Source organism: Meles meles, chromosome 1 (assembly GCF_922984935.1).
Source record: "Meles meles chromosome 1, mMelMel3.1 paternal haplotype, whole genome shotgun sequence".
In the NCBI taxonomy this organism is placed as follows: domain Eukaryota; kingdom Metazoa; phylum Chordata; class Mammalia; order Carnivora; family Mustelidae; genus Meles; species Meles meles.
The window spans coordinates 120,453,266-120,525,354 of NC_060066.1; the positions used below are offsets into that span (position 1 = coordinate 120,453,266).

The following is a 72,089-nucleotide window of genomic DNA, read 5'->3' on the forward strand; positions in this document are numbered from 1 at the left end:
GGTAAGACATTTCAGCTTCCAGAAGCCAGGGGAAGGGCTCTACGCTGCCTCCATAGATAGGTCTGTCTGCCCATCACTTCTGGTTTGAAGCCTTCAGTTGTAGACATCCAGCTTCCTACCTGGTTATTTTGAGAAGTCTGGTTCAACTCAGCTGAAGGTAGAGGGATTGTTTCTCTGCCATTTTTCTCCTTCCAGAAAAGAGTATTATAATCTTAAGAGTCCAAAGGAGTTTAGTGGTCACCTCAACCATCTTCCCTCCATACTTTTTTTTCTTTTTCTTTTTTTAAGATTTTATTTGAGGGGCTCCTGGGTGGCTCAGTGGGTTAATCCTCTGCCTTCAGCTCAGGTCATGATCTCAGGGTCCTGGGATTGAGCCCCACATCAGGCTCTCTGCTCAGCAGGGAGTCTGCTTCCTCCTCTCTCTCTGCCTGCCTCTCTGCCTACTTGTGATCTCTGTCAAATAAATAAATAAAATCTTAAAAAAAAAAGACTTTATTTGAGAGAGCAAGCAAGTGTGGCAGGGAGTGGGACAAGCAGATTTGGCATTGAGCAGAGAGCCTGATGTGGGGCTCAATCCCATGACTCTGAAGATCATGACATGAGCTGAAATCAAGAGTCGATGGCTTAACTGACTGAGCCACCCAGGTGCCCTTCCCTCTATACGTCTAATGACAGCTTCTGTTTCAATACTGTGAGGGATGGGAAACTTTTAGAAACCTTTTGTCTTTCAGAACTTTCATCCTTTTTTTTTTTTTTTAAGAATTTTTATTTATTTATTTGACAGATGGAAATCACAAGTAGGCAGAGAGAGGAGGAAGCAGGCTCCCCGCTGAGCAGAGAGCCCAATGTGGGGCTCCATCCCAGGACCCTGAGATCACAACCCGAGCCGAAGGCAGAGGCTTTAACCCACTGAGCCACCCAGGCACCCCAGAACTTTCATCTATTTAATGTGTGTATATGCCCTGGCATTTTCCTGCACCACTTCTCTATCCCAGATGCTGGAGAAGTTGCTAGCAAGCAAAAATAGAGAGATTCTCTTTACTTCAACAGTATAGCCAAGAAATTGAAGGTTTCACTGTCACTGCTACTCAAGATTACATGGGATTAGTGGAAACATGAAAAGTGCAAGAAAGCAGAGTTCTGCCTACCAGCTGAAGCAGTGCAGCTACTGTTCACCCAGGATCATGGAAAACAGTATAAACAAACAGCAGTAAGAAGATATCTTGTTTTAGCCAATAGTTTCTTTTCTGCTGTCCCCCTCCATTCAAGCAACTGTACTATCTACATACCATGGAAACATATCTGGATTATAGTTAATGAAGATATCTGGTTCTCATTTTAAACTATAGTATACTGAGGAGCCAGAACAGGAATACAACTTTTCATTAACTGCCCAGAGAGGCCTAAGCCTCTCTTCTTGAAAATTTAGGAGAAAGGCCTGAAATTCCTAAAAGACATAATCTTAGGGTGCCTAGGTGGCCCAGCTGGTTAAGCATCTGCCTTCAGCTCAGGTCACGATCCTTGGGTCCTGGGATCAAGCCTCGAGTTGGGCTCCCTGCTCAGCAGGAAGCCTGCTTCTGCCTCTCCCTCTTCTGTTCCCCTTGCCTGTGCTCTCTCTTTTAAACAAACAAACAAACAAATAAATAATTCTTTAAAAATAAATATGTAAAAATAAATGATACAGCCTTTAAAAAAAAAGCCATAATCTAAAGGGTGACAAGTACAACAACAACAACAAAAAAACTTATTGAGAAGGAAAATGAACACAGTTCTCCTGTTTTCTGTTTTTTAGTTCTCCTAGGTTTTAAGTTAAACAACTTCAACAAAATAGATCGCAGGACACACAATGACAAAGCAGGTGACCGAATTTCCTTATTTATTAAAGAAGAGAAATAAATTTTGCTTGAATTTTAAAAAATGACATCAAAACTTAGTTATCTTTCCACTGAATAAAATTGAGAAAAAGGCTGGCTTTCAGGTCATATATTTATTTAAAAAAATAAAATGGATCAACAAAGTTACCACATTATTCTGCATGCTAACAGGATTTCCCAAGCCCACGAGAGATACCATTTCTTGAGCAATAAAATAATGACTTCCTCAACAACGTAAAGATGGGAAACCTTTCAATCCAAATTCAAGGTCTTTATCACTAATTCCATCTCACAAGCTCGTGGGATATGTGCCATAAGCTGAGCTCCTTAGTTAAAGAAAGCCTGAAAAGACACTAAACAAGGACGTCACTAAAAGATGATGATTTGTTAAAATTATAAAGCAACCATCTTTTGGCCTGCAAATATTCTACCTTAGAAATCTCCACCACTGGGGAACTGCTCCCCAGGACAATTTTATTCTGAATCCAGGATAATTACAAACACATGGCAAATTTTCCTGCATGCTTCCTTGGGCCAAACCCTGTATGATAACATGTACGATTACAGGATGGGACTTGAAATTCCCATTCTCACACAGGATAGTTAAGGAGTGTTACCGATAACGGAAAGTTATACAACATTGATTATTATAAATTATATTTGTTCTTATCCACCCCATTCTCCTCAGTATGTTTGGATTCTTTCCTGCAGAAAACACAAGGTTCCTATGTAACACCGAGTTAACATCATTAATGATGATTAGAATGAGCTGCAGAGACCTTGATTCTGAAGACATGTATGTGCAGGTGAGACGCAATCTGATTGCAAACACTGACACAGTAGCGGATCAAATCAAAGAAAGAGAAGACCTGGAAAGAAGAGACACTGTTAGATTCTCAGGACTTCCTTAGGCCATCCCTAAGCTTCCTGAAAGTAAAAAGGATGGGCTTCTCTGACTTTCTTCCCTTCTTTTCAGATTTGACTTCAACTCCATATGATTTAATAACTTCATTTCCTCAAGGGTTTTTCCTTTACACCAAGGATCATTAAACTCTTTCTCAGAGAGACAGTAAATATTTTAGGCTTTGTCTTCATCTTAACTGCTCAACTTTGCCATGCTAGCACAAAAGCAGCCACAGACAATACAAAAATGAATGGCCATGGCTGTGTTCCAATAAAACTTTATTTACAGAAACAGGTCACTGGCCCAAAAGACGTAGTTTGTCAGTTTCTGCTTTAGTCAGATATCTGGAGTTTCTGAGCCCTGATGAAGGCAGGACTAATAAGAATAATGAAAAACATGGCTCAAAGACGAAGCCATAAGCACTCTTGCCAAGTCCCCTAATTGTGGTTTTTCTGGTATACCAAATCATGACAAGTATATGATCTATCTTTCAGGACTGCCAACAGAAACAAGAAAACAAGTGGCTTCCAAATCATGAAATAGGACAAAGTACAATACTTACCAGGGCAATCCAAAGTACAATATATTCATCAATAAAGCTGTTGAAATACTGGTCCAGAAACAAAAGTGCTGGGCCTATGAAAGCTGTGTCAAGCAAATGCATTTCACTTTTAGTCATGTGAGCCACCTGCAAATGAAAGAGAAACCATGATGCAGGCGCTTTCATGCTAGAGCAACTGTGTGCTACGCAGTAAATCAGGTTTGTGCTCAAATCACAAGTTTCAAGAATTATTTAACAATACTGAATAAAAAGCTGCATTTCCAAAACTATAAAACTGACAAGAAGTATGGGTAGGAGCTATACACCAAAGGGACAGCCCATGTAGCGAAGCCCCCTAAAAGATGCGTTTCATGAAGAGCCTTGAGTGTACAGGCTAAGACTGGAGAAGGCACATAAACTAAACCACCAAACTAAGCTGCAGTAGAAAGAAGTGCTGCGGAGGTCCACGCAGAGGTCCACGCAGAGGTCCATGCGGAGGTCCACAGAGCTTCTGGTAATGTCAAGCTGTAGCTTCAAAGAGAAAAATGGCTCCCATGTTGATGGAAGAGAGCAAACTCTAGAACTGCTTGGAAAGCTGTAGAATAAAAATTAGGGCCATAAAACCAAACCCAGATGAATGTTAAAAATAAAACAAATAAAAACTCTGGTGCTTACCACAAGCTTATTAGTGATTTTAGCAGATACAAAACCGAATGTCAGTATATAAAGACAGGGATGCTTTTCAAAAAGCTGAACTGCCGATTTCTTATAGATCATTGCAGCTAGGGTAATCACTGATCCAATATGGAGAAAAGGAGAGAGGACGCTTGTTCCCTGTGCAGAGTAAAGAGAGGGGAGGGATTAACAACATTCAATACCGTCAGATACTACTTGGATCTGCTTAAGGCAGATCAGCTCAAATTTTTAAGAACCTCACAGTGCCTGCCAGCCAGCAGTATCTGTAACTGAATACCAGGCCAGCGAATGAAGAAAGCAGTAGCAGGGCTGGTTAGGCCCAAATTGAGGATTATACTTACACAGCCAGGTTTATTTTACAAAGCAGATCATAGTTCTCTTTACTTTTAAATGTATTTTGAGAGAGCACAAGTGGGTAAGGGGTAGAGGGAGAGGGAGAGAGAAATATCAAGCAGACTCCGTGCCGAGTGTGGAACCCGATGCAGGACTCGACACCAGGACCCCCAGATCATGACCTGAGCTGAAAATAAGAGCCAGGGGCTCAATTGACTGAGCCATCCAGGTACACCCAATCATACTTTTAAACATATGTATGTGTATAAATGCGCATGTGTCTGTGTGTTCATGCACAAAGAAAAGCATGTAAGTGTATAAACATGCATGTACAGATAAAACTGAGAAGTTTTGGATATCACTTTTATTTAAGACTAAGCAGAAACTCTAAATTAACTAGTATTTCATGCAATTCAAATGAAAAAGCAATTACAAAACCAAGTCCTAGTATAAACAATTGCTGGAAATCTTAAGATGTACTCACTGCTATCGTTGATCCATTTTTTCCAACACCACCTGTGAAGATCACACGGAAGTAATTTGTACAGGAAAATATTGTCCCTGCTACAGTACAAAGTGCAGGAAAAATTTTCATTTGAATATTCAGCACTGGAATCTTTAATGGGTAGAGAGAAAGAACAATTAAAATCTATACAAGTTAAAATAAGAAAAATACAACAGATGTTTGATTCATAATGCCAAATATCCTCCATTCCCTCCAGTTTAGCAAATATTTAAATTAATGAACATTTCCCTCTTTCCATTATAAACGATATAACCAGAGAAGAGGCTATATAGAAATTAATCTCACTTCTGACACCAACTTTTAAAAATTACTGATTCAACTTGATTAATTTGTGCCACAAGCTAAGCAGAGTTCAACTAAATCTCAGAAGTCTGACAACAGTGGAACAGGCTGTCTTTGTATAAATGAAGTGTACTTTGCCTTTTTCTCTGTACATTTTTGGAACTCTGTCTTCAAATCTGAAGTTTGTTATGAACTGTTATGGGAGAGAAAGTGTGGAGCATAAAAGACTACTAGTAACTGCAACTAGATTTTTAAAAAATGTGCAAACTTAGGTGCCTTGTGAGCACAGTAGGTAGTGCTCAGTCTCATAAAAAATCTGCAAACTAGGGAATGGAAGACAAAGGTCGTACTCGGGAGAGTTCCCAACTCCCAAGTGTTAGGATACAAGCAGCTTGAAAATGCAGAGGGCAGCCAAGAGACATTCATATACAGGGCAAAAAAGACACCAAGCACATCAAAGCAGGTACAATTGTGTATCCAAAATTTTAACATGTTAAGTTTCCTTTTCAGAATAAGCAAATAATGTATCTTTGTAGTGTACTGAAAACACGGAGTGATTTACCTAAAGTAAGGGGGGGGGGGTGCTGGGGGCACTGGGATAATGTATTCAATCTTGCAAACACAATATCCACCATTTCAAATGAAATACATTTGTACTAATTTTTTAAAATCATTTAAGATTTTCTTCCTTTTTGCACCTCTCATTCCACTTTAAGGAAGGCCCACATTTTGTTCAATATGGGTTGAAAATAAAGCATCATAAAGTGATATATTCTATTAACAGAAACACATGAGCACAAGTACAAAATTCCAAAAGCCCACAGGGTTTAATAGGCAATAGGTTCTTATAATGAAAACATTTTAATTAGGGTTATTTATACTTTTTAGGGATACCATTTCAAAACCAAATAGGAAATGTCACATTTCCTACTTTTTTTGGGTACATATAAAACCCAAGTAAAATTGGTAGACATAAACTTTATCTTTAGATACTCCATTTCTTCAAAACTCTGAAGAACTCAGTTTGTTTACCCAGCTCTATGACCTCTTGCAAAACTGCAGCCCCCCCACAAAAAAAAAATCACAATCAACTGTTCAAATTTTAAGCTGTACTATGGCAGTGTTTAGTTTTCTAAAATGAAGTAGGTAAAATTAAAAATTAAGCCCAGAACTTTATGGAGCATACTAAATGGTTTTCTTCCTTCCCTAATTCATTTCTAAACCCAACAGCCCAAAACAAAACTTGTTTACAGTAAAGGAGAAAATCAACACCATGGATCCTTTGAGCTCCAAGAGATTTTTCTGCTCCTAGTTCAGAAAACTAGGGATATTGCAAACTTAATCTGATGCACCTGGCTTAAATTTAATACCCTGGCTAGTTTCCTTTTCCCTACAGAGACAAAGGACCTGTATGGCAAAGGGGGAAATACTATACTCCCTCAGATTTCAAAAGAAGCAAAGCATTAAGCCGTTACAGAGGTATGCCTGTGTTAGGGCCAGGATATCAAATGAGTGCCAACACTGGTGTAGCAGTAATCTGTGCCATACTACTACTGCAACTATAATTAAAATTTGGTGAAAATGCTTTTAGGTAAATGCAAACTCTTGCTTGTTGAAAGAAGAAAGAATACATAGAAATATTAAAGAAGCCAGGCAAATTAGTAAATGGCCTGAGCCACAACATAAGCAAGCTATAGACTTAGAAGGAAGGTATCATAAGCATTCTTAGGACCCTCTCCACTTCCTTCATATAGGATAGCTATATACACCAAACCATAAGCTCCTGAGTGTAGGATTTTGTTTGCACTGATTTTTATATTCTCTCTAGAGCCGTGCTTATTATAAGTGCTCAATATACACTTGTTGAAAGAAGATTAAGATCTCCCTTTCTCTTACTCTCTATGCAGTCTTACTGTTATGGGAGAATATGAAGATGGGAGAATATGAAGACAGATCTTACCCTCATATTAAGAAGAAAAAGGATGTTAGCTACAAGAAAATTTAAGGTAAAGTGAAGGGAAAGCTAGAATGAGAGGAATCCCAAGGCTCACCAGGCAATCCCTTAAAACTCAGCACCAACTGAACCATTTATAAAAAGCTCTAAAATTATTGCCATTTTCACCTCCCACCCAAGATCGAGGAGGGTGGGCACATTCTATCTTTCTCAGTCTTTCCTTTTCTGTCTTCCTCCTTTTGGAACTCATCTAAAGCAACCCACGGGCATCCACTCTACAGAAATAGCAAGAAAGCTACATTGAAAACACCTTTATCAGAGCTCTGGGTCTTTCAGATCTTGAGTCATGATGTCTGCTCTATAGCCAGGGGAAAAGCCTCTGGATTCATGCTACCGCATTATGCGTTTAAATAGTATCATCCAATCTAACTCATCTTAAACAAGGTTAGAGATGGAAAAGCAGTTTTAAATTTTCAGATTTACCAGATTACAATGGACGTGTTTTGGTTCAACAGTTTGGATTAATACAGAATATCAATTATTAATTTGTTAAGACAAGTTTTCTTAGGAGCATAATAAAATGTTCTTACATGTTTTGCAAATTTCAGCAGAAATATAATGTATCACTTTGAGATTAGATACTATTAGCTGTCTTCGAAACAATGTGGCAATGACTATAAATACTTTTAATGTAAGTGATTTCCATCAAAATTTAATATAACAATGATTACAGCATCTACCAAGTGTTTAAGAGAAATCACCATGTCTGAATTATTTAAGCGTAAGGGCACTTTGTCAGTCTTTTAGTTTAAGAATGAGACACAAATAAATTACACTACATATTAAGTCTTTAGTTCTACCTAAAGAATTCTGAAACTTCACTGAAGTCTTTCACGACTTGCCTTAACTGGATTCCAGAAGGTATCACGGTTTAGTAAACATTTAATAAACTACTACATTTAAAAGAATCAAACATGGGGCGCCTGGGTGGCTCAGTGGGTTAAGCCTCTGCCTTTGGCTCAGGTCATGATCTCAGGGTCCTGAGATCGAGCCCCACATCGGGCTCTCTGCTCAGCGGTGAGCCTGCTTTCCCCTCTCTCTCTGCCTGCCTCTCTGCCTACTTGTGATCTCTATCTGTCAAATAAATAAATAAAATCCTAAAAAAAAAAATCACACATTAGTGAAAGTAACCATGAAGGGATTACATATGGGTCCCTTTCAAAGTGATGAGACTCTCTTTAAAAAAAAAAAAAAAGAGTGATATGATAAAAGATAGTTTCAAGACATTCCAAAAGAATATATACTCTTTCGGGAAAGCAATACAGAAAATCAACATATTATGGACTGTTGTTTTGTATCTTGCAATGTGTTAACCTGTGCACTGACTTTTGTGCATGAAAATAATTTCTTTCCTTCAAAAAGAAAAAAAAAAACACAAAAAATAACCAACCAAAACCAACAGAACTAATTACAGACTTTGGTAAAAACCCACTTTCTCTGAAGAAAAAAAAAAAAAAAAAGCAGCAGCCAAAAATGGGCAATCCATAAACAGGAGATATAAATCACTTATCTTTGCAAAACAGCTGACCTTTTGGAATCAGCTATATGAAAACATTTGTACTGTTTTTGTTTGTTACCAAAATCTGCTTCCTAACTATCAGTAGAAGACTTTTAATGATGATCTGGAAACCAATTTCCATTTTCTGCCCTCAACTTCAAAAGAGACGAAGATTTCACATCTGGGTCCTAAACCGGTATCTTTCCTCCATTTTGGAACACAAATAAGTGAGAGTATTACATGTAATCCTTCCTAAACTAACATAATGCCATTTGAAACACCACATTCAATGATGAATTATGGGCTAAGTAAAAAGAAAAAAAATACAGTGGTCTGAGGCCAATTATGGGAATCTGTACTGGTAATAGCTCAAAGTACACAATATTTCTCTGAGCTTCTAAACATCACCAGAGAAATCAGGCCCTTCCCTTTCAGCTTAATGATGGTAAAAGTAGGGCCAGTAACACTAAGACAAAGGGAATCTGTCTCCCTACTGCAACGAAACCTCACTACTACTGGAACTGGATTGCTGGGCCTGGGGATTTTCAGTCTTGGATCTGACAGTAACTAAGGTTACTTTTTAGAATGTATAATAAAAAAGGATTATTTACATTATCTTAATTATCAATAAAGATAGGACAAAATATTTGATCCTTCCAAAGGAAAAAAAATCATTCTGTTAAGTACATTGATATAAATCCTAGTAAAAAAAGGTAGCAAGTGCACTTGAAGCAAATTCACTGCCAGAAACCACCTAAAGAAATAGGGATATATAGGGGCTCAGTCAGTTAAGTGTCTGATTCTTAATTTTGGCTCAGGTCATGATATCAGGGTCGTGAGATCAAGCCCTGAGTTGAGCTGGTTGCTGGGCAGAGAGCCTGCTTGGGATTCTCTCTGTCCACCTGTCCCCCCACAACAATAGTGCACTCTCTTTCTCTCTCCTCACACACTCTAAAAAAAGATCCTCTCTCCCTCTGCCCCTCCCCCCTCAATCTTACACCCTTTCTCTCTTAAAAAAAAAAAAAAAAGATGTGTTATAGCCTATAACTTCATTTGCAATGCTTTATGTATTTCCATGCTGATAAGGATAATCAGGTGTATATAACCAACACTGACTTGTTTTCCAATGATCAAGCAAGAAATCAGTTTTTTGGTTATTGGTATGACAAAACTCTACAGGTAATTTATACATGTTTAAGATAAGATACTTAAAAATTGGGGCACCTGGGTGGCTCAGTGGGTTAAAGCCTCTGCCTTCGGCTCAGGTCATGATCCCAGGACTCTGGGATAAAGCCCTGCATCAGGATCTCTGCTCAGCAGGGAGCCTGCTTCCTCCTCTCTCTCTGCCTGCCTCTCTGCCTACTTGTGATCTCTATCTGTCAAATAAATAAATAAAATCTTTAAAAAAAAAAAGATACTTAAAAAATTTTTTGGAAGAGGGGAGATTTTGGTATAAAGCACAAAGCCTATGAACATAATAATCAACATGGTCAAGAGGTACAAAAAATTTAAGTCAACATACAACTGACCCTCGAATAACACGAGGGTTAGGAGTGCTCAAATCCCACCCCAGCTCCATGCAGTTGAAAATCTGCATATAACTTTTGACTCCCCTTAAAACTGAACTACTAATAGCATACTACTGACCAGAAGCCTTACTGATAACATAATAAATTAACACATATTTTGTATATGTATTACATACTGTATTCTTACAGTAAAGGATGTTAGAGAAAAGAAAATATTAAGAAAATCATAAGGAAAAAACATTTACTGTACTGTATAAAAAATTTTTTTTTTTTTTTTTGGTGGGACGCCTATGTGGCTCAGTTGGTTAAGTGGCTGCCTTCGGCTCCGGTCGTGATCCCAGTGTCCTGGGATGAAGTCCCACAACTGGCTTCTTCCTTGACAGGGAGCCTGCTTCTCCCTCTGTCTATGCCTGCCACTCTGCCTGCCTTTGCTTGCTCTCTCTCTCTGACAAATAAATAAAACCTTAAAAATTTTTTTTTTTTTTTTTTGCTTATAAATGGACCCTCATTTCAAACCTGTGTTGTTCAGGGTCAACTGTAGAAAGTAAAAAGTATTAAAATTCTCTGTATCTATTTATCTCTATGTATCCATGTCCATATTCTATCCACAAAGCTCAGATTTCACTAGAATATATCTTAGATTTCACTAAAGACCCTACTGGCTTTTGAGACTAATGTGTAGGAAAGATGTGAATTTGAATGATATTATATACATAACTGGATAGTTTCAGAATTTTCCTGGTTGACTACGGATTATTTTTATTCCTTTATCTCCTCCCTCCTCACAACCCTATCCTCCCAACAAAAGGCATTAAACAATTTCTGGTGATGAGCATACAGGGAAGTATGTCAACTATACCTCCTCAAATAGCTAATTTACCATCATAAAGTGAATCAAGTGTGGGAAAGATCTTGTTCAGTCAATTCCCTTATACTGTAAAATCAATCTGATTTTTTTTTTCTTTTTTAAAGAATTGTTTGTTTGGGAGTAATACATCTTTTGGTGAGATGACACCAAATGAACTGTAAATTCTGAAGCGGTGTTGGTCCTGATCAGCAATTACCTGGACCAGGGCTTACAAACGACTGTGACTCAAATCTGGAAGGAAAAGTTTCAACTGTAAGAATGGCTTTCACTGATACTAGATACACACTGTTCTAAAGGCTTTACATGCATTACTCATTTAACAAAAAAGAATAACACTATGAAATAAGTACTGTGATTGTCCTCATTTTACAGAGGAGGAAACTCGGCCACAGAGAGTTGAATAACAGATGGTGTTCACATAACAGGCCCCAGAGCCTGATCAAACTCAGGCAGTCTGGTTCCTAAGTCTTGGCCCACATATTATATATATTATGTTCCCTCTTTCAGAAATTTGTGGGAAAAAAAATTGTGTATATAGATCAGGTTGAAAATCAAAGTCCTGGCTTGTTGAAACAATTCTATGGCACGATTTCAGTAAGCATTTGTTCTGTTTTGGGGCTAGTTTATCTACTACCCCAAATTTGTTATTCAGCTTTAAGCATATGACAGAAAAACTAGTAGACTCATATAGCTCAGAAAGAGAGAAAAAAGTCTCACCTTGTCTTTGGTTAAGTTGCTATACCACCTGTTGTTTCCTCAGATGTAAAATGGGACAATAAATAATAATTCAAATACTCTTCAAAAACAATAGCCCTGGAATGGACCTAATATACCACCTAACCCCAAGTAATAAAATTCACCATGCCCTAATCAGAAGTTTGTGTCCTACCATTGCTGTGGTTTTTCATTTTCATAAAGAATAAAATAATTTTACATATCACCCTTTAACTGGATTATCCTATACTGGAAAACACAAGTGAAAGACAACATGCATTACATGGGATACACAATGTGAACAAAGTTACCATAGATTGCCAAAAAGGTGGTCCTCCAATCACTGCCAGCAAATGCATGATTATTATGAAGATTTGCACTTCAGTCACATCAATTCTGATTAGGTACAAAAAGCCAAAAAAGCAGAATTACTCAAAACAATTTCAAGTTAATTACTTGCAAGCTTAGCAGCATTCCTCTATCATGCACAATAGAAAAAAATCTCAAATATTGAGGAGAGGGGAAAAGGAGGTGTCAAAAATTTGTTATGAGCAAAATCAAATAAAATCCAGAGGCTTTTAATTTAATTTGATGAATTTCACAGAGCAATAAAAACCCCTCCTTTCCATAGGAAATTTCTGACTCATTGAAGTTGGGCTGAAACTAAAGCTTCACCTTTCCCACCAAAAATATAAAAACAAACAAACAAACAAAAAAACCAAGAAAAAAGAAAAAAGGGGTTGGGCAGGATATGTGTGAATTAAATTTTGAGTCTCAACCAGAGAGGACTGCATTGTACTGCTATATAATATGAAATCTTGAAACAAGTGCTTTGTAATACCAAGTGAAGGAAATAGTGAGTTTTTACAAAAGTAACATTATCGCTGATATCTTACAAAATTTACTGCCCTTTAGTTATATTCAGTTAATGCCTTCCACGGTAGGGGGTTTGGAAAAAAATTTTTCACTCAATTCTCAATCAAATTCTTATGCTTAGGTCAACTACCCTAAGATTTCTGGAAAGAAGAACTGAAAGCAGCCAAGAATTAGTTTTGAGGTTGCTGAAAATGATCTTAGAGTCAAGAAAAGACAAACCTGGTACAAAAACAAGGCAGTAGAAATTAGAAGTCTGAAAGTCTGAAAAAAAAGAATATGGACAAAAAGACTGAGGAGCAAAGCACAAACTGGTATTCCTTTCCTTCTATAGACTAGCACTTTGCATAATCTTGAAATCATCATTCTCAGATTATTGGATCCCAAATTAAAATTCTCAGAACTTATCCTAGACATATGACTGCATAAAATGTTTACACAAGGTTATTTATTACAGCATTATTTATAATAGGAAAATTTTTAAAATAGCCCTCAGTGAGGGAATAGTTACAGAAACTCTGGTACTTCCATACAATGGAATATTTGGTAGTTCTTAAAAAAGGAGTGGGCAGCTCCCTACATAGTGATATTGAAAAATATCAAAGATATATTAGGTGAAAAGGAATGCTGCAGAGTGTACAAATGGTACTTTTTTGTGTAAAAAAGAAAGATAATTTTTTTTTTTTTTTTTGCCAGCAATTACATAACAAATTTCTGGAAGGATACATTACAAACTAAGAACAGTGGTTACCTATTCAAGAGGACAGTGTGGGAATGGACAGCTGGGAGATGAGGATGGGAAGGAGACCACACACTGCATACCTTTTTATGTTAGTTTTAAACGAAGTGAATAATCTACTAAGAAGGTAAAAAATTAGTCTAAGAAAAATAGATTATCAACAGTAAGGGGATTCAATTCCCAGAGTAGAATGAAACCCCCATTTCTAAAATTGACACTTAAAACATGTAACATGAGCTAGATATGTAAGCTTTCATGCCCATAATAAATACTAACCTGAAACCAGTCTCTCACAACTAAAAAAACTGAGCTTTCTTTGCTCAAGAATGTTTTTTGAATAGAAGCTTATTAAGTTGCAAACAAATAGTGATGTAGTTCTCTTTAAATACACATTTATTGGGGAAAAAAATGGACTGAATTAGGCTAAAAAGAATCTGTAGAGCTGACCTGATGAGTTGTGTTGCCAATAAGGGGAATTACACTCAGTAGCAGATTCAGGAGACTAAGCAGGTGTCAAAGATGATCGACTCTGTCTTGGGTGGAGGAGGGCAGACATCTTACAACATTTTGCTGGATATATGAAGTAGCCTTTTGGGAGGGGAAGGGCCAGAAGTATAGAATTACAAAATAAAAATGGAGGGAACCTCATGCAATTAATCTTTGTACCTCGGATGAATGTAAAAGAGAATAGGAAACATGAAAGATCTTTACAAAGCCCCAAATGGGATTCCTAGGTAAAATTTTATAGATTAGCTTGTTTGGAAATTTTGGAAGATAGAATTTTCAAACCCATCCAGATGCTGTCATTGTATTTAGATCAACAATGCCTTAATGTTAGGAGGGAGAGCTCATGAAAGCTTACTTACCAGTTGTAGGTAGTTAAGAATATTTTTTCCGGTTTGCTTATCTGATTTAGAGGACTACTCAATACTCCTGGATGAGCCCCTCCTGCTCTTAATCATGAGAACTGCCTATCACCACTCCTGGAGGTGTGGCTCTAATCTTGGCTGTCAATCAAAAAGGTGCAGTAAGAGGCCATCCCCAGAGGCAGGAACCGAGCAAGCTCAGGGGACAGGAGGCAGAAGCTACTAACAATGAACAAAAGAGTCAATTGTTCTATTAAGGAAAGAGCTGGTTATATGGCAGTTCACCTTCCCACCTTTCCACTAAGAAGTCTCTTAGTGTGGGCTGAACTTATTGTAACATATATTTGGACAGGGCTCATTTCACTCCTCTCAGCTGGGGAAGAAAGACAGTTATCCTGAAGGAAGACTGTTAAGGAAAGACAGGAATCTGGCATTTCTATAGTCACTTCCTTATTATTATTTTCAGAATAACAACACAGGTGATAAAATTCCCAAATGTTGGGACTACTCAAAAAACAAACAAACAAAATCATCCTCCATAACTATACCAAAAATAAGCCCTTCAAGATACAAAGAATATATGGTACAACAGCAACCAAAACACCAGAGTGATTTCTTTTACAAGACCTATGGGAAAACAGGTCTCTACAGCATTAGATTTCCACAACCTGAAAGTTTCTGAGGGGGAAAATCTGATGATAATATACTTAATTTTCTGTAACCATGAAGGTATTTGAATATCCTGAATGGTACTGCTTTAAATATTTTCTGATTTCCACTTTATTTTAGCACAGGTCATCAAAGTACAAAAGGAACTTCCCCAATTGCTGTGTAAAATCCAACTAAATTGCTGCCACAAGCCAGCAATAAGCAACATTCTGATTACTGATAGCTGCCACAGAAGACAAAGGGAAAGAAGCAAGTCAGTTGAGAAGACTAAGCTCCCTCGTTCTTTTGGTGGGGAGGCTCTAATGTGGCACTCAAAATAACTTTGAATATTCATAATAAATCCCATGGGCCCAACACTCACAACGTCTCAATGGTCTATTGATGAAGAGGTAAAGAGATCAAGGTATCTTAAATGAATATGAGTAATTTTAACTTCCAACCAGGGAACAGAAACTCTCTAGTTGGACAGAAGAACTCATGGGGCCTTCATCCCAATAGAAAGGCAGCCTAGATTAGTTATTACACCAGAATTACAGGTTTAAAATGTGACTTAGGAGTGTAACAACCCCAAACTACCTGAGTTAACTAATTACAAAGAAAATTCCTATTTTGAGTTTTTTTATTTTTCAGTGTTTAGTGAGATACCTAACAAATGCATTTGGTTTGAATCCCAAAAAGACTCAGGAATAACTGAGGGGTGTAAAGGGATTTAACTGACATTCTGTGAAAGTTGGTAAGCATATTAACCATCTTTTCCCAGAATGTTTTGTGTATTTCCACTCTAATATCAGAAATAAGACAAGTTAATCTATTTTTCTTGTACATGTAACATATGCATTCAAAGATATATTTGCAGCTAATTTGCAAACATAATTTGTTTGTTAAACCACACATCGTAAGTAAATATAATTGTGTTATAATTTGGGTTGGCTATTACCTTGGTTAACACAGAATATAAACTAGGGTTAAATTCATAACATCCAACAATCCCAGATTTGTATGACTTGACTTGTGAGCTATTTATTATTTAAAAAGAAGAATTTTGTTTGGAAAGACATTCACTGAGGGTGTCTGGAATCCAATTCAAGAATTAGGTTGTTATTAACTACAGATTTATAAGTATCTATAAATGGATCTGAAGTTCTAGGGAGCTTATACATAACCAGAACACTTATTATACCAGAAACAGCATGGGTGGAGTGAAATCTTGGTAGACTGCAATGAAGAGTGGTCTAGAAATTGATCATACTCCCTTCCAATATTTTGCTTCCTGCCCTTGATAATGGACAAACTGGGCATGGCAAGCTAAATGTTAAGTAACATTAACCAGACAAGTGAATGATAACTATATTTTAAAATCAAGCAGTACATACAGAGAAAGTCTAGCATCTATTTTTGAGATAAGCTGAATTATTTAAAACCGTATTATCTACCACATGAATTATTACATGGATCTTTCGATTATTTGAGAAGACTAAAAACCACAAACAACAGTAACCCATCCAGTGGTGTTTGAATAGGAAGACAAAAACACCCAAAGGCTAAAACACAGTCAGTCCTCTAAGAGGAACTAAAATTCAGGTCTCACATTTAAGGGGACAGCAGACCCTTACACCCTTGGAAATGGAAGAATTAGGAGAGTCCTCTCACCTCTTTAGTAATAATGTTGATGGAGTTAAAGGAAGGGATCATGGACCTACTCTTCCTAGCACAATGAATTCTGGAAGAAATCCGGAAACTGTTGGGAATTACTAACACAGGTCTTAAAATTAATATAATGATAGTGGTAACAAACACTATACACCAGGCACTATAGATAACACATTACATTTTGACTCTTAATCTTCACAACTATCCCAGGAGGTAGAACTACTGCCATCATTTTACAGATGAGGAAATTCAGTCACATAGGTTAACTGACTTTTCCAAGAAATTGGAAGTGTTGTACCTATAATAGTGCTAAAACTCTTTAGTTTGCTGATCAATTGGGGTAAAATCTGTCCTAAGTTTTAACTTTTTATCACTAAGGAGCCTACAACACAACTTTCCTTAAATTGGTAGAAAACAAAAGCAATAGAATAGGAAGTTTAAATGCTAATAAATTAACTGGAAACAAAATATAATGAACAACTAACTCTTTCTTAAGCTTATTCCCCGCCTGAACTTTGTTAAAAAAAAAAAAAGAAAGAAAGAAAAGAAAAACCTACAAAGAAACACATGACAGTCTCATTTCAATGATCAAATCAAAGCAACAAATATTAAAAGCAAATCTGTGCAAGTTAGAAATTGATAAAAGAATGTATTTCCAAAAGATTTTTCAGGATGTTAAAATTAAAATGCGTTAGTTTCTAGAAACATTTTAATAGGAAGGCTTTATAAATACAGGTACTTTGTTATCAGAAACAAACAAGGTGAAAGTAGTATGGTCAATACTCTGAGTATTTTCACTAAGAACACTGGGAAAAAAGACCTTTGGTGAGTGTAACTCATAATAATCATAAATGAGCCATCAAAAATTATAAATCTAGACAACTGCAGTGAGTGTAAAGTTTCAGGTCTTTGAAGAAAGTACCAGAAGACAGGTTGTGGGTAGAGGAGTGCTAAACAGTGACACATTCTGAATTATGCACATTATTCCACCCTAGGAAGGACTCCCACAAATAATTATGCAAATACATTGTGAATTCAAATAAAAATGGCTTTTGTTTTGCTTGTAAATCATGCCTAGAGTACTTCTCAGTATTTTCCAAATTCTAAGCTTTTTTTGTGGGGGAGGGGGGGAGATGTGACAATTCCTCATTATTAATCTGTCCCCAAAGATGTCACTACCACCACCGATTAAATGGATTTACAATGCTACAAGATACTTTTCAGAAAAGAACTCTGCTACTAGACTTTAACTATTTCTACCACATTACGGAAACATTTTGGGGCATGGGGATTCAATATAGGAAACCTAATGCAGCCTTATATTACTAGAACGATCTGTAGATGTCCACATGAAAAGTTCCCCAATGCTCCGTGAATGCAAAATAAATTTTGCATTTTTCTTGTGAATAAACTTTTCATACTGAAGTGTGAAGGATTCTTGGCTATTCTACTGGAAAGCCATTTTCTAATAAATCTTTCTGAACTTTTAGAAGTCATAAGGTCAAAATTATAATTCTAATTTGAGAGGAAAAGGAGAGGTTACTCATCCAGCATTAACTAAGGAAATATGTGTTTATTAAAAACAAACCAAACCTGAAAAAGGAGGGAATTCAAAAGATGGCTAAAGTAACATGAAAAGCAAAGGATACTAGTTTTAAAAGCACAACTAAGAGAAGAAAACAATAAACGATACAAAGAGAAATGAGAATAGCTTCAAGCATTAATTTTCTAAAAAATCAAGATCATTGAAAGCAGAAGGGGTACTAGATTGCTTAAAGAACATATTCGAAAGGATTTAAGAGAATACACAGAATCTCTCCTACTGGCTTTTGTTTTGCTTGTAAAGCAAAGAGTCCCCTCAACTTACTTATCTAAAGGGAAACTCTGCTTGCTTTATTCTGTTTTCAAAATATAAATATAAAAAAAAATCTATTTAATGGTGGAAAGGTATCTGTTTTTAAAAAAATATCACATAGAGCAAAAATTCTATTAGGTATTGTAGGTGAGAGAGAATTTTTTTAGCATCAAATCACCAGAAATATTATTTTCAAAAAAATTTAATAGGGTGGATTTTTATTGCCCTATATATATTAAAATTATTTTCTATTAACCTGTTTGTCTGTGAAATACCACCAGAAGACTTTTTATTTTTTACATTTCAATTACTCTGTGCATGACAAAGGTGCTGTCTTTATTGAGTTCACGCCACTGTTCATTGGACAGCATGAATATTCTAGCAGTTACCGTGAAGTTCCAGAACCAAGGTCCCAGGGTTCCTGTGAGAAGCTGGCATATTATAATTATGATCTGGGACTCTGTAACATCGAATCTATGCATAAGGAAACAAACATTTCAAAATAACTTTACTCAGAGCTTTTGCCAAAGAGCCTTACAGGTAGCAAAAACAGATTTAGAAGGTAGCATTACCCATATAACAACATGTAAAGATTCAGTGATACAATTTATACAGTACTATTACTATCCTTATGCAAACATGTATATTTCTTACCCAAACCAAAATAGAAAAGTTTAAAAATTCTAACTGTAACAAACTGAATAAATGACTTGTTAATAGGGAGCTGGTAACACCAGAACTAAAAACAGAGTCAACTCTTAATCACCTAAGTAGTGAATACTACTTGCCAAATAATCACGCTATCTTTAACGTAGGTCCCGTCTGTGGCAGAACCTACCCAGACTTCTCTGGAGAGGAATGTTTTCCAGAAGCTCCAGTGCACAGTCATCTGTGTGTTTGAAGAACCACTAATCTATCCCCTCCACTGCCTCACATCTCATCATACTCCTACCTGTGCTAATCTCAGTAGAATTAGCACATGTATATGGAAAAGGCAAGGAGAAACTGTGACTACTTCGGATACAATTAGAACCCAATCAAACTGGTCAACTCCTCGTCCTGTTTCCTAGTAATCTCTAGTCCAGAATTTTATCCTTTTCCCTCTTTCTCTTCCCTTAATTCCAACCAGCATTATAACTCTCTACTATGTTGGATTAATTTATTAGTGGTAAAAGTAAGTAAAACATCCAATTCAATCATGAATGAAGTTTTGGAACATAGATGGTGACAGAAAAAGACTAGTGGTATGGAACAGGCTTCAAATCAAAATCATATCATCAAAATTAATAGCTGAGGAATGCTAAAAAAGACAGAAACTGGTCTGTGATTTTACCTGATGATCCAAGAGTCCAAACTGCAATCTAGGCTTTAGGTTAGTATAAATAGGTGTTTTAAGATATGTTCTTTAACAACTTAATAAAATTAAAATGAGCACAGTCCTAATGACTGACTCATTACCAACAGCAACAAAAAAATACATAAGGAAAATAAAATCTGAAAGGAAAATCTCTGATATTTCTCAGTTTATGTGATAAATCTTTAACTTTTAAAGATAAAAATACCCTATACAGGCATTCAACAGGAAGTTTCCTAATTCTTAATCCATAAAAAGTGGATCATACAATAACAGACAGTTTGGATTATAACATGAACAGTTTTTAATTAATAGGATATCTGCAAATATTTATTCTTTAGAGGGTTCTTGGGAAAGAAATGAACTGGATTTGTCAGACTACCAGTAGAGCATAGCCTATTGACTTTTCTCATTCAACTAGAAAAGAAAAATTCATAAGTTATCTACTTACATAGAAATAAATGTGGTAGCAGAGTTATTAGTTAATGTAAATGTGAAACATTAGAAGCATGAACTGAAAATGTAATAAATAGTCTGCCTGTTGTAAGTAATAAGTACATTGTAAACAACATCTGTGAAATTAACAGACTCACAGAAGGAACCTTAGATACCATCAAATACAAAACTCTGATTTACAAATTAGGAAACTAAAGTTATAGGCCTTGCCCAAGCTGATATACAGACAATAATTTGGAGATAACACTTGAGGCAAGATATACTGATCTAGTTCATTATAACTGTTTTGTCTTGTGAAAAGAGTATCCTCCCACTCCCCCACGCTCCCCAACGATGATAATTTAAGTAAGAATTCTACTTTTCAGTGTGGAGGATTTTTTTAAGTCCAGTATTTTGCATAAACAGTTTTATTAGAGATTGTTTAGAGTTTCTAAAAATTTAATTTATAAAAATGATTCCATATATACATATGTAGAAATTATTGATTTTAAAATATCTATATATAGGGTTTAAGCCTTAAGAGTGGAAACGTGTTCTCTTCCATTTAATATAATCCATAAACATTTTAAGAAATATTTTACAAATATTTACAAATGAGCTTCAACTCATAATTCTTATTTTCTTCCACCCACTTGTTCCTTCTGTGAAGTTCTAGTTCCTCCCCAGTCTTTCAAATTGAGGCTAGTAAAAAATCCTAACAGGCTCAGCTGGATCTAGAAAGGTCGCAATGAGCAATTCTCATCTAAGTCAGATCTGTACTAGCTCAGTCCAGAAGGACTGTAAGGACAGGGGTCTGTCTAGATGTGAAAGGTAATAATATTCTCTGTAAAAGGCAGTTTTCAGCTGTGATCAGAGCAAAGTGCTGAAAGATTTAGCTCATAATTTCAGGGATAATGTATCCAAATCACATCGGCTTTCTCAAAATATCTGACTTTGAAAGGAAATTACTTATAGATGAATTAAACTATGGAGTCTATTTCTAGTCAAGATACTGTAAGCGAACTTAATAGTAACTAAAAATTGTGATATTAGGAGACTAAGAAAAAAAAATCTCTTATTTGGCAAATACAGTATGTGGTTATTAAACCCAACAACCTATATTGGTTATATATAAAAAAGAAATCCTTGTGATCTTTTTCACTTGTGTGTAAACATCAAAATAAAACAACTAAAATAAAAATACTTTAAAATAAAACTCCTAAGGTACCTAAAGCTGCTTTCACTTTTCTCCAAAAAAGGAGTAAGAAAAAGCAAGGAATTAAAAAAAACTTCTTTAGTCAAATTCCATTTCAGAGTTTATCTTATTATTTTCTAATTAAACAAAATAAAATTTGGACTTTCTCCTCTACACATATGAACTTCACTTCACTATTTAGCCTATTATACATCTGTCTATTCTCTCTGGTCTTGAAAAGAACATGAAATCTAGAATGGCATTTAAAAATTTTTTTTCAGGAATATTGCTATTATTCCATATGCCATTACACTGCTATTTTGATAACTATCTCCTCAAATAAGCACTCACAGCACATTTCTATGACTGCTGAGAACTGCTTTTACTTTAAAAAAGAAATAGTGCAGCTTAAATATGAACATAGGATTTCAGAAAATTGTATTCAAATTTTCCAAATGAAAATCAATTCCTTGTAATAGTAATATGTAATTTAAATTGATATTAAATTCAAACTGTCCCCAATATTTCTATATATATCTTCATCACAAGGAAGCATGAGAGTCTCAGGGGGAGAGTGTCCTCCCATCCAGCCCCTCTGCCTGTTACCCTAAACTCTGGTCCTGCATTTTCAACAATCTAGCTCCATGTATCCATCTCTTTTTTTTCCCCAAATATCTTCAATCTCTTCTCTAGTCAATTTCTTCTGTGTAAATACAAAACCCTCTTTCCTTTGAGCCTATGTTTTACCTTCTAACAGATGCCTTGCTCCTTCCCATCACCACAGCCATACATTTTGGAAGTCACTTGTGCTTATTTATTCTCTTCACTTGTCATCCCCTACAACCTGGCTTTTACCCTATCTGCTACAGAGAAATGCCTCTGGATGGCCTCACACTGCCAAATTCAGTGTACAATTTTCTGTCCTTATTCTGAGTCTTGGCAACATTTAGCATTGTTCTCTTTTGAAATCTCTGGCTTTTTATTCTGGTATGCCTCCTCCTCTGACTGTTCAATAATTTTCATAGGCTTCTTTCTAGGCTTGCATTCTAAGTTTTCTAAGCTATTTTCATTCTATTTGGATGTCTAAAATCCCTCATACACATTCTACGTGGAACTCTCCCTTTCAAATTGGTTCTTCTGCCGATAGGGCCTTTCTCCACCTTCCATCCAACCACCCATGGAGGGGAACTGGAGTTACTTCAGTCCCTGCTCCCTCATTCATTCCCCATATGCAGACAGAGATAAGGTCCTACAGTTTCTACCTCTTAAGCCTCTCTCCAACCTGTGACTTTCTCTCTGATTGCACTGTCATTGCACTAGCTCAGGCATCAGCATTCCTCACATTAATGATGCTGATGACTCCTAAGGGTCTCCTTACCTCTGTCACAGCCCACTCTCCGAATACTGCCAGCCTGCTCTTTCCAAACTGTCGTTTTGTCATTTCCCTGGGATATGTCCTACTAAGGCTCCCCACAGATTCAGAACAAAAGCCCATATTTCTTGGCAGGACACAGAAGTCCTTGATACTTTGGATCTTCTCCAGCTTTATCTCCTGCCACTGCCCTACAAGCATCTTATGATTTAACTGCTGTTAAGACAGAACTGCTCATAGTTCTCCAAATATATATTTAATTAAAGGAATACACCAAAAGGGACATTCCAGGACTGGCAAATAGAAAGATGTGATATCAAATTGCTCCTAAAAAACACTATTCTCCCCCTACTTCCATGGTTCTTTCGTTCTTCCTTCAGTTCCCGTACCACATGGTTGGCGCTGCTTTACTTGAAAGGGAAAGATCATTATCTTTCTGATAATTAGAATTTCTAAGCTGATGATCAATAAGCTTTCAAAATAAGGGCTTAAAAGTTAACTATGAGATATTAACCACTGAAACAAACTATATCAAATCCAGGTACTATAAATTCGGCTATTTTTGAAAACAGTAACATCACTAAAATCTAAAGGGTGAACCACATGTTCTTAGAAGTCAAATATATTTTGTGGTTTCACCAATGCAGAGAAATGCTATGAAAACATTATTGAGATAAAGGCTATAAAAACAACATTGAGAAAAAACATCTGTACATAATATTTTCAATTACTGCTTTTTTTCCATCAGAAATCCATAGTATTTTCTGAGCACTGATCATTTTATAAACTGCTAAAGAACACAGAGGCATATAATTTTCAACTGGACACACATATCCGCTACTGTCACGAAGGGTATTACCTTAAGATGGGCCTTAAAAATGTTTTCTAGGCCTCCAGGACACACCTTTTAGTTAATATCCAAAATATTAATAATTATTGTTACTGTTATAAGTTAAGAATATCTTAAGTTCTATTTAAATAAGTTTAACAAAAATCATTTGAACTAAACTTGTAAGAACAGCTGAATTTCTGTGCATTCTAGCTCTTAAAAGACCTAGAAAACTAAGTTTATGTGGGATCTAAAATTTAAATATCCATTAATGATTCATCTTAAGGAGACTAGGTTAGGATGTTCTATCATTTGCAATCAGAGATTTTTATTTGGATATTTCATGAAGTATTTAGTCTTTTCTCAAGTTCTTTGTCTTTTAATCCTACACCAAGAAAAAAATAAGACTAACCTGAGCAGTGTAAACAGGATCTGTGATACTTAATTAAACACCAGTTGATGAATTCCATCCTTCGCCTCATTCCAAGACTAGTTTACTCATTAATATTTATAGAAAAGTACTGATCACCAGGTAGGAACCATTCATTTTGCAGTTTGAAAGCAGTCTGCTATTTCATTTTTTAAATTCTTGGGCATTTTGTTGGTGGTATTAATCTACATGGTATGTCATGTCAGCTGAATTATCAAGAGCTTAGATTTTTATAGAGTCATAAAGAATATGGAAAGAATATAATTTAATTAAACTATGATATTTAGAGATGAGAGTTGCTCTTTGCTCTCATAAACTATCTTATTTTTCCTGAGAACACAGTTTCATGTGTCAAAATAAAATACAGAGTTATGGTGAATAATAGGAAAAATACAGTGAATTTATCTAAGGGAAAAATAAGTGGGTATGAGTGAGGAGGGACTCCTGCTTTTCATATTATGTTTAAAAAAATTGGTTGGGAGGTTCTAATAGTTCCTTTTAGGCAGTATGATAGAATGACAGACCATTAGGCAGCTATAATAACGAATTTTAAATTTCTTTTATTTGTTAAGCTAAAATTGTGCTTTGATCAGTTCCTAATATTGAAATACCCACAAGCAACATTCGCCATACCTGAAAGAGGAAACAAACAAAAAATTACCGTTAAGTGTTACTTACATTCCAAATCGCAATGTTCCAGAAACATATGTCTGCCAGTGTGCACAATAGAACATGAATGTCCCAGCAAAACAACAAAAAAACATCCAGTCAGGATTTGTCCCCAGCTGCACTGCGATACAAGTTCCAAGAACCACGAAAACTGCAAGAGAAAGATCACAATAAAAACTGAATAATCCGAAAAATCAACATTAACTGAGCCGGGAATGATGTTAGATGAGGCAAAAAGAAGACATGCTATGAATGTACAATTTTCTCTCGGTTATCAGAGGCACCAGAAAAGCAGGATGTAATCTTTTACCCCATAATTTCAATTTCTTCTTTCACTACACCACATACTGGAACCAAAGGTCTCAAAAGCAACTAAAATACTTGAGCATTTTTGGAGTATTCTCCCAACTCAGTAATAGTGATACTAATGAACAGTAAAAATTTACAGACCAGAGTTTAAAAAAAAAAGAAAAAGAAAAACCACCCCCTGTGCCTTAGTTTCCTCATTTGTAACACGATAATAATAACCAGATAAAATATATCAGTATTATAAGGAATTTCAAATAGTGCCTGAAACAGAGTAAACACTATATAACCTGAAAACAAAAACACCTAAAGGCCTACATAATTCACAAAAGGACTTTTTAAAAAAAGATTTTATTTGTTTATTTGACAGAGAGAAAGATCACAAGTAGACAGAGAGGCAGGCAGAGAGAGATAGAAGCAGGCTCTCCGCTGAGCAGAGAGCCCGACATGGGGCTCGATCCCAGGACCCTGAGATCATGACCTGAGCCGAAGGCAGAGGCTTTAACCCATTGAGCCACCCAGGTGCCCCAGGACTGACTTTTTTTAGATTCATAGCTATTCCAAGTCTACACCATAATCTTAAACATCCATGGAATATTCATTTAAATATAAAGACCACGAATTTCCTAATCTCCCACTATTATACTCATCTATAATTTATGAGACTTTTGATGATGACAATTATGCCCTAAGATTTTAAAAACAAGAGGTGCCAAAAGAATACTACTTAGGTTTAAAAATGACTTCAGTAGAAATTAGCATAATTTCTAAATTTCCCCTTACAGCCAATAATGAACAAATATTAACTGTATTTATAGTCTTTTGAAAACATTAAAAGTAGATATAAATCACTTATTCTGATAACTATCAAAACATCATAAACCTCTTACTTATTCCAATATTTTTTCACATTAATTTTATCACTATAATCATTAACATTTAAAAAAATCAACAATACCTGTTGATAGTGAATCACAACCATGATCAAAAAGTTCTCCCAAAGGAGAACTGCTATTGGTTCTTCTTGCCTGTTTCCCATCTATAGCGTCCAAAGACTGGTAAATGAAAAGGCCACACGCACAAGCAATATATGCCCACAGAGGAGCCTGTGAAACAAAAAATCAGAAACACAAGAGTTATAAAGACATTCGTTACTATGTTTTGCTGATATATTTTTACTCACAGATATTTTATCTTTACTCTCCAGAGAAGAACTGCTGGCTGGAAGCTATGGGAGAGAATCCCAGGGCTATGTAATGGAAAACTTTTTGGGACGATCGGAACTGTAAAAGAATCAAATTCTTTGCTTTGTAGGGGTGCTCAAGCAGATGCTGGATAACACTACTATGTAGGTTATATAAGAGATCACACTAGGTGACCTCTATAACATTCCTCCTAACATTTAGACTCTAAGAGTAACTAAAAAATAATCTAGTATAGTTGTTCCCAAATCATATCTTTCAAGATGTTTACAGGTCTTATGTGAAGAATATGAATTCCATGCTAAGCTCACATGGGAAACACCGGATCAAACAATGTTAAACAGACCTCTACTGCAGGGCTTCTTCCAGCCCTTAATTTTGCTAATACACACTGTGAATATTCAAGAAGGGGGACACAATATACTGCCATTTTCCAAATTTATTTGAGCATGTAACCTATTTTTCAACACACCTCTTCAACCTTTTCCTGGAATGACACTAGGAAAATGATGATCTAGTACACAGAGTGCTTAGAACATTATTTTTCAAACATTTTTAGACACATTTTCAAGGAACAATTTCTCTTTTCCCAGACAGAAATTGAACCACTAATACTAGATTTAAATGTTGTGTTAAAAAAGGAGAACTTCTATTTGACATGTTCTTTTTAAGAATGTAGAAGAGTGTTTTATATCATTTTTCACTATTTTCCGATGCCCAAGCCAAGAAAAAAATTTCTATAATCACAAGGTATTTTCTCAGATATTGGTTATCAAGTTAAGCTGTGTGCTAAATGCTCACAGCAGCATATTAAAACTACTCAAAGCTGCAAATAATATTTATATTCTGCATTGCAAAGAGGTTTCTCTCAAAATCCTATTTAGTTCTCAGTATTCAAGGTAAGGATCTTCTCTTAAACATTTTCTTAAAGTCTCATGTTTTAGAATACTGAAGCTGTCAAAAGGACCATAGCATAAACCAGACTTTCAAACCCTGAAAGCAATAGCTTTGATTGTGTAATCATACTTTATGTGCAAGCTCACTGGACTGATAAATCTCAAGTGACTAAGAACCCCACCTTCTAGACTTTGAGTCTATTACTTCTTGCTCCTAAAGGAATCTATTAACCCTCTAGAGCTGCTCTGTCCTATACAGTAGCCATTAGTCATTTTAGTTTAGATTATTAGATATATTTTTTATTATTTTATTTTCAGTTTAGATTATTAGATATATTTGGATTAGTTATTTTAGTTTAGATTCAATAAAATTAAATAAAACTAAAGACTCCGTTCCTCAGCTACACTAGGCACATTTCAAGCGCTCAACAGCCAGATGTGGCTCTGCGTACCACACCAGACCACAAAGACACAGACCATAACCAGCATCACCGAAATTTCTATTGGACAATACTGCTTAACAGGACTAGAAAGCTTGGGACTTCTTGGGGTCTAAACTCTGGATTTTAACGGGGGCAATGTGTTAGTCTGAAACAGAGACAACTTCAACCATCAGTATACACACAATCCTAGGAAATGGTAAAAAAGTAATTACATATATGTAAGAGAAAGCAAAGTCTTGTGTCTTCAGATAGTTCTTTCCTCCTGTGAATCTGCAGAATTCTATAAATAAATAAATAAACTAATATTTATATATTTCTTCATTGTTCCCATTCTTTCACAACTCAGAATTGTTTTAGGAAGCAAGCTTTCTCGCGGAGCCTGGGTGGCTCAGTCGGTTAAGTGTCTGTCTGCCTTTGGCTTAGGTCGTGATCCCAGAGTTCTGGGATCCAGTCCTGCACTGGGCTCCTCTGCTCAGTGGGAGTCTACTTCTCCCTCTCCCTCTGCATACTGCTCCTGCCTACTTGCCCACTCATGGGCACTCCCTGTTTCTCTCTCAAATAAATAAGCAAAATCTTAAAAAGAAGAAGAAGTGGGTTAAGCCGCTGCCTTCAGCTCGGGTCATGATCTCAGGGTCCTGGGATCGAGTCCCGCATCGGGCTCTCTGCTCAGCAGGGAGCCTGCTTCCCTCTCTCTCTGCCTGCCTCTCTACCAACTTGTGATCTCTCTCTGCCAAATCAATAAATAAAATCTTAAAAAAAAAAAAAAGAAGAAGAAGAAGAAAAGGAAAAAGAAGAAGAAAGCTTTCTCATGCAGGAATAAGCAGTAGTCTCAGTTGGTTTAAGAGCCTGAGAGATACACTGAATCAATAAAGGACACATTTATCATTCAGAAAACCATCACACCCTGATAGGTAGGAGGAGAACAATTAGCATAGGAAAATAATTTTATCACAATCAGGCAATGAAATGACTTGCAAAATCTTGCAGAGATGTTCTCATATGAGTAAACTCAGGTGAAGAAACTATAAGAAATATGGGAGCGTTTGAAACATAACTGTGGGGTTTACATACATAAATATGTGTACATATACTGAGCAAGAGTGTTTTTTTCTTTTTTTTTCCTGGGAGGACATATCAAAAACTTGTTTACATTTACAAAAAGAGGAATTAGAGGTAAGAGTGTAAAGAAAAGTCAGGTTAAAAAGATTTTACTTTTTTTTATACCGTTCTGTTTGAATTTTTCCAACTATGTAATGTTTCCCCTTTCTTTTTCAATGTCAGTAGGAGTTAACTGGGCAATAAGATTATGCACAATGTGCCACCTTAATTTTCTTTCCAATCTTGTATATTAATAGGAAAAAATCTAAGAAATTTCTTAGCAAGTTAGATCAAAAACATTAAATATAGTAATATAAAACAATAACAAATGAATGTTAATACAGAAAACTCCATATGATCATATTCCAAAAAGTTTTATTTAAACCTGATGGGAGCTCTTATTGGTAACAGCACATAGCTCAATTATGGTTTTCCTGTGTATAAGATAGCTAACACCAATTTCTTTCATCTATCTTATGTGGCAAAGGTAAGTCAAACATATGTAACATTAACAAGCTGCAAGGTAAATTCCAAATTAGCTTATGAAACTAAGACCAAAGCTGATGAGATTTAAATACTTAGTCTAAGAAATAGATCATGAGGATATTTTAGTATCCATAAAAAAAGGGCTAAGTCTACATTTCTATCTTAGAAATGTGAAAAATAAGGGCTGGTTTTCCTTTCTTATCTACTGTAAAGTTATTTTCTAACAAGAATGGCAAACTCAGCTGAAACCATTACAATGACAGTCTTTTCTAGGAGAAAGACGGTATCTGAAACTATTTAAAAAAAAAATATCAGTAACATAAAAAATATATGGAGGGGCCCTGGGTGGCTCAGTGGGTTAAAGCCTCTGCCTTCAGCTCATGTCATGATCCCAGGGTCCTGGGATCGAGCCCCACATCGGGCTCTCTGCTCCACAGGGAGCCTGCTTCCTCCTCTCTCTCTGCCTGCCTCTCTGCCTACTTGTGATTTCTCTCTGTCAAATAAATAAAATATTTAAAAAAAATATATACATATATGGAAACTTCACAATACCTGGAGACATGAAATTTAATATTCACCCACTGGGACAAGGCCCAAAGGAATTAGACCTAAAATGAATGAGAATGTCCCTGGGTAATAAACTTATGGAACTCTTTGACTCCAAAACAGTGATTTTTTTAAAAAATAAGAAATTCAATAAGAACTTATATAATTTGTGATTCCATACATATGTATTTTTAGAGGAAATCAGGAATAAGAGGAAGGTTGTAGGGAAGAAAATGTTACATACTTAATGTTTTTGACCAATGAAATAATAACCATTTATTGAGCTTTGTATGTTAGGAACTCTAAATGGATAATTTTATTTCTCTTAATACTACAAAACAAAATTTCAAAGGATAAATAAACTGTGCCTTAGAAAATTCACATAATTTACTGAAGATCACAGAGATAATAAGAACGTATCATGGAAGACAGTTATGACCTATTCTAATGCACTGTGATCTAAAGCCTAACTAGGATTTCTACTGTGCAGCTATAAAGCATCCAGGCATAGCCTTTGTGGGACACTATCTTCCCTAGCAGAGCACAAAACAGTGGCTCAGTCATGTTCTACCTTGATTCCTCCTAGCAGCAATTCTAAAAAGTTCTCTGTGATCAGAATCGTTCCCATTCTGGAAGTTTCTTCAAAGATTTAAACTAATTCGAGGATTACTCTAAAAATTCCAAATCACTTAAGCACAGAGGCTAAAGAAAAGTATTATAGGGAACATGGTACCTGGTACACTCTGGGGTATTCAATAAATAACTATTAGTAGCTGAGCTACCTTTGAACTTGCTCTCAGTCCCTGATCCCCATCATGGAAATAGCTTAGGATTGTGGGAAAAGCTTCCTTTGGAATCAACACACCTTCCTGTTGTTCTGCTATATCTCTAAGGATGTGTGTGATCTGGACCAAGTTGCTCTGAAGTGGCTATCAGGTACTCGAATAAGCCACAGATAAAATAGTCCAAAGGACATGTGATAAAGAATCCCAGGACACATTTAAACAATCACACTGGTTTTTAAGTTTCCTGATTGATATAAAGGAAGACAGTTAAGAAAATGATAAAAATTAGAAATATATTTATACAATCTGTATGGATGGGATTTGCATAGTAAAAGAGGAATTAAAATAAAAGTATTCAAGGGTGAGGAAGAAATGAACATCTGGAAGAAAACAACAACAAAAAAGCCAACATGTTTTATAGGTAACTGTGATGTTCAATAGCTATTTACTTTAAGAGCTCTATGTGGAAACAAATGAATTGATGATAACCAAAAGGAATAGAGAGTTGGATGGCGATAATTTTATCACAAAGAACAAATCATCTGAAAAGACTACTTAAATGATTACTCCCAGCTTAAAACAAGATAAGGACTATTGTGACCACTACAATTTCTTATGATTCAGAGTCACCTCTGACCCCTTTAGTTGAGGATCACCTTCTATCTTCTTGGTTACCTGGGACTGATCACTTGGATTAATATAGGCACAATAAATGTTTCTGATTCTCTTCCATTTACCTCACTGTTAAGCTCCCTTTTTATCAAGGAGATTTTAAAACCAAAGAGATAAACATCAATTTACTTTTTCTGATGAACAGCTCTAGTTTCAGTTTTGGTTTTAAGAATGGGTACAGAGGGTAAAAGAGGGACCAGCAGTAGAGACTTTTACTTAAGAAGGCCCAGGAAGAAAGTCTTTGTCAGCAATAACTACTCCCCTTCTTAACTGCAGCTGTTGCATAATACAGAACAGGAAATGCATTCTATTGACTTTTTCTTGTATGTCTTTAGCTTTGTTAGTATAACAGAGATATACCTGAGGTCTATCAGTCACATATATTTATAGGAGGAGAAAAGGGATATTCAAGCAATTTTTACAGGAATGGAGAGGAAATCACTTTTGATAAAACTGATTTACTTGATAAAACTGAATCACTACTTTTTCTCTCTGGTCATTTTAAACTTTTCTAAGATTTCATTCAGCTATTAAAAATTTTTTAAAAATTCAGTCATTTTTAAAAACTTTTTTTGTATTTAGATTTACTGATTTTAAAAGGACTATCTTAACATGTTAATCCCTGATAACATTAATTTACCTACTAGAATCAGACTGTACCTTTTGCTTCTGGTTTTCATAAACAGAGGGTATAAAGCAGACTGTAGTTATAACCGTTAATAGTATGTGTGATACAATATTTTAGAACAGTTGATAAACAATTGTCGAATCATCTTATCTTTAGCTAAAATGACCTAAAAATCCCAATTACAGAGTTTTGTGTATATAACAAATGCTCATAACTGTTAAGAAATCCATCTTACCTGCTCTGTAGCTGTGGGACAGTAGAAGACTAACAAAACGGTTGTACAGATGTTTATTGACAATCCAATGATGGTGATGAGATTTGGGGCAATCCAGGAGGGAACTCTTCCAACTAGCCATTCCCAATACCCCTGCATTAAGGGCTCCAGCAGGGACCGTCCGGCACTCTGATATCTGTGTTCTTCTAGCCGCTTTAGTTGGTGTCTTGATAATGGTGGTGTAGGTAACTGAAACAATTTATTTAATACACACCCTGGAGTACTCATATGCCCGAAGCCCACAGGGGACTCCGGGTGAGAATCTCCACATCGTTTTCTCGTTGATCGATGCCCACTCATGGATTTTGGCTGTCTTATTTGAAGAGAATAATTTATCTTGTTTCACAACTTTTTTTGCGGCTGGTCTTTACCTGAAAAAAGAGAAAAAGACACATCTGTCAGCCACGATTTTTATCAATGTCAGTAGTAAATTAAAAAGAAAAAAAACTGGTAATAGTAATGTGTATCAAACAAATCAGAAGACCAGGGATCTGCTTTTAGTTCTTGTTCTTATTAATGGTGTAAGCCAAAAAAAGTCCTATAACTTCACCCTCAGGCGAAAAATATTAAGGGATTTTAATAGTAATATGCTTCTTGATACCTTATATAGCTTGTCTGACTTCAAAGCTCTTGCCTTTTTTTCCTATCTCACACTGATTTCGGTAATATAATGGAACAAATCTTAGAAATGACCTAGTCATTTCACATATATGGACACTGAGGTCCACAGACATCCCCAAAGATAGCTAGCAAATTAGTATTAATATCAGAGGAATGACTTGAATAATATGGGTCTTAAATCAGATTTTAATTTGTTAATAGCTAACATTGGGCACTTACTACACACTAATGCTTCAAGCATTTCACATTTTTTAAAAAAGATTTTATTTATTTATTTGACAGAGAGAGACACACAGAGAGAGGGAACACAAGCCAAGTGTGCAGGAGAGGGAGAAGCTGGCTTCTGGCCTAGCAGGGAACCCAATGTGGGCCTTGATCCCAGGACCCTGGGATCATGACCCGAGTGTAAGGCAGCCACTTAATGACTGAGACACCCAGGCACCTGATAACATTATTAGAAATTACTAAGCAACATAAGAAAATGACAAGAATATTTTCAAGATTAAAGGGTAGTTATATATATTCATCAGACTGCATGCAAAATGTAGTGAGAATACTCAAAAATTAGTATGGTGACTTCAAAGGTTTGAAGTGGTGAGTGCCTAGAAGAAGGTGGTAAAAATGGAAATGTGAAAGACAGTCAAATCTATAAGTAATTTTTATGTAGAACGAGAATCAAGGGAAGGCACTTAGAAATTAGATATGAAAGGTGAAGGAGAAGAAAACACAAATCAAGAGACTAAAAAAAAGAAGTTAAGAAAGAAAACCAGTTATTTTGGAGGCTTGGAGGGTGATGAAAGGGGATCTGAGGATAGAGATTAGAAAGACATAAAAGTAGCTTTTAAGTAGGTATGTTTTAGACAAGATTAAACACCTGGAGTTTAAGCAAGAGATGAAAATTGCAAGTTATCAACTCTGAATGCTAAAGTCTAGTGGTTTTTTTTGTTTGTTTGTTTTTGAAAGAAAAGTTCTTAAAGGGATTAAGTAGAAAGAAAAAAGGAAAATAATAAGAACTTGTGGGAAACTTGGTTATAGAGCAGAAGAAAGGGAAGCCATAAGAGGATTAAGGGGCAGGGGAAGGAATCATCTCAATAGAACTGAAAGGGTAGTGGCATCAAACCAAGAGAAGTGTGCTTCGATATTCTGGTAGAAAGCTATCCAGCATGTAATATGAAATTCCCAGAAATATTCCACTACGGGAATACAGAATGTGATACAGGAAGTAGGATATTTCAACAACGGACCCGGTATCAAACATGCCTAAGACTACTTCTCTCTATTCCCATACACAGCAAGTTCCAAAGTTTCAGTGTCACCAAGGACCTGGAGTGACAACCACAATCTCAATCATGTGTCTCAATAATTGGTTCAGAAAATAGTTTTTTAATTATCAACTGCCTTAAATAAATTTTCAAAAATCTTAAAACAATCACCAGTGCCACAATTTACCTAAAGTGTGAGATAAAAATATTGAAATAATTTTCAAACCAAGGCAAATTATTTCAAAGAATTCTGCCACACACTCAACTGTATCACAAAACAACTGATTAATGTCAAGCAACTGGTTACAAAATCATTTTGGAGAAAGTGACAGACATAACCACCCAAAACTTAATTTTACGGTAGTCAAATTTTCTGTAGTTAAATGACACAGCTTCACATTTGGGGAGCTATAATAAATCAGCTTTTACAGAATTCAACTTAAAAGTGGGAATAAAAAGTTTATTCATCTCAATTTATACTTCATTATTGTAGTATTCCATTATCCTACTGTAAAAATGAAGTGACATACTGAGGGTGTTGGCCTCCTTTTGGCACTAAACTACAAGCAACTGATCCTAATGGTTTTAAGTTTGAGCATTTGGCAGGATTATATGATAAACTGATACCTTCCTTCTGAGTGTTTTCCCCCTCTGACCTAGTTTTTTGTTTGTTTGTTTGTTTGTTTTTTACCTTTTAATTCTTTTAGAAAAGTCTACAGTTTGACAAACCTTAATAGATCCAGCCATTACTTAATTCATACATGAAAGAAAGCCAGTGAGTTTTTAACTATTTCAATTTGGCAACATTGTCTCTGTGAAGCTACTAGCAACAAGATTGCAAACATAAATTCAGGTACATGTAGCCCAACCTACAGATACCCACTTTGCTTTCAATAAATGCCTATAGACATAGACAGAGAGGTTGTTGTCACTGCTACAGGTCCATCTCCACTCTTCTTCATCTGATCACATCTGAGACCCAGAGGTTATTGCAATTCAAACCATCTCAGGAAAAAATAGGAGCTTTTGAATTTCAGCAAAGGAAAAGCAAGCATATCTCAAGGGAGTGCAACAGGGTAGGTGACTATTATAGGAAGAGTGAACTTTATGTAGAAAAAGGGAAACAGGATGTGGGATGGGAATATGGAATGGAGAAGCAAATAGTATAAAAATTATTCTAGCCACTTGAGATTTTTTACCTAGTCAGGCTTATGCCGAAAAGGGTGAAGAGAAGATGTTCTTTTCTTACCATACTACAAGGAACTAAAACAATTAATGAAAGGAGTTAAAATTTATTGCTGGCTAGCCTAGAAACCACCAGTCCTAAGTTTTTATGAGAAAATGAATTCTAAGTTCCAAATGCATTCAGCCAACATTGAGTGCAGTAAGCAAGATAGACATCCTCCTGGTTCCCATGTCCAACTGGAAAATAAATAAAAACAGGTAAACAAGCAAATAGCATTACACACTGTGATGGGTGCTATGAGGAAAACAAAGTGTGGAGCCAGAAAATAGTAGCGGTGCACATTTTAGATAAGGTGGTAGCAATCTATGAAGACGTAGCATTTATATCAAATTCAGAGGATGAAAAGGACCTAGTCCAAGTAAAGGTAACAGGTCCTGAAGCAAGAAAGAGCTTGTCTTGTTCAGGTGCCTTTGAGATCACTACGGCTGGACAGCAATAAATCAGATGGAAGAGTGACATAAAGTCTGAAAAGCCAGACAATGCAGAGGTTTACAGACCATGGTAAAGAACTGAGATTTTATTTTGATGTTTTGAAAAGTCATCAATGAGCTTATAAAAATTTTTGTAATTTTGTAGCACAACCTACTTATTAACTGAGGATGTGTTTTCATAAATCGTAATAGTAAAAGTGAGTATTTTAGCTGAAAAACTTCCCATCACCTGGAATTTATTTTATTTTTTTTTTTTAAGATTTTATTTATTTGACAGAGAGATCACAAGTAGGCAGAGAGAAAGGGGGGAAGCAGGCTCCCTGCTGAGCAGAGAGCCCAATGTGGGGCTCGATCCCAGGTCCCTGAGATCATGACCTGAGCTGAAGGCAGAGGCTTAACCACTGAGCCACCCAGGCGCCCCTGGAATTTATTTTAGTATAATATTGATCACAGGCCTATAGCTATTGTAACCTTTCCACTTACAATCAGCAAATTCCCCTTCTCTGTTATAACTTGGCTCTACTGCAATACTCATTTCATAGCACTTAATACATTGAGTTTTTCTGTTTGTTGTATTGTTTCTGGTCTTCTCCCCACATTGGTCTATAAGCTCCAGGAATGCAGAGGCCATGCCTGTCTAACATTCTTTTCCCACACTCTCATACCATACCTAACATTAAGTAGGTAATCAGGATTTATTTGTGAAAAATGGCTCATTATTATTTAATGAGCACCTAGTTGTTCTAGACCCTGAAGAAACAGAAAGACTGAAGTATGGCCAACCATGATCCCAAGAAACTTAAAGGGGGTGGGGAAGAGAGTCTTATAAACAGCTAAGTTATAATGTGCTGTGAACAAACTGTTGTGGGAGTCCAGAGGAGGGGGGTACATATGGTCTAACAAAAAAATTTTCTTTGTGCAGGCATGAATATTTATGTGAAAAGCCCAACAAAGGTACAAAAATATAATCAGAGCTATTTAATGAATATCTTTACTAAAATTACACACAAATTGTGAAGCTAAATCTATGACATAGAACATCTGTGCTTATAGCAGCTGAGGAAAATGGCATGCTGCCTACATTATTCCTGTGTTCAGCTTTAGGGAACATCTGACAAGTATCCCACTAAAAAAGGCATCTCCAACTGCTCAGTAGAGCATAAGGTAAACTTACACAATATCCAACCTGTAGTGTGAAATTCCAGAATTCCCATCCCCCACGTCTAAGGGTGCCAAGTTTTAAACTCCACTGATTCAGCAGTGCGTTTACAGTCCTTTCACGGGAATTAGTGACTACACAGTTCTTTCCATCCTTTACGGCACTAATAAAGAAAATTACTAACGGCCAACACTATTTGGAAGGCAGAGCAAATTACAAAATGTGTTTTTAAAAAAGGAAAACTAATAGGATCACAGGATTACATTCAGCATTATTTAACAAGTGGTACATAGAACAAGTTAGCAAAAACAAAAGCCTTTTCAGCAGACTTGGAAGCAAAAACAGTACTGTGTAATACAATTTAGATCTACTGTTTTGAAGTGAAATCTTGCATTCCTTTAAAAAAAAAAAAAAAGGAAACAACTTCCCCCAGAAAAAAAAAAAAAAAGAAGAAGAAGAAAAGCAAAAGCCTGGTATTTTATAGAGTATTTTTGTATTCCCCTAAAAAAGACAGCACAGCCTGACCCTCAAAAGAACACCACCAGCACTTTTAGCCAGCTTAAAGAACAACTCTACTGCTGCCTAGAAAACAAACTGAACTACGCAATAAAATGTAATTTGGCTTATGGCAAAGTTTAGAGTTACAGATATAAACATTTAAGTGTTTATAATGTAAATCTGAAGAGACTGGGTGTGGGAAAGGAAGGAGAATACATTTATGAAATCATAATTGTAAATATTCAGAACAATCTATTAACTGGACAAGAAATAAAAATGCCACTGGTGGAACAGGTTAATACAAGAGGCAGATTTATCACACTTATTTCTCTAATGGAAGCATTGTGCAGACAAGTTGTACAAGGGGCTCTAACTAGTTTTTCTCACCACAGAACAGATATGCCGCAAAATAAATGCTTTTAGAACTTCAATCGCTGGAACTTTATGTGACTGCCAATATTCCAAAGTAGTAAAGCTAAATATCCTTACGACAGTCTAACTTGTGGTGTTAGTCAATTAAATACACACATTGAACACATTCCTATCCTACTAGTTCGAGTGCAGAAACTGAATCTTTATTCTCTGTCCACATACAAGATAAGACCTTAATATTTGCTGAAAGATAACTATGAATTTGCCTATCATAATATGGATTCACTAATAAACTAAGAGACCCTAAACAAAATTATATATTCGACACCAATGATCCAAACAGCCAAGTGACATAACGCCAAGCACCAAATTGGAGAAGACAAGTTAAACACACCTTATTGTAAAGATCCCATCCATCCAGTGTTCCTGGGAACACTTGCAAACACTAGCAACCCTCCTGTCCTTTCTCCTTCCAAGAATACTGCTGAAACAAACCCCCGCTATTTATAAATAAATATACGCTGGTATTTCTAGAAAAGTTGCTGACCAAGAAGCGTGGCCCAGTCACACGAGCACCGCATTCCAAATGGCAGGCCACCCCGTCACCGAATGCAACACGATCTGGGGACCTGGAAGCACCTGAGCAGGAGGGTGTGGACCCGACATGGCACGGTCGGTTCCACGCGGGCAGCGTCCCCGCCCGCCCAGCCCGGGCCGGCCGAGGTTCTCCGCGCCACGACTCCCAACTCCTACACTCAGCAGCCCCCGGACTCCCGCGCTAGCACTTCGTCACCTCAGTCTCTCCACCCGAGGCCAGAGGGGCAAGCGCCCCTCGCCCTCCCCAGAACCCCGCGCGCGAGGCCAGCCGGCGCGAGGAAGCGCTGCTTTCGCCTCGCCGAATCCATACACACCTATATTCCAATGCCCCACCCCAGAGCATGCAGCTCTCTCTCCACGCCTCTCGAGAGTCGTGCCCCCCAACACGTCCGTCACACCCGGTCATCTTCCCAAGGCCGAGCCCCGCAGCCTTACCCCGACCCCCGAAAGCACACCGATAGAAATAAGCCCTCCGCCTCCAGACGACTCAGCGACTCTGATCGGCGGCAGCCCGTTCGCGACACTTTCGCGTTGCCGTAAAGGGATACAGGGTTGGATCGAGCGGCGGCGCGGGCGCGCTCCTCGGGGCGGTAAGCGCGCCCCAGGCGTGGCCTGGCTGCTCGGGAGCGCGCCCTAGGGTCCCGCCCTGTCTCGGTCCCGCCGGCCGACTTCGGACGCGGCTGCTGTCCCTGGCGGGGTCATCCACACAAGGTAGGCCAAAAAGGGCATGAGGGCGGGCACCAGCCCTCTGTAGGGGTGTGGGTCAGAGACTGGGATCAGGCGGGTCTGGCAAGTGGAAGCCGCCCAGAGCTTCACCCCAGTGGTCCGCGCGCGAGTCGCGTGCGGGCTGGCTCTGCCTCCCCGGACCACACTGCGAAGCGCGGGAGAGGGACCCACTGGTGGCCAGAGCGCAGGCGGGCTCCTGGGGACCTGGGGGACGGGGGCGGGCTGGGCTCAGGTGCCCGTGCTTCACCTTTGCCTCCCCATCCTCGGTGTCCCGGGATTCCTCTCCCCTCCTACCCCCGCGCGGGCCGAGCCAGGCTCCGCCTCCCGCATCTTTTCCTGGCCGCGGGCACAACCCGGCTGAGATCAGCGTCCCCGGGCTTTGCACCTCTGGAAGAAGGCAGTCGTGTAAATAAATAATGCCTTGGTTTTGTTTTAAGCGGCTACGGAGAACCCTCACCCCAGTCCCACAAAAACTGCGGTTGGGTACCGTTCCAGTTTTAACTACTAGGCTCAGATTCCTTGGTACGGGGGTTGGGGGTAGGTTTGAAATTGAAATCTGTGGTGACCTTGTGTTTATCTGAAGCTCGTCTACCACGCGGAGTTCTGGTCTACCAAGCGCAGTTCTGTCGCTGGGCGCACCTGAGGGGTGTGTGGGCCCAATACAGAAAGGTAAATGGCTGGTCCTCTGTATCCTCACACTGTTTTTTACATTACGATACATTTGAAAACCAGTAAACACACCGGAGAAATAATTTTTCCAGTTCTCCCAAATTTTAATTTATAAATCAGTACCCAAATACAGTTGTGTAATTATTGTGCCATTATCAGATTCTCTACCCCCCCACTTCTCCCCTTGTAATGTTTGATCCAACTTATTTTAAAAAAATGACTTAATCTTCTAAACTCTTTGGGATTTAACGGTTACGAGAATATCACATTTGTCAGAAGGCCAGGTTAGAGTTTTGAAAAGTAACTGTTTTCTCTTACGCTTTGCTTTGGGCCTGGTGGTTTTGTGGACTTTTAAAAAGAGCTTAAGGCTATCTCTTTTTACTTGGAATATCCAGAGTTTACTTTTTTATTGTTTCTTAGCAGTTACCGCTTGGAGGAGACAGTAAAAGGAATTAATCTTATTACCAGTGGCTTTCAAATATTTGAGAAATTTAAGAATTGTGACTGCAGTTCTGATTCATGGATCTCCAAAGAAAGCAGAGAAGGTAGGTGAGAGATGCAGGAATAATTCATTAAGCACTCTTACTACTAGATGGAGGTTTTTCTTGCATATTTTCAAAGGCTTCTTAAATCATTAACCATTAAAATTTTAACTTTGCTTGGGAGTTAGCCAGCCACACTTCTAGCTTTCCACTGTGAAAATGCATGGGCAAAAGTAGTCTTCCTCACTAAGTCAGGGTGCTTAAGTTTTTCAGTTGTCCTTAGGAGACTGGTAAATCATTTCAAGCCTTGCTTGTCTTCTAAACTGTCAGTTTAACCAAGAACCCTCAAAGCCTGAGGAGAGATGAATCCAAGATGATTCACACTTGTAAAGAATTAAGTGTTGTTCCCATCCTTGTGGCTAGTTACACTTGCACAGAATTGACCAATCAGCTATCATTGTTATATTGTATGCTTTCTCTGTTCTACTGGAAGGAACAACCCTTTGAGATAGCTACTTTACAAATCAGAATACTGTAACTAAGAGAAGCTTAGTAACTTTCCTAAAATTATACAGCTGGGACTTGATAAAGCTAGGATTTGCACTTGGATGAAGCCGATCTCACAACTGTATTCTTCCCTTTGTATCACACGGACTAGTTAATGTTTTATTTTGCTTAATAATAAACTATCCTTCTTTCCTCATTTTTGTCTTTCCTTCCATAGGAGGAAATTCAGTGGTTTTCCTTTTATTTTATCCTTTTTGATGTCAGTGAAAGGTGTCTAATGCGAGAAAGGATAGGAAAATTGATATCCTAGATTTAAAATATTATTTAATTTCAGATGATACAATATCATTATAAAACACACTAATACACTTAACCCGATCAGTACTAGGTACTGTATGGGAGTTTTGAATCACTGTTTACACACCTGAAACTAATATAACCCTGTATATTCAACAAACTAAATTTAAAATAAAAAATTAAACACATGTATTGACTCTTTAAAGAAAAATAACTTATTAACAATTCTATAACTGTCCTACCTATGGACAAATATTGGTACATTGACTTGAAATTGTACATGTTTAAAAGAATGTGGTTTGAAACATTTTCTTATTTTCTTTGTATGTAGATTTCAGGATTTACAAAGGTGCAGGTTTGTGCAGATTTGAAGACCAATATCTTATGAGCTTGTAAAACAGGTAATTTATCTTTTACAGTCTAAAAGAGAAACAGCCATTTATTGATCATCTGTGACAATGTTTTACATATATTAACTCATTTAGTTCTTGCATAAACCTCTGTGAAGTGGGTATTATTTTAGACCATTTAACAGTTAGTACTAAAAGCTACCACTTATTATGTATCAGTAGTGTGTTTCTTAACTTGTGCTATGTCAGTGCAGTCCCTGTAGGAGCTACTTAGCATTGTCCAATAGAACTTTCCCATGTTAATGGAAATGTGCTCTATGTTCACTATACTTTGGGGTAGCCACTAGACACATGGGCTTTTGAGCACCTGACATGTGCCTAGTATGACTGAAAGACTGAATTTTTAAATTTTATTTTAGTCCTTTGAAATTTTAATTTTTTTAAAAAGATTTTATTTCTTTATTTGACAGACAGAGATAACAAGTAGGCGGAGAGATAGGCAAAGAAAGTGGAGGAAGCAAGCTCCCGGCTGAGCAGAGAGCCTGATTCGGGGCTTGATCCCAGGACCCATGACCCAAGCCAAAGGAAGAGGCTTAACCCACTGAGCTACCCAGGCACCCCTGACATTTTAATTTAAATAGCCACATGTGGCAAGAGGATACTGTCTTGGAACCTTGGGTTACTCAAGAGGTCTCAGAATCTGGATAACCTGGAAAAATGACAATACTCTTGACTGAAATAGAAAAATCATGAATCTTTTTGGGGTCTAAGAATCAATTTGGTTTTGGCTCTTTGTTCATTCAGAAAATATTTAGAGATTACCATGGGCAAGGCCCTCTGCTATGGTTAGGGAAGTGGAGTCTCTCATCAAGGATTTTATCCACTTAAGACCCTTTACTTATTTGTCATACTGTAGAAGTCAATAGCCACAAAAGATGTGCAAATAGAGTGTTCTCAGAAGAAGGAGTGCTTATTTCTGGATGCAGAGAGATTAGGGAAGGTTGTTATGGAAGATCATATATGCGCTTGATTTTAAAGAATAGGAAGGACATGTGCATACAAAAATGGTTAAAGGAAGGGGGGTTATGCTTCTAGCAAAGGGGAGACACAATGTTTTGGAAATCCCTTTTGCTAAAACACCTAAATGCTGAATGAATTATATTAGCCTTTTAAATACATTGTAGGCCTGTAGAACAGAAAGGGAAATCCCCAGGGCTAAAAGGTCAAAGAGAGAATAGAAACCGAGTAGTAAACTAGCAGTGTGTCTTTTGGTTTGGCTGATAGCAGAAACAAAGCACAATTAAGGACTAGTGATCGGCTCCCTCTTGCTCCCCACCCAAGGCAGAGAGAATTCATAGCCCTTTGACCTCTCAGGTATACAATTCCAAGAGGCACCATTCACATGGTAGTTTGTATAAGTGTGTTTCAGGGGATGATTTTGTTCATAAAAGTTAAAATGTAAATATTGCTACTTGAAATTGTACAACCCATGGCTTTGGAGAACCACCATTCCCCAGATTCAGCCAGGATCCTCAGAAAACTGCTCGGTGAAAGGTGGGCTAGGAAAAATATCTCCTTCCTGGCAAGGGGGATCACAAAGAAATTTGTTCACTTTCACTCAGGTCCAGGTGGGTGAGTAAAGCTACTTCTTGAGAACTTGAAACTGCAGGGTTTGCCAACACTCAGATTCAAGGTTCAAATTTACTTATCTACATGGTCTAAAAAACCTGGAAAAAAGTTGGCCCAGGTTGGTAATGTGCCAGACTGTCTGGCACAAATAGATACAGACCCACCCTGGAATGATTCACCATTAACCTAAGCTTTATAGAATACTCCCAGTTAAAGTCATCGAAATACAGGTTCATATCAAAACTGTGAAACAGGTACAAGCATTGGTGGAACCAACAAATATGAAACTAGGCTCTTCTAAGGATGTTATCTAAGAATTATCCAAAGTAAAATAATTTCAAAGAGAAGAAAGGAGAAGAATTAAAGATTTTAGAAATAATTCAAAATTTATAGAAATTGAGAATTATTGTCCCAGAAACTTATGCTGGAATATATTCCTGTACACTACAGGAATATGGTAAGGAATTACCACGTTTAACTAGACTGATGAAGAAAATTGAAAATTGATAGAATGATGGAATTGATAGAATGTTAAAGACTAAAAAGAAAAAAAAAGGAACAGAAAGGAGGAGATTTTGATAATTCAAGCAGGAAATTACTCAGATCGAGTCTGTAGTGGTGACTTGAGGGAAAAAGGAAAAGAAACTTAACTTAGCAAGACTTAAATGTATATATTTAGCAACAAGTCAGATGATCAGAGTAAATGATGAGTACAAGTCAAAAGTGGCTGAGATTTCATTATTTGGAAGAAACTGAGCACATTGGAAGATTATGCAGGTAAGCATTGTTCTTACAGGGGTGCCTGGGTGGTTCAGTGCGTTAAGCCTTTGCCTTCGGCTCAGGGCATGATCCCAGGGTCCTGGGATTCTGCCCCACATCAGGCTCTCTGCTCAGCAGGGAGCCTGCTTCTTCTTCTCCCTCTGCCTGCCTCTCTGCCTACTTGTGATCTCTGTCAAATAAATAAATGAGCTCTTGAAAAAAAAAGTTGTTCTTACAAAATTCATGGGAAATATTCAATTTCTATCCATCAAACTATGAGAAGATACTCCTCTACACATGACATTATTTTCACATGCATAGCAGTAATTTCTTATAACTTGAGGGTATTTCTGTATTTATTTTTAAAAATTAAATACATTCAGATACATTAATATCAAGTAATCAGTGAATTCGGAAACAACATCCTCAGTCTGGAATTTAAGAGAGAAAGTGGTGATGTGTGATATGTGTGTATTTAGGTACTCTTTTTCTTTTCCCCCTCATGCAGGAGCTGGAAATATAATGGTGAACAAAAGGGTTGGTTCCTACTCTGTCAGAAGCTAAGGTTTAGTGAGGAAGATAAAACCGAGCAAACAAGCAACAGTTAAGTGAGATGAATGTCCTGGTCCGGGAAGTCAAGGGTATTCTTGGAAACAAAGCAGGGACACTCAGCTGAAGCTGTAAGAGTTAGTACTTGAAAATATATAGGAGTAGGAATGTCTGGGTGGCTCAGTCAGTTGAGCATCTGCCTTCGGCTGGAGTCATGGTCCCACGGTCCTGGGATTAGGTCCCACATCAGGCTTCCTGCTCAGCAGGGAGTCTGCTTCTCTCTGCCTGCTGCTCCCTCTGCTTATGCTGTCTTTCTCTCTCTTTCTGACAAATAAATAAAATAAGTTAAAAAAAAAAAAAAGGAGATAGCAAGTAGTAGTGAGACCGAAGGGTGATAGCATGGTGGTCTGTTACCTAGTTAGAAGAGTGTACATGAAGGTCTGCAAGTGTACAAGAGAGCATAACAGATTTGAGCATTGGAAAGAAGTTTCCTTAGCCATATAGCACAGTGATTGGTGCTGGAACAGAACTGCTTTAGTTCAAATTCTGAGTTGCAGCCCTGTGACCTTGGACAATGCTCTTAACCTCTATAATTCTGTTGTGAGAAGTAAATGAAATCATTTATTTAAGGTGATTAGTAATGTGCTGACACAGAGTAGACACTGTATTTGCATTTGTAATGATGATGAAAGCTAGAGCAAGGAATTGGGAACAAAGAAGTAGCCAGAGATGAATTACCAAAAGTTAAGTAGAGATCAGACAATGCAAAGATCCTGTAGACTGAGTTAAGGAGGAAAGACAATTTATAAGGGCACAGGGAGGCCCTGAAATATTCTTTATAGGAGAATAGGTAGTCTCAATAGATTGATACTTCAGAATTTTAGAATGATCACTCTGGCTTTAGGGTGGAGTCTAGATTGGTCATGGTCCATACTACAGAAGAAACATTTGGGAGATTATAATAATAATCGGGCCAAGAAATGATGGTATTTTTGGTAGAGTAGTGGCAGTGAAGATGGAAAGAAAGAGTAGATTTGTAGGAAACTTAGAAGGTTGAATGAACAGTGCTTACTACTTGATTATGTGTGGAAACCTAAGGGAGGAAGAACGTTTCTGGATATGGCAAGTGGGTGAAGTTTGGTTCCATTTACAGAGAAACTGAAAGCAAGCAGGTCTTAGTAGATGGTGTGGGGGATGATATCAGAAGTGGAATAGCTCATGGTGATAAGTATAAGATAGTGGGAGTGGATGGCTACGGTAGAAGAGATGAAATACTTGTGAATAATCTTCTCTGCTTTTTCTACCTCAGCAGACCTGTTTGAGATGTGGTGGTTTCAACAAGGTCTCAGTTTCCTCCCTTCTGCCCTAGTAATTTGGACAGCTGCTGCTTTCATATTTTCATATATTACGGCCATAACACTTCACCATGTTGACCCTGCTCTGCCTTATATCAGGTCAGTGAAATGTATTTTTTTACAGGAGACTGTTGATGTATCATTCACATTTTAACAGTGAAGCCAACATTCCATGTTAACATTTTAAAATTCAGGTTTTATGTTCACCATTATAACAACACAAAGAGTATAAAAAGGAAGTTGTATTTGGTTCTTTCCATGTGATAGAGAAAGGTGGAGACAGGGGTATGATTCACTTAGTGAATTAGTTAGTGAATTAAGACACTTTAAGTGTCTTGTCTTCCAAATAAATATTTGAGGTTGTCTCAGAAGATAGAAGTGGAATTACTCTCCCTTTAAAATTCAAAAATGCTGCAAACAACAGTAGTAGTATAATAAGATAATGGTAATGACAACTATTTATTGATCTACTTGCTATGTACAAGGTAATGTTCTAAGCATTCTTCAGATGATAAATAATTGAATTCTTAGAACTACCCTATGAAGTAAAAATTGTTACCCCCATTTAAGAGAGAAGGAAATAAGTTATTTGTTCAAGGATTCATGACTCGGTAAGAGGTGGAACCAAAATGTAGTTTGGGCAATTTGACTCTAGAGACCCTGCTTTTAATCTTTATGACATATTGTCTAGGTCTTTCTGACACATTAAGTATTAAAATTTATCAGTAATATTTTTAAAATTTCAAAACTAATAATGATATGAGTATGGGTACTCAGTTGCTCGTGCTATGTTTGTAACTCTCTTTTTACAGTTATAAAGACAATATATACTTATCCTAACAAATTTTAAATAATATTAGACTGATTATAAAAGTAAAAAGTGAAAGTCTGTTTCAGCCCCTCTCTAGCTCCTGCCTGTCCAGAGGTAATTAATGGTTTGGTTGATTTCCTTCTATAGTTTGTTGTGTTGTTGTAGTTGTTTCATTTATTTGTTTACATTCTGAAAAAATAACCTCTCCAATGTAGAAAATAGTGAATTTTTAAAGGGTGACGAATGAGAAGGCTAAATTTGTCTTTTTAAAAGTATCAAGAAGAGGGGCGCCTGGATGGCTCAGTGGGTTGGGCCTCACCTTCGGCTTGGGTCATGATCTCAGGGTCCTGGGATCGAGTCCCACATTGGGGTCTCTGCTCAGCAAGGAGCCTGCTTCCCCCTCTCTCTCTGCCTGCCTCTCTGCCTACTTGTGATCTCTGTCAAATAAATAAATAAAATCTTTTAAAAAAACAAAAAGTATCAAGCAGAGATCAGAAAGTTACTATCTACATTTGTTCCCACAGTGTTATGGTATGGAGCAAAGGATAGCAAGGAATTGGGTGCATTTTGGGAAGATGTACAAAAATCAAAGATATTTTAGAATTGAAGGTTCTGATTCTAGGAATAATTTGATGAATAATCACCACTGATCACAGCACGCTGCTATAGGAACATGTAACTTAAGGAGACAGTTCATTCTTTAGTAACTTTTTAGAGAACATACATCAGTAATTCCTGAGTGCCTTTTAGCATTTTTATTTCCCCTTCAAGAACTGGTCTGCTTTCACTTTTAAAGGCTTTTAATCATTCAAGAGACCTTTGGGTTCTTTTACAGAGTTTCAGTTCTCTGATGGTAGTGCATGTGATTTTCTGACAGTACCCTAGACACTTCCTTTTCTGTCCCTGTTCTACCCTTTTATTTTTCTGCTGCTGACCTTAGTATTATTACCCTGGGTCCTTTCTCCAATGTTCTAATACATTTAAACTCAGTACTTAATTTTACTTCTCGGGCTCATTTCCTTCATCTGAGGAATGATTAAGTAAGACTAGATGCTCTGCAAAGTTCTTCTCAGTTCACAGACCGCTCTGCAAAGTTCTTCTCAGTTCACAGACCCCATCTAAAAGGTTTGTTAACAGTCCCAAAAGACATAACCAAATGTAAATTTCCACACCAAAGACAATTTCACAGCAAGTATGTTTCAGGTGTTCTCTTAGTTCATTCAAGTAGTGGATGCCCACATAGAGTGCAGGAGATGAGTACTGGGGGAAGAGAACAAATTAGAATCTCTATGTATATTTTTAAATCTCAATATTTGAACTTACCTAATAAATACATATATTTTGACTTTTTTTTTTTTTTTTTTTGATGGTGTGTGATCAAAATAGTTTGATGACCACTGGGTTGGAGTGCTGTGTTGATGAGGTGATGGACCTAGCTGATTTTACTTGTAGTCCAGTTTGTGTCAGACTGTTCCAGAGCCGAGGCAGGAGCACACTTAGCCAGCCATCTTGGAAATGCATGCTTTTTGTTTCCTTACAGGGTGTTTCTAAACTGTAGCATCTCTTGAAATACAACTATTAAAATTTTAGGAAATCAGAAATTTTTTTTCTGATTATAGGAATACATATACATTATTTTTGAGAATTTGAAAGGTAGAAGAAACAAGCAGCTAAACCATAATTCTCACTCTCTGAAGATGATCAGAGTAACAGAATCTGTTGTTTCTAAAGATACATCTTAGGGTTGGAAGGAGCAATCCTTAGAATTTATATTTGTTATTTTACTTTTCATAAACCTAACCCAAATTTCACCAAACACTATTGATTCCTTACAAGATGTGACTTTCCCTCTCTTTTTGATCCCAGTTAGATTGTGTTAGCTGAGATCCTTATTATCTCTTTTCTCTAGTACTTCAGTTTGTGGCCAAAGACTTCGTCTTTTTCATCTTTACTGTAGTTTGAGGGAAGGGAAGGGAACTAACATTTAATGGGTGTCTCCCCTGTGTCTGCTGCTGTGCTAGATCTTCACATGTATTGTCACTTTCATTTCCTCATGTTGAGCTGATGAGGCTGGAGGGAATTAATAGCCCCATTTGCAGACAAGGAACAGTCATAGAAAGATAAAAGAGCATACCCAAATTTGCCAGTAAATGGTAGGTGTTGATCTGGGTCTGTGTTTGCCCTGAAACACAAGCATGTAAGCTGATACATTGTAATACACTATGATCAGCAATTTTAACAGAAGTCTGGACAGAGTGCTCTGTGATTCCTCATTCTGCTAGAGGAGTTGGCCAAGGCTCTGGAGGGCAGAGAAAAATTGGTCTCCTGTGGAAGCTACAAGAGGGGAAGGGCTTTGTCTCTTTTACTAACCAATGTACTCCTGTCCCTAAAATACTGTTGGGCACATAGTAGGTGCTTGATAAAGGTTTTTGAAATTAACGGGAAATGATTAGGTATTAATTGAGTTATAGACAGGGTCAACAACAGATGACAAAAGCAGAGTTGTGAAAGGATCTGTAGTGTTTCGGAACATCCAGGTGGGACAGAGGAACATACCTGACTAATTGATGGAAATCAGTAACACAGCCCTAACGTACCCAGGGTAGGTTTTTTTGGTTATTTTTTTTTAAAAGATTTTTATTAATTTATTTGAGAGAGAGAAAACGAGCGGGGAGGTGGGGCAGAGGGAGAGAGAAGCAGGCTCCCTGCTGAGCAAGGAGCCTGATGTGGGTCTCAATCCCTGGACCCTGCGATCACGACCTGAGCCAAAGGCAGCCGCTTAACTGCCTAAACCACTAGGTGCCCAGGTTTGTTTGTTTGTTTGTTTGTTTGTTTTAAATCAATTTCTGTTGATTTCCGTTACCTGAAAAGAAGTAATCTTGGAGTGCCCTGATGGCTCAGTTGGTTAACTGTCTGCCTTTGGCTAAGGTTATGATTACAGGGTCTAGAAATCAAGCCCCGAATCTGGCTCCCTGCTCAGTGGAGAGCCTGTTCCCCCCCACCCCCGCCCGCCTGCCGCTCTGTCTACTTGTGATCTCTCTCTCCCTCTCTGTCAAATAAATAAATAAAATTTAAAAAAAAAAGTAATTTCAAGTGATATGAGAAAAAAGAGAATTAGGGCTTCTGGGTGGCTCAGTTGGCTAAGCGTCTGCCTTTGGCTCAGGTCATGATCTCAGGGTCCTGGGATGGAAACCCACATCGGGCTTCCTGCTCAGCGGGGAGCCTGCTTCTCCTTCTCTGCCATTCCCCCTGCTTGTGCTCTTTGTCAAATAAATAAAATCTTTAAAAAAAAAAGATAAGTGAACAAGATAAATACTGTGAGCTCAAACTGTCATTTTCTCATAAAATTATATGAGTTGAACTTAGGAATGTATAAAAAGATACAGGATTTGAAGTAATCCATTATTTCTTACTCCTTAGAAAAAAATACACATGTATATTTAGTGTGAGAAATCCACATACCTTCTTTTTTTTTCTTTCAGTGACACTGGTACAGTAGCTCCAGAAAAATGCTTGTTTGGGGCAATGTTAAATATTGCCGCAGTTTTGTGTAAGTAATGGGAATTGTTTTAAAAATCAAAATTAATAGCGAAATTGCCCTTTCCTTCTTTAAACACTTGTGTTACTTTTTTTACTTTTTGGTTATACCTGAGGGAATGTTGTCTCTAAATTATTGATCCCAAATATGTTCCTTTTCAAAGAAAGGCAATTTCTAAAAATGCTAAATTATAGAAATAAATCCTTAAAAAATATCTATAAGTCTATTTGACTACTCATCCAAATAGAATTTGTAAAGTATAACCAAATAGTTTTTGAGACCTTAAGTGGATTTCTTAAGTGACCAGTAGAGTACAGAAAGCTTATAAACACACTGACTACAACTAACACCAACTAAATTCATTTAGGATAAACAATTTAGAAGTTTAAGAGTAGCAGTGGAACTGTGTTTTGATTTTTGAATGATGTTCTAACGCCAAAGGAATGGAATTCTACTGTAATTTACATTCCTGTTCATTATTTATGTTTTGCCGTCAAATACTCTACCACTGAGCTATACCCCCCATTATTTATTTTTTGAATCAAACTTGTATTAATGATTAGCTAAAATATTTTTTTCATCAATTGTGATTGTTTTAAATATTTGCACTTTTCCATATGTTATTTACTATCTCCTTGGATCGAAAATTGAAGTCAAGGAAATGAATGATTCAGTGCATAGAAGTTCATCTTATGACTATAAAGTTTTCAAAAACATGTCTACAAAAGCATATCTCTGTTTCATTTTCTGTACTTCCAAGTTCTTTGGCAATACTTTTGCAATTGGAAATTTGACTTGATTTGACCCTTTCTTGATAACAACTATCATAAAATTGGTGTTTTTGTTTGTTTTCTTTGTAATTGACTGCTATATCTGATTGAACCAAGTTATAATAATTTGAAATAAAATGAAATGGGAGTGAGGCAAATCACCTTTTGGTGTTTCTTTTTTTTTTTTTTTTTTTTGGTTGGTTGGTTTTTTGTTTTGTTTTTTTTTTTTGCTAGTACCCATTTTATCCATATTTTAGTAATAATTACTTTAAATTTTAATGCTAATCATCTAGAATGTTCTGTTTTATATAACGCTTATCATAAGAGATTTTCAGAAAGCATCAAACTTATCTCTTAAATTTTGTCCCAAATACTTGTAAATGTGAGGCCCATGAGAGTGCCCTTCAGTCACACAGAGATATTACTAGTTCCATAATGCAACCTTAAAGGTTCTTTAAAATCAACAGCTGTTTCTGTTTTTTTTTTTTCTCTTCTCTCAAATTAACTTTGAAAGGAAGATTTATGTTAGGTGGCCTTTGTTAACTCTTTGTTGGCAACTTTATTCCCTGGTTACTTATTACTTTGCTGTCCTTTGGGTTATCTCTTCCCAGGCATTGCAACCATTTATGTTCGTTACAAGCAAGTTCATGCCCTGAATCCTGAAGAGAGTCGTATCATCAAATTAAACAAGGCTGGCCTTGTACTTGGATTACTGAGTTGTTTTGGACTTTCTGTTGTGGCAAACTTCCAGGTTTGTATTTTAGCCCAGCATAAGTATTTTCCTGAGGTACATAAATTAATACATGTTCAAAAGGAAACCTGAAACATTCAGTTACACACTGTTATTGTTTCTTTGCCTTAACAAAGTAGAATCCCCTGCCTTTAAATTATTTGACCTTCTTACGGTTCACTACATACGCAATTAGAAAAATTCATTTTCAGTAAACTCCTGAAAACCTATAAGTTATTCTGACCTTTTAAGGTTTCAGAGGGCTCTATTAGACTCTTCATTATTACTTAGTTGGAGATTACTCCAAGACCAGAGAGAATTGATATAGATTATAAGTGACACAATTATAGATTTGAACCTTAAAAAATATATATGGCTAGGGGCACCTGGTTGGCTCATCTGGTAGAGCGTGCAACTCTTGATCTCCGGGTTGTGAGTTTGAGTCCTGTGTTGGGCATAGAGATTACTTAAAAGTAAAGCTCTTTGGGGAAAAAAAAATATGCTAACAAGTTACACTCATTTACCTATTTTATATTCTTGTTTAGATGTTCCCACTGATCACCTCTATTTCTAGAGGTGCTCAGCCCCTCATATATGAGAAAGTAAAGGGAGGATATGGAGCTCTTCACCTTTTTCTCAGGGAATTCTTAAAGTAGCAGGTTAACTTTCACAAATATTTGCAAACTCTTCACATTCCTTTCAACTGACATTCTTTGAGATGAGTCTTTGGTAATACCAGCTATGTCCTGGGCATATGGATGTTTTATGATTAATGGCTCTGCAGTCTTCAGAGTTTCAGTTTAGACATCGAATAACTATTTATACACCCTCATACAAATATGCATATAGAGGCATATTCATGCATCTACTGCAGGTATTTTTGCCTGATAGATGGCTTTCCTCCCACAGTGATTTAAGGCACAGACACGATCCATCTTTGAGCTCTCCCATTCCCTAAGTCCTTACTGTCTTCTGCATCCAGCCAGCTGGAACAGTCAAAGAGAATATGCAGAAATCACACCTGCTTCTTAACAACCTTGACCTGACAGTGACTCACATCATCCTACTAACATTTGCTAGACACAACAAGAGGGACTGGGAAATGAAGTCATGCTGAGCATCAGTTCCTGGGACAACTCCATACTGTGGAAGGGACACAGGACTTTTGGTGGCTAACTAGCTAGCTGTCTTTGCCACAAATAGGATTCTGCCTTCACTAATCAGTTTCTGAAGCTCAGTGTTAAAAATATGTTTTGGGGAAATTTTAGTATATGGATAGTGATTCTTTGTTCCAGTTGTCCCTTTACCAATTTAACAGTATCTCTCATCCCTGTGTGGTAAGAATGGACCCCAAAGTGACCTCCACACGTAAGATGCTACCTGTGTTAATAATTAATACTTGTTTATGCAATCCAGTAAATTCCAATGGGAGTTCCTAATTGTGGCCTGTGCACGCTGACTTTCTGCCTTTTTCTTATTTACATATAGAAATGGTTTATATACTTTTATTGCTATGTTCCTTTTAGCTTTCATTCTAATTAACCTTCACCACAGGAGTTCCTGGGCTTTTTAATTTTGAATCAAATTCCTTTTTTCTCTCTTGATCACATCCCTTTTCCTGCAGCTTTGGACCTGTTGAATTTCGTTCACATCCTTCAATGATGGCTTCATTGCTGGGCCCTATTTATAAGCAGATTCTGTAACAGTACCCCAATATCCTTCCTTGTATAAACTTCCTTGTATAAACTTTCAGTGCTTAAGTGGTGAGTGCGTTGCCTCTGCCTCTTCCCAATTCTGTGTTGCAGAACAAACTCAAATTACAGAGTTTGACTTGGAAGAGACTCTAGCACTGTGTTTTAAAGTAGGGACTTGTTAGTTTTACCCCTTAAACATTTCTTGAAAACATCTGCTTGCTCTCCCTACCATCTCTTCAACCAGTTCAGATTTCATTATCTTTCGTAGCCTGGCCTAGTACCATAGCCGCCTAAATGCTTCCTCTGCCTTCGCTCTTACCTCCCATTCATCTCATATTGCAGCCAGTGTAATCTTTTGTAATTATATGTACATCTCACTCTGTTTCCCTGTACCCTGTTTAAAGCTGTACAGCTCCAAGCTTCCATGAAAACAGATGTACTCAAGAGAGAAAAAGGAATTTGATGAACTGCCAAGCTGCTTAATTAATTCAAAGGTCTTGCATGATCTACTTCTCCAGCCTCGTTCTACACCACTCCCCTTCTTAATATCCTCCCTTGTACATAACACTGGACTTTATTTCTTAAATAAGAAAAGTTTATTTCACTCCATTCCACATGTTTCTTTTGTTGGACATTTCACTACCCCAAACCTAAATAGATCTAGGTGTCTTCAGGTTCTCTGTGCAAACCGCTTCCTCAGGGAGATCTTCTCTGTGAATAGACTTGTTCCCATATAGAGTTTTCTTTATTTGTATTCTTTGTGTTCTCTTAGCCTCTGGAAACAAATTCTTCACAGCACTTACTATAGTCTAAATTTTTAACTGTGGTTTTTAAAATTTTTTAGTTGACCTACTTCTCCATTAATTACAAGCACAATGATTGTGTTCATCGTTGTATATTCATCACCTAACGTAGTACTTCAAACAAAGATATTCTCATTGTTTAGTGACTTATTAAAGAGGCTAAAAGGACTAAGCAGGATGGATAAAAATTCTCTTGCTGCTGCTGTGGTTGTCGGTGCTTAAAGAGATCTAATGTGATTTGGAAAACTCTGACTTAAAAAATGCAGATTTAATTTCTTTGAAAACAACTCTGTATAATAATATTCAGCAAAACAAACACATGCCAAGCATCCTCAGTGCCTACTTAGAGGTATTTTTCCCTTCTAAGGACATTTATCTTTGAGGAAACTTGGAAAGGATAAGTAAGCAGAAATCTGTATTAATTTCGTAGGGCTGCCGTAACAAAATACCATAAATTGAGTGACTTACAGTAACAGAAATTTATTCTCTTAAAGTTCAGGAGGCCAGAAGTCTGAAACTAAGATGTTAGAAGGGATAGTTCCCTTTTGGGCACACATGCCTCTTCTCTAGTTTCTAATAGTTACCAGCCATCCTTGGTATTACGTGGCTTGTGGCAACACAACTCCATAATGTGTGCCTCTGTTGTCACATGCCATTCTTTCTTCCTATAAAATTTATCTTCAAGGAGACTTCAGAGAGAGGATAAGGCTAAGTAAGCAGAAGATTAGTTCTTAAGTTTCATTAACTGCTTGTAGGTAAAGATTATAGACCATTCAGTGTATACTTTTTAAGTTCTTTATCAGACATTTGCTCCTGACCACACATATTGCTTTAATTTTTCTTGTCTTTGTCAAAGAATAAGTTTTTGGCTTTATTTGACAGACAGAGATCACAAGTAGACAGAGAGGCAGGCATAGAGAGAGGAGGAAGCAGGCTCCCCGCTGAGCAGAGAGCCCGATGTGGGACTCAATCCCAGGACCCTGAGATCATGACCTGAGCTGAAAGCAGAGGCTTTAACCCTCTGAGCCACCCAGGTGCCCCGTGAAAAGATATATTTTTAAAGAGAATAAAACAATGACTTTTGTACATGTTATTTAACTTACTAATTAATAAGGGAAATAGTAGGTAGTACAAATCAGCTGAAAAGAGAAGTCAAGGTACCACAGGTTTGTAGTCAAATAAGGAATGCTAAAACAAATTTATGATGTAAAATTGGTCATTATTCACAGTGATAATTAACATTCAAAAAGACACAATTGCATTTGTATAGATATGGATTATTTGCATTTCTATGAGTTTTCTACAAATTAACTTCTGTCTCTACACATAACTTCTATCATTACAGAAGTTTTCAGAGCCGAGTAAAACTGACATTCATGTAGAACCAGTGCCAGAGGCTTTAACATTCCACTGGAGTACTCTCTGGCCTATTTCAAGATCTTTTGCTGTTTCCCTGGTCTCTAAAGTAACAAAATTGAATGTCCAAGCAGAAGTACTGCCAGTTAAAACCAGTTTTAAATTCCTTTATTTTTAATTATAAAAATACAGTAATAAGTGTCCTCCATTCTTTGTTTTTACTTTTCATTTTTTTATTTTAATAAAAGATTTTATTTATTTATTTGACAGACAGAGATCACAAGTAGGCAGAGAGGCAGGCAGAGAGAGAGGAGGCAACAGGCTCCCTGCTGAGCAGAGAGCCCGATATGGGGCTCGATATGGGGCTCTATCCCAGGACCCTGAGATCATGACCCGAGCTGAAGACAGAGGCTTAACCCACTGAGCCACCCAGGCGCCCCTATTTTTACTTTTTAATTCACAGGATTTTGTTGTTGGAACTGTGTACTGATCACAGGTGGGCATCTATCAGGTACATTGGTATTTAGCTTCATCAATTTATATGAGAATTTTTTTTTAAGATTTTATTTATTTATTTGACAGAGAGAGAGAGAGATCACAAGTAAGCAGAGAGGCAGGCAGAGAGAGAGGGGGAAGCAGTCTCCCTGCTGAGCAGAGAGCCTGATGCGGTGCTTGATCCTAGGACCCTGAGATCATGACCTAAACAGAAGGCAGAGGCTTAACCCACTGAACCATCCAGGCGCCCTATATGAGAATATTTTTAAGGGGAAAATTTATCCATATTCCTGCTTGTAGCCCTAAAATCGTTAATTTCGTTTTTGCCTGCATTTTTCTAGCCTTTAATTGTATGTATAGATAAATTCCCAAAAGAAGATAATACCATTTTATATTATGTTTTATGGGTACTGAAGTTTTTTTCATTGTTACCCAAAGTGGTAATAGCAATGCACTTTTTTCTCTTCCCAGTACTTGTAACTTGTTGCCAGTTAGAACACCACAAACCGAATCAAAATAGCCCTTCCTCTCCAAAAGAAAACCAATGGCTTTGGCAATTTTACTTACTATAGCTTCAACTAAGAAAACTGGGTGCTCTGTTTGTGAATTAGCACAGTCAGTTTTGAAAGAAGGGACCCAGGTCCTAACCTCTCCCCTCTTGTTACCCCGTCCTACACTCTGCCAGGTGCTCTGCAGTGCCTTCTCAACCAAGCGAAATACAGATTGCATCAGCTTTGAAAACTAGAGCAGTTCAACCAAAAACATTTGTAGAATTTTTGGAGAGCTACCGTTGTCACTTTTAAGCAGAGGGTACATGTAGTAAAAAGTAAAATGTAAATGGATACTGATAAAAAGGAGGAAAATATTGGAATTTATGGTAATCTCATGTATAATTTATCCAAAACCAATCAATGAGAGCCAAGAGGGAATGCTTTAATTTTTTGAGCCTTTAAATTGCACCCAGATTTAAATTAGATTTAAGTTGAAACCCTCCCTCCAGCTTCCCAACCATCCTGATCCTCCTTTGTCACGCACTACCCTCTTTCTATAACCCTTATTACCATCTAACAAACGATGGACTTGACTTAGGTCTTAAGTTTGCCACTTACTGTTTGTGCTTCTTCACTTGTATGTAAATTTTGAGGGCCAGATTTTTGTCTGTTTTGTTCACTAATATATCTGAGTACTTAGAACAGTGCTTGACATAGAAGAGGTACCCCAATAAACATATTATTCAGTGAGTAAATGAATAATTCCTGCCATGTTTTCAGTAGTGACTATGGGTTTACTGGAATCTTCTGGCTTTTGCAGAGTACTCTGGGAGAGAATTGCTTCAGGAAATAATCTCTAGAATTCACAGTGCTTTTCCATTCAGTGACTGTTTTTTGAGATCACTAGCCTGCGCTTTTAAATATTGTGTTGGCAGTATGTTTTGAGTTTCTCTTATTTGTTTCTTTTTTATATCCTCTCAGAAAACAGCCTTTTTTATTGTACATGTATGTGGAGCTGTGCTCACCTTTGGCATGGGCTCATTATACATGTTTGTTCAGACCATCCTTTCCTACCAAATGCAGCCCAAAATTCATGGCAAACAAGTCTTCTGGATCAGACTACTGGTGGTTATCTGGTGTGGAGTAAGTGCATTTAGCAGTATCCTTTGCTGTAAAATGTAGCTGTACTTGGAAGGGAATTAAATAACAGAATTTAAGTGAACACTGTTGGCATATTGTGAGCAGGCATTTTGTGGGGGAGATTCTTGGGTTACTAACCCTAAATTAAAGGACGAGATTCAAATTTGACATAGGATCTCAGTAATTGAGCTGGGAGCAAAGGTAAAATTCAGCTTGATCATACTCACTTCAGAGATATGAAGGATGAGTTAATGCCCTCCGGAGAACAATTACGTAGCAGAATCTTAGTAGGCTAGTATTGCTGATTTACTGAGCAAAGAGGGATTGACTATGCAAACCATTTCATAGTAATCCTCTGGGTACATTTTAATTTTCACTACTACTATATAATATCGAGTCTTTAAGAAAATGGGTTGGGACCTTGGAAACAAATGTATGAGTAATCTTTGTGGACCTTTAAAGTGATTTTTATTTTGAATCTAATTTAAACTTACAGGTTTTCTCTGAGATTGTCCTTGACTTACTTTTTGTATAGTGCTGACTTGCTCATCACTTTTGTACAGTGGGAATTTTGGCACAGATATTGTACAGAAGCTCCATTGGAACCCTGAGGACAGAGTAAGAACTTGGAGTCTATAAAACATAGTTTTATATTAAAGATGACTATTTTGGTTGATTTTGATGTATTTTTCATGTCATCACTAAAAATGATACTTGTCTAGAATAATCATTTTGTTAAATTAGGATTATTTTCTATGTCTGATTGAGTTTACGTAGCACTGCCAGTATTTTTCTGTCTTAATTCAACAATGAACATTTTCAAGACATAAGGAGAATTGTGATGGCAAAGAGTTTTCTCAGAAATTGACTCCTCCAAATATGGATGTAATGTACAACATACCCAACTGAGCTCTTTTATTATTGGAATACTTGTTTTTTGAATTACCATCTAGAAGTTTATTATTACCTACTCTTATTTAGGTTCAAGTATAATGAATATCTGAATGGAGGTAACTAACATCTTTGACCCTGAGGGAAAAAAGAGGAGGGATGTATACTAACTAGATGACAAAATTAAGTTCATCTGTTTTCACAAACCTCTCATGGCATTTCGTTTTGAATTATTTTTAAAGAATTAGCCCTGGATAGGACATGTTTTAAGAATGAAATAATTTGCTAGTTTCCCTCAGTTATAATCTATATATTATTTAATACTTTATTTTTAGTATAAAAATAACATTAAGTTTATCATGAGTATTTTTTACTGAAACATTTTTAGTGGCATTTAATGAATCTTATGGCTGCGGGAAAAGCGGTAACTTCCCAATTACAGAGTAGAGGTTCTCCTGTTCTTAGTTCTTCAAATGGAAATTTTAATCACTCTAGATAAAGTTACGACAGCTAGATCATTTAGGAAGACTTCCCTGATGCCTTTCTTTAATTCTTGAGATATGTTCATCATCATTAGCCATCAGGGAAATTGAAATCAGAACCACATTGAGATATGTTTAATAAATTAGGATTGTTTTGTTTTGTTTTTTGTTTTTTTTTCCCCAGAAAGTTTGGATATGGAATTATTTATAAAAGATAAATAGAATTAAGTTTTTAAACAAACGTTATTTTAGACAGTTTTAAAATATTGTGGAAACAATGCAGAGGGTTCTGTGTTATCAATATATTCTGTACATACACTTTTTATTAATATCTTTAATTAGGATGGCATGTTGGTTACAATTAATAAACTCACATATATATAGTTTTTGACAAAAGGCCATAGTATATTAATATGTCCTTAGTGTTTATCTCATGTCCTTTGAATTTCAGAAGGCAGATTGGTTTGCAGATTTTATGGTTCTTTTATTTGAGAGAAATTCTAGATCATTCAAATGAAATTTCAAAGAATTACTCTTTTTCCGTTGTCACTCAAGGGTTACGTGCTTCACATGATCACCACTGCAGCAGAATGGTCTATGTCTTTCTCCTTCTTTGGTTTTTTCCTGACTTACATCCGTGATTTTCAGGTAAGAAAACACAACATTATATTTATGCAAACTTCCCTCAGGTGGAATAAAAGAAGATGCTATAGTCAAGGCTCCAACATTTTTGAAAATTAACTTCATAAGCAGCGATGCCATAAGAAGAGCTGCTCAGGTAAGTCATTTCTGTGTTTGGGAAAACAGTATGTTGTTAGTAAGGGGTTCAGCCTTGAAAAGCAGATTGTAAAACAAGTCAATTTCATCAACTCTGTCTATGTTTATGTAGGCCAACCTCAACATTTCGTTTCACCAATTCCTTTTAGAAACCAAAGAAAAATGAAGAACTTCTGAGTAGAAAAGCTTGATTCTCCTAACTCTGTTGGTACTACAGATGATACCTTTGGCAGTACAACATCTGTTCAGTCTTTTTACTCATTAGAATTGATTCACATCTCCAATCCCCAAAATATTCTTTAGAACATTTTGAAGATGGACAGTTGAAGACGTTGAAGATGTCTTTAAGGAACAAATGCCTATATATAATTTTCTTTTCTGTTACAGAAAATTTCTTTACGAGTGGAAGCCAATTTACATGGATTAACCCTCTATGACACTGCTCCTTGCCCTGTTAACAATGAACGAACACGACTACTTTCCAGAGATTTATGATGAAGGGATAAAATACATCCGTGATGATTGCGACTCTCAGGGATTTGGGGGAAATGTTCATGAAAGTTATTTATTCTGCTCTGAAAATTTTAACCAGTTAATCAAGGTTGACAGTGATACTGATGAATACTGATAATCAAGAGACATGAATAAAGCCATATGATAAGTTATTTTCAAGGATATCTTCAAGAAGACCATGTAAAACATTTATGCTTATACTTTCTTTTTAATCCCAGAAAATAAAACCAAAGGACTACAACAACACTGTAGATTTTTTTCTACTTTATTTAAGAGAAACAAGATGTGCACCAAGCAATCTACAAAATCCAGCCTTTCATATTTTCTAAATCATTGTAGACCATGTTTTGCTTGGAACACTCTTCTAAGAGACATTTTCCAAGGACCCCGGATAATGATTATTACTCAACAGCTCCTTTAGAATTGGATTTTGAAGTAATAGTTTAACCATTTCAATACATTTCTTACAGTCTTTACAAATTTTTTTCTTTTGGAATCCACTTATTAATGGGAGCAGACCTGAATTCATGTAAGTGCTTTCATTGCTTAAGTTTTGCACAAGTGCTTCTGTAGGCATGGACTTGATTCCTACCACAAGGCCAAATACTATGCCAAGTGGTCTGTCACAGTTTCATGAAGCTTAGTCTCTGAAATGAGATTTTAATTACTATTGCATGAGAGAAGTGGCTGTAGGCAGATTTACTTCAATTGTGTTTTACATAAAACAAAGGTTAGTGTTCATATATAAGGCTGAGCAATTAGTGAATAACAGTAGATATGATTAATATAAGTAACCACAAACTGCAGTCAGGAGCTTCTTAGAGTTTCATTTGTAGCAAATTATAATTATTTATAAAAGTAGTCTCGAGTGGGCAGATATTAAGTCTTTTGAACAGGGTGTGATCTCTGTAGAACCCAAATTCTAAAGGACAAAATCAGTCCAAAAAAAAAACAAGGCACAAAATAATTTTGATACCTGTATCCATCAAAGCTGTTTGTTTTTTTTTCCTCTCTCTGTCATGCAAATGATCAGATAGCTTCTACTTGGATCCAGATCTGGGCAGACAAAGGATGGTTTACAAATCCCAGATAAAATTTATATTCAAACTGTTCATCCGGAAGGTGCTCAGTGACTGGTTCTCAAAGGGTCTTTGAAGAGTAACGAGGTTTATCATTTTAAAAGAAAAGGTTCTGTAGCCAAAATAAAAAATGGTGAGAACAAGTTTAAAGCACAAAGCAGGAGCACTTTTAAAGGAAAAATGGATATGTGGTGGAACCAGATCTTAATTAGGAATAAGTTGCTAGATATAGGACTGTGTATTAATATTTCTGAAGACTTTTGGGCTAATAAGACAAAATGGGATAAAATACTGTTTACATATATCATGCAGCAGTGAACATGGGAGATATTTCAGTAAATAGTGATTCCTTGAAATCTGGCATCACTAGAAGAAACTGTGAATACAAACCATGAAAAATTTCTGTCATGCCTCTGGAAATTATGGTGCAGCCTCACCTGAGAAACAGCATTCAGTGCTGACTCCTGTACATCAGGGAAGTTGAAATTCAAGTTGTGAAGGACGACAGTGTAGTGAGAGGAATTGATAGCATTTTATATATGATATATAATATATGATGATAGCAAATTATATATGGGGAGGATGGCATAGGGAGAAACTTGGATTTACAGGTCCATACTAGAATATTAGGCTTAAAAATATGCACTAACACATTAAAGAAATTATTTTAAAACAAAATGTTACTTTAATTGTATTTTAATCCCATCATTTAACCTTAACCCTTAGGCATAATAGAGGCTGAAAATACTAAGTTCAAAGGGGGATTATAAGCAGAGATTTTTGAATGTGTGTTTATCCTTCACTTATGACTGAAGTAACGGGAAGGTAATTACCCCCTCCCTCAAAATATGCCTTGCCTCCACCATCAGTACAGTAGCTTGGATAAACAGATAAGACATTCCTTTTCAATTCAATCAACACTTTTGTATTGAATGTTTATCCTTAAAAAGAGAAGGTCTTAAGCTGACAAAATTATCAAGTTCTATGAACTGAGTATATCTGTTCCTTTTTTGACCTGAATATACAGCAAGACTATATTTCCCAGCTTCCCTTTCAATTAAGTATGAGCATGAGACTGAATTTTAGGCAGTGAAATATAAATTAAATGGATGTTCATTATTTTATTAAGATTCTGAGAAATGGTAATGTTCTTACCCAGTTTTTTCTCCTTACACTAAATGGATATTGATGACAAGATTTTAGGAGATGACAAAAATCACACGATAAAATGAATCTGAACTAGTCGACTTCTAATTTTAGATTTTAGAAATCAAATGAGATCTTTTATAATTTAGGAGCCCCATTTTTATCCATATCCCAGTTACTTAAATTATATTGTATGTTGCCAGAATAGTGCCATATATTGTAAGTATTCAGTGGATTTGTGAAAGAGAAAGAGAACTTTTCTTATCTCTTCAATGTCCTGTATAGACTCACTGTGAAATGAAGTTCAGTAAACACTGGCTTATTAGTAACTTTGTAAATCCATGATATATGTCTTACTTCTTTTCAACCAGCCAGATTGCTAATTTTAGTAAACTACTCATTTACTAGGACGATAAGAACACAGAAGTAAAATAAAGAAAAAAATATTTCTGAGACATTGTAAGTGTAAGCAACTGGGTCCTCCAAAAGGCATGGTAATTTGAGAGAAGTCATCTACTGAGGAAGCCTGAGTAGAATTCAAAGAGAATACTTCAGGAAATCTAAAATATGCTATTGAAATGTAGTGCAGAGAGGAAGTCCACATGTTTGGATATCAGGCAGTTTAGCTAAAAAGCACAAAGATTCCACTAGGATCTCATCAGTGCTCAGATCCCAATCCCCACTGAAAGGCAACTCTTTTCATTTAAAATATTTGAAGCAAGTGCTAAAGTTAAACTAAATCAGCTGCAGAGCTCATCTCTACCTCAACTACGGATGAGATTAACACAGCTTCCCACTCTAAGAGCCTGACAAAGGAACAGCCATGTCCTTTTGTGGCAGTGACTATTATTTATTTTCATTTTATTTTCTATTCTTTTATGGAAAATATCCAGCATACAGCAAGAAATTATAAGACCCACAGAGGAGCAAAAAGTTTGATCCAGAGAGCAAATAGTCAATAGAAGCAAACTCAGATTGCCCAGATGTTACAGTTATCAGAGGTAGACTAACTATGATAAAAATGCTGAAGGAAGTAGTAAAAAGGATGGTAATCATGAAGAGATGGGGAATTTCAGCAGAGACATGTAAATTATGGGAAATAAGAAAATTCTAGAATTGAATATGATAGGATTACACATAGAAAAAATGATTTTATAAACTTGGAAGACAGGACAATTGAAAATAAAAAAAAGGGAATGAAAATAAAATGTATAGAGTATTTGAGTTTTGTAGGCAAAATCAAATGGCCTTGAATCTCATAACTGAGTTTCTGAAGGTGAAGATAAAGAGAATGATACAGAAGAAATGTTTGAAGACATGATATTGACTGAGAACTTACACACAGTTGTTGGAAATTAACACAGAAAAACAAAAGTGAGATTTTGAAAATGATAAAAATTGATAAACACCTATCAAGATTAATATACTGGCTTGAGTAATATTTCCCAAAAGGTCATGTCCATCCAAAACTTTAGAATGTGACCTTATTTGGAAATAGGATATTTGCAGAAATAATTAGTTCTGAGGTCATATTAAATCCAGTGATTTGGTATCCTTATAAGAAGACCATAGAGACAGAAGCAGAAGGCCAAGTGAAGACAAAGGCGCATCCTCAAACCAAAGAATGCCAGCAACTAGAAACTATTAAGAGTAAGGAATAATCCTCTCCTAGAGCCTTTAAAAGGAGCCTTGATTTTCGATTTCAGTCCTCCAGAAATCTGAGAGAAATCTCTGTGGTTTCGAGCCACTCAGTTTATGGTAGTTTGTTATGACAGCCTAGGAAGCAAAACAAAAAGCTGATCAAGTGAAAAAGAGAAAATACAAATACTAATATAAAGAACAAAAAGGAAGGTATCACTACATAGCTTGTTGGACATTAAAGATAATAAGAGCATCTTATGGATAACTTTATGCCATTAAGTTCAACTACTCAGATGAAATGGACAAATTGCCTTTTTATCCATACCTTGTTAAAAATACAAGAAGAAAAAAAATCTAAAAATATTTCCATATTTATTAAAGTGTTGAATTTGTAATTACATATTTTTCCAATAAGAAAACTTCCAAACCCTGATTAATTCATTGGTGAATTTTGTTAAATATATCAGTTAAAAATAACACTGAATTAAAAAAAAAAAACACTGAATTCTACATAAACTCTTTAAAGAAATAAAGAGGACTTTCACCTTGTTTTATGATGCCAGCATAATTCTAGTAACAATACTTGACAAATATGAAAAAAGAGAAAAGATTAATATCCATCATGAATACAGATACAAAAATATTTAAATAGTAGGAAACAGAACTTAACAATGAAAAAAAAAATGATATAGCATGACCAAGGTGGGTTTATCCAGCAATATAATTCACCAACTTAACATAAAGGGGAAATGACAATAATGAGAGTAGTTTGACAAAATTAAACACTCAAGTTCAAAAGCTCCCAGCAAACCAAAAATAGAAGAGCATTTTTACCATTCGATAAGGACATCAATGAAAATCTAACAGCTAATGTCATGTTTAATGATTTCATATTAAATACTTTTCTCCTGGAATGGAAAGGAGGGAAAAATATTCGCCCTTGCCCCTTCTATTCAACATTGCAATAGAAACCCTACTTTCTAGGTAAGAAAAAGAAATAAAAAAGATTAAGGAAAAAAAGGAAATTATTTGTGTATTTACAAAAATTATATGAAATTTTCCAAACTACTAATTTTGGATGAATAAGTGAATTTAGAAAAGTTACAGGGTACAAGTTCATTAATGATAAACTGCAATTCTGTATTAACAATGAAGACTTGAAAAGTGAAATAATATGATCTAAGCATAAGATAGTCATATCTAGGAACAAATCTAATTACATATGTATGAGACCTTTATACTGAAAGGTAAAAAAGTTGCTGTGAATAATTTAAAAATGCCTAAATAAATGGAAAGATATGGCACATTCCTATGTTGGAAGACTCAGTATTGTTAAAATACTAATCTCTACTTGACCTATGGATTCAGTGTAACCCCTAAAAAACCCAGCAGGGTATTTTGAGGAAATTGACAAGCTGATTATACAATTTGGAAATTTACAACATCTAGAATAGCAAAACCAATCTTAAAAAAATTGGAGGACTTACATTACACTATCCAACTTCAAATTGTATCCTAATTAAAATAAGGCAATATAGTGTTGGCATATGGATAGATAAGTATACCTTGGAACATAATGGAATCCTAAGATAGACCACACATTACATAGTCAATTGGTTTTCAACCAGAGTCAAGAAAATTAAACAAGAAAAGGAGAGTCTTCGGGGTGCCTGGGTGGTTCAGTGGGTAAAAGCCTCTGCCTTCCACTCAGGTCATGATCCCAGGGTCCTGGGACCGAGCCCCGCATTGGGCTCTCTGCTCAGCAGGGAGCCTGCTTACCCGCTACACCCCCCACCCCCGCACCTGCCTCTCTGCCTACTTGTGATCTCTGTCAAATAAATAAAATCTTAAAAAAAAAAAAAAAAAGGGAAAGGAAAGTCTTCAACAAGTGATTTGTGATTTTACAGATTACACCATCCAAATGGAAAAGAGTGACCTCAACCTTTACCTAGTTCTAAATAGACATTTTGAGATATTTCATGTACTTAGAGGAAAAAGCCCAAACCATTAACAAGGATCACCTTTCCTCCAGTGCACAATACATTTCTCATTTCCACTGAAGGCCTCCTTAGAAGCCCCTTTAAGATCCATATAACTGCGAATTGTGTGTCTTCAAAACAGTGTAGGCTTTTTCTAATGTGCTCTTCAGAGGTCTTCCAGTTTCTAGTCATTAATTAGTTCCAAAGTCACTTCTTTAGATATTTTTTATAACAACATCCCACTTTTTAGGATTAAAATCTGTATAATTCTGTTAGGGCTTTCTTAACAGAATACCACAGACTGACATGCAGAATATCTTCTTTGACCACAATGGGATGACATTAGGAATTAATAACAAAAGGGAAACTAGAAAATTTACAAATTTCTGGAAATTTAACAGCATAATTTTTGAAAAAAAATGGGTCAAAAGAAATCACAAGGACAATTTGAAAAATGTAGTGATGAATGAAAACAAAGAAAAAAACACCAAAACTTGAGGGACACAGGAAAAGAAGTGCTAAAGGGGAAATTTATGGTCATAAATGCTTATATTATAAAATGTAATAAAGTACATTATTACAAAGTACTTCAACAACCTAATTTATAATTTAATGAACTAGAAAAAAAAGTAGCAAAAAGGATATAATAGAGATTAGAGATTAGCAAAATAGGACGCTAATAGAGAAAATCAATTATAAAAGAAAGTTGGTGTTTTGAAAAAGTCTGCAAAATTAATAAGCCATTACCTAGATGGACAAAGAAAAAGGGGAGAAGATTCAAATTACTAAAATCAAAAATGGAAGTGGGAACATTCCAATTGATTCTACAGAAAAAAGTAGGATTGAGTCTACAGTCATGCAACCCTAAATGCACTCAATCTCATTTGATCTCAGAAGCTAAGCAGGGTTGGGCCTAGCTAGTACTTGGATGGGAGAAATAAACAGGATTGTGAGTAATATGAGTAATTGAATGCCAACAAATTAAATAACCTATATAAAATGAACAAGTTCCTAGAAATTCAAAATACACCAAAACTATATCATGAAGAAACAGAAAATCTGAATAGACCAAAACTCCTAAGGAGAGTGTATCAGTAATAACATTTTCAAAAAAGAATACCCCAGGACCTAATGGATTTATGGTGAATTCTGCCAAGCACTTAAAAAAAATCTAATACCAACCTTTCCAAAAAGTGAAGGGTACATTTCCTAACTTATTCTAAAGGGTACCATTACCCTTAACACCAAAGAAACTACAAGAAAACTATAAACCAATATCCATTATGAACATCAATGCAAAAATTCTCAACAAAATACAAAGAAGCAGAATTTGGCAGCGTATTTGAATGATTAGACAACCTGAGTATTAAAATTTATTCTTGGAATGCAAAGATGGTTCAACATACAAAAATTGATCAATGTCAGGGCACCTGGGTGGTTTAGTCAGTTAAGAGTCTGATCTTGATTTCAGCTCAGGTCATGATCTGAAATCAAGATCAGTCGTAAAATCAAGTCCAGGGTCGGGCTCCATGTTCAGTGGGAGTCTGCTTGGGATTCTTTTTCTGTCTGTCTGTCTCTCTCTCTCTCTCACCCTCACCCTCCACCCTTCCTACCCCTTAAAAAAAAATGCTAACAGTAAACAACCTGAAAAGGAAATTAAAACAATTTTATTTAAAATAACATGAAAAAGAATTTAAAAATTGGGAATTAACTTAACCAAGGTGGTAGACAACTTGTACAATGAAAACTACAAAACACTGCTGAAAGGAAAGATGAATAAATGGAAACATGTGCTATGTTCCTGGATTGGAAGATTTGATATTGTAAAAATGTCAGTACTACACAACGTTATCTACAGATTTAATGTGATCCTTATCAAAACTGCAATGACATTTTTTCAGAAACAGAAAAATGTATCCTACAATTCATGTGGAATCTCTTGACCCTGCATAATGAAAAGAATTCTGAAAAATAAAGAAGCTGGAGGAATCATACTTCCTGGTTCTAAAACTTACTACAAAGCTACAGGAACCAAAATAGTGTGGGTTGGCATAAATGCAGACTTACAGATCTATAAGTAGAATGGAGAATCCAGAAATAAATCTTTATTATATAAAGAAAGACATGGCCAAGTGATTTTTTTCCCCAATGTTTTATTTAAATTCCAGCTAGTTTAAATACAGTGCAATATTAGTTTCAGGTGTACAATTTAGTGACTTATCACTACACATGCAATACTGGGTGCTCATCATGACAAGTACCCTCCACAGTACACATCACCTACTTAACCTATCTCCCCAACCAACCTCCCCTCCAGCAACCCTCAGTTTGTTCTCTGTAGTCAAGAGTCTGTTTGCTGGTATGCCTCTCTCTCTCTCTTCCCACCCACCCCACCAATGTTCATCTGTTTTCTATCTTAAATTGTACATATGAGTGAAATCATACAGTATTTGTCTTTGTCTGACTGACTTATTTTCCTTGGCATAATATTCTCCTGCTCTATCCATGTTGTCACAAATGGCAATATTTCATTCTTTTTATGGTTGAGTAATATTCCATTCTTTCTCTCTCCCTCTCTCTGTATGTGTGTGTGTGTGTGTGTGTGTGTGTGTGTGTGTACACACCATATCTTCTTTATCCATCCATTGATGGACATCTGGCCTCTTTCCATATTTCAGTATTGTTGATAATGCTGCTATAAACATCAGGATGCACACACCCCTTTGAATCACTATTTTTTGTTCACTTTGGGTAAATACCTACTAGTGCAATTGCTGGGTCTTTGGCTAGCTCTATTTTTAAGTTTTTGAGGAACCTCCATACTATTTTCCATAGTGTCTGCACCAGTTTGCATTCTTACCAACGGGGTGAGAGGGTTCCCCTTTTTTTGCATCCTCATTAACATCTCTTGTTTCCTGAGCTGTTAATTTTAGAGATTCTGACCAGTGTGAGGTGGTATCTCATTGTGGTTTTCATTTGTATTTCCCTGATGATGAGTGATGTTGAGCATTTTTTCATTTGTCTGTTAGCCATTTGTATGTCTTGTTTGGAGAAATGTCCACTCATGTCTTCTGCATTTCTTTTTTTTTTTTTTTTAATTTTTTAAAAAAATTATTTTCAGTGTTCCAGAATTCATTGTTTATGTACCACACACGTGCTCCATGCAATACCTACCCTCCATAATACCCCGCACCCCTCCAAAACCCTCAGTTATTTCCTCAGAGTCCACAGTCTCTCATGATTCGTCTCCCCCTCCAATTTCCCCCAACTCCTGTCTCCTCTCCATCTTCCCACGTCCTCCATGTTATCCCTTATGCTCCACAAATAAATGAAACCATATGATACCTGACTCTCTCTGCTTGACTTATTTCACTCAGCATAATCTCTTCCAGTCCCATCTATGTTGATACAAAAGTTGGGTATTCATCCTTTCTGATGGAGGCATAATACTCCATAGTATATATGGACCACATCTTCCTTATCCATTCTTCTGTTGAAGGGCATCTTGGGTCTTTCCACAGTTTGGCAACCGTGGCCATTGCTGCTATGATCATTGGGGTACAGATGGCCCTTCTTTTCACTATATCTCTGTCTTTGGGGTAAATACCCAGTAGTGCAATTACAAGGTCATAGGGTAGCTCTATTTTTAATTTCTAAAGGAATCTCCACCCTGTTTTCCAAAGCGGAAAACATCTCTATCTTTTCACTACATCTCTATCTTTGGGGTAAATACCCAGTAGTGCAATTACAAGGTCATAGGGTAGCTCTATTTTTTTTTTTAATTTTTTATTTTTTTTTCCATTTTGTTTATTTTTTCAGCGTAACAGTATTCATTCTTTTTGCACAACACCCAGTGCTCCATGCAAAACGTGCCCTCCCCATTACCACCACCTGTTCCCCCAACCTCCCACCCCTGACCCTTCAAAACCCGCAGGTTGTTTTTCAGAGTCCATAGTCTCTTATGGTTCACCTCCCCTTAGCTCTAGCTCTATTTTTAATTTCTAAAGGAATCTCCACCCTGTTTTCCAAAGAGGCTACACCAACTTGCATTCCCACCAAAAGTGTAAGAGGGTTCCCCTTTCTCCACATCCTCTCCAACACTTGCTGTTTACTGTCATGTTAATTTTGCCATTCTAACTGATATAATTGGTATCTCAGTGTGGTTTTGATCTGAATCTCCCTGATGGCTAGTGATGATGAACACTTTTTCATGTGTCTGTTAGCCATTTATATGTCTTCACTGGAGAAGTGTCTGTTCATGTCTTCTGCCCATTTTTTGACTTGATTATCTGTTTTGTGTGTGTTGAGTTTGAGGAGTTCTTTATAGATCCTGGATTTCAGACCTTTGTCTGTATTGTCATTTTATTCATGTTGTCTGCATTTTTTTAATTTCGTTTCAGCGTAACAGAATTCATTGTTTTTGCACCACATCCAGTGCTCCATGCAGTGCATGCCCTCCATAATACCCACCACCTGGTTCTTCCAACCTCCCACCCCCTGCCCCTTCAAAACCCTCAGATTGTTTTTCAGAGTCCCTAGTCTCTCATGGCTCATCTCCCCCTCCAATTTCCCTCAACTCTCTTCTCCTCTCCATCTCCCCATGTCCTCTGTGTTATTTGTTATGCTCCACAAATAAGTGAAACCATATGATACTTGACTCTCTCTGCTTGACTTATTTCACTCAGCATAATCTCTTCCAGTCCCGTCCATGTTGCTACAAAAGCTGGGTATTCATCTTTCTGAAGGAGGCATAATACTCCATTGTGTATATGGACCACATCTTCCTTATCCATTCATCCATTGAAGGGCATCTTGGTTCTTTCCACAGTTCAGTGACGGTGGCCATTGCTGCTATAAACATTGGGGTACAGATGGCACTTCTTTTCACTATATCTGTATCTTTGGGGTAATACCCAGTAGTGCAATTTCTTGACTAGATTTGTGTGTTTGTGTGTGTGTGTGTGTGTGTGTGTGTGTGTGTGTGTGGTGTTGAAATTGGTAAATTCTTTATAGACTTTGGATACTAGCCCTTTATCTGGCATGTCATTTACAAATATCTTCTCCCATTTTTGTAGGTCATCCTTTAGCTTTGTTGATTGTTTCTTTTGCTGTGTGACGGTCTTTGTCTTGATGAAATCCCAATAGTTTTTTGCTTTCATTTCCTTGCTTCTGAAGACATGTCTAGTAAGAAGTTGCTGTGGTCTAGGTCAAAGAGATTGCTGCATGTGTTCTCTCAGATTTTGATGGATTGCTCTCTCACATTTAGGTCTTTCATCCATTTTGAATTTACTTTTGCGTATGGTATAAGAAAGTGGTCCAGTTTCATTCTTCTGCATGTGGCCATCCAATTTTCCCAACATCGTTTGTTGAAGAGACTGTCTTTTTTTCCATTGGATACTCTTGCCTGCTTTCTTGAAGATGAGTTGAGGGTCCCTTTCAGGGTTCTCTACTCTGTGTACATTGATTTATATGTCTGTTTTTGTGTCAATGCCATGCTGTCTTGTTGATTATAGCTTTGTAATACAGCTTAAAGTCCAGAATTGTGATCCCTTCAGGTTTGCTTTGCTTTTATAACATAACTTTGGATATTTAGGGTCTTTCCTGGTTCCATGCAAATTTTAAAATTGTTTGTTCCAGCTCTGTAAAAAATACTGGTGTTTTGTTAGTGATTGCATTGAATGTGTAGATTGCTTTAGGTACTAAAGACATTTTAACAATATTTATTCTTCCAATCCATGAGCATGGAATGTTTTTGCATTTTTCTGTTTCTTCCCCAATTTCTTTCCTAGTATTCTGTAGTTTTCAGAGTACAGATCCTTTATCTATTGGTTTAGGTTTATTCCTAGGTATCTTATGTTTTTTAGTGTAATTACAAATTGGATCATTCCTTGATTTCTCTTTCTGCTACTTCATTAGTGTATAGAAAAGAAACAGATTTCTATACATTGATTTTATATCCTGTGACTTTGCTGAATTCCTGTATCACTTCTAGCATTTTTTTTTGATAGAGTCTCTCAGATTTTCTATATAGAGTATCATGTCATCTGTAAATAGTGAAATTTTGACTTCTTCCTTGCCTTTTATTTCTTCTTCTTGTCTGATTGCTGAGGCTAGGACGTCTAGTACTGTGTTAAATAACAGTGGTGAGAGTGGACATCCTTGTTATGTTCCTGACCTTAGGGGAAAAGCTCTC

At 36.6% G+C, this 72,089-nt stretch overlaps 2 protein-coding genes across 18 annotated transcripts; one reads left to right on the plus strand and one right to left on the minus strand.

Annotated features, from left to right (window-relative positions):
• Positions 1-1,872: 1,872 nt before the first annotated feature.
• CEPT1 (choline/ethanolamine phosphotransferase 1) lies at positions 1,873-38,807 on the minus strand. Of its 6 annotated transcripts, none has more exons than XM_046026265.1 (9): positions 38,673-38,807; positions 32,013-32,422; positions 25,980-26,127; positions 24,725-24,866; positions 12,091-12,175; positions 4,833-4,964; positions 3,995-4,153; positions 3,341-3,466; positions 1,873-2,743 (listed from the first exon to the last, which is right to left on the minus strand). In XM_046026265.1, exons 2-9 carry the CDS (start codon positions 32,349-32,351, stop codon positions 2,624-2,626), a joined length of 1,251 nt encoding a protein of 416 aa, XP_045882221.1. In that variant the 5' UTR covers positions 32,352-32,422; positions 38,673-38,807; the 3' UTR covers positions 1,873-2,623. The 6 variants fall into 6 exon arrangements, with proteins under 6 accessions (XP_045882221.1, XP_045882215.1, XP_045882248.1 ...); XM_046026259.1 differs by lacking the exon at positions 12,091-12,175 and adding an exon at positions 18,821-18,905; XM_046026292.1 differs by lacking the exons at positions 12,091-12,175; positions 38,673-38,807 and adding exons at positions 18,821-18,905; positions 38,552-38,572.
• A 2-nt stretch (positions 38,808-38,809) lies between these two features.
• DRAM2 (DNA damage regulated autophagy modulator 2) lies at positions 38,810-60,295 on the plus strand. Of its 12 annotated transcripts, none has more exons than XM_046026377.1 (11): positions 38,929-38,948; positions 40,056-40,177; positions 41,250-41,319; positions 44,165-44,259; positions 45,515-45,659; positions 49,854-49,921; positions 51,291-51,430; positions 57,230-57,407; positions 57,924-58,006; positions 59,317-59,409; positions 59,926-60,295. In XM_046026377.1, the coding sequence occupies exons 5-11, from the start codon at positions 45,529-45,531 to the stop codon at positions 60,031-60,033; spliced, it is 801 nt and encodes a 266-aa protein (XP_045882333.1). In that variant the 5' UTR covers positions 38,929-38,948; positions 40,056-40,177; positions 41,250-41,319; positions 44,165-44,259; positions 45,515-45,528; the 3' UTR covers positions 60,034-60,295. The 12 variants fall into 12 exon arrangements, with proteins under 12 accessions (XP_045882273.1, XP_045882262.1, XP_045882295.1 ...); XM_046026357.1 differs by having other exon boundaries at positions 45,518-45,659; XM_046026317.1 differs by lacking the exon at positions 41,250-41,319 and having other exon boundaries at positions 38,810-38,948.
• The last annotated feature ends 11,794 nt before the right edge of the window (positions 60,296-72,089 follow it).

Coding starts and splice junctions, on each gene's coding strand:
- CEPT1 (XM_046026265.1), bottom strand. CDS start 32,351: ATGAGTGGGCATCGATCAACGAGAAAACGATGTGGAGATTCTCACCCG. Junction 4,965..12,090: donor CACCTTTTTGGCAATCTATG/GTAACTTTGTTC, acceptor TACCCATTAAAG/ATTCCAGTGCTGAATATTCA. Junction 3,467..3,994: donor AAATCACTAATAAGCTTGTG/GTAAGCACCAGA, acceptor TTTCATTTGCAG/GTGGCTCACATGACTAAAAG.
- DRAM2 (XM_046026317.1), top strand. CDS start 40,152: ATGGATCTCCAAAGAAAGCAGAGAAG. Junction 44,260..45,514: donor AACCGAGCAAACAAGCAACA/GTTAAGTGAGAT, acceptor TTTCTACCTCAG/CAGACCTGTTTGAGATGTGG. Junction 57,408..57,923: donor TGGAGTAAGTGCATTTAGCA/GTATCCTTTGCT, acceptor CTTTTTGTATAG/TGCTGACTTGCTCATCACTT.